General features: G+C 28.5%; 2 protein-coding genes across 3 annotated transcripts; both read left to right on the forward strand.

Annotated features, from left to right (window-relative positions):
- The first annotated feature begins 9,627 nt into the window (after nucleotides 1-9,627).
- Nucleotides 9,628-26,551, forward strand: LOC132935443 (GTP cyclohydrolase 1). Of its 2 annotated transcripts, none has more exons than XM_061001993.1 (5): nucleotides 9,628-10,145; nucleotides 10,433-10,642; nucleotides 21,892-22,089; nucleotides 23,214-23,298; nucleotides 25,309-26,551. In XM_061001993.1, the coding sequence occupies exons 1-5, from the start codon at nucleotides 9,977-9,979 to the stop codon at nucleotides 25,436-25,438; spliced, it is 792 nt and encodes a 263-aa protein (XP_060857976.1). In that variant the 5' UTR covers nucleotides 9,628-9,976; the 3' UTR covers nucleotides 25,439-26,551. The 2 variants fall into 2 exon arrangements, with proteins under 2 accessions (XP_060857976.1, XP_060857977.1); XM_061001994.1 differs by having other exon boundaries at nucleotides 9,629-10,133.
- Nucleotides 26,552-28,079: 1,528 nt separating this feature from the next.
- On the forward strand, nucleotides 28,080-39,633 carry LOC132933635 (SANT and BTB domain regulator of class switch recombination-like). The gene is made up of 11 exons (XM_060999898.1): nucleotides 28,080-28,156; nucleotides 29,153-29,329; nucleotides 29,467-29,577; nucleotides 30,684-30,901; nucleotides 32,410-32,468; nucleotides 32,549-32,702; nucleotides 33,665-33,808; nucleotides 33,903-34,065; nucleotides 36,030-36,178; nucleotides 36,263-36,355; nucleotides 39,614-39,633. Exons 1-11 carry the CDS (start codon nucleotides 28,080-28,082, stop codon nucleotides 39,631-39,633), a joined length of 1,365 nt encoding a protein of 454 aa, XP_060855881.1.
- Nucleotides 39,634-72,089: the final 32,456 nt, after the last annotated feature.

The raw sequence follows: 72,089 nt of genomic DNA on the forward strand, positions 1-72,089 counted from the left end.
ACGGACCGCGAGAGTCGGGTGAATTTTCAAAACGATACTACGACGGTATGTTACAAAATCGCTATTGTAATATTATATAACATCGTCTGGTGCATGTGGAAAATGTGAGCGGATTACAGGACGCAGACGATGATGGCATCGACAGCGAACACGCCTCACCGTCGAATCCGCAAATAAAAAATAATATAAAAACTTCATTACGGCGCGGCCGATATCGACTCGATGCACAGCGATTATCATAATAATAATAATATGTAAGCATATTATGTTTATTATGACATATTATTTACCTCCTGCCGATAGACATAGTATAATAGTTAACGATATTATTAGCAGAAGGACGTATCTATTATATAATAATGTATGTTATGTCACGTCGTCGTAGTAGAATGATAGAATCATAGGTAAAATCATTGAGTAGGTATGTATTATACAATAAAATATTATCCTCAGTGGTAATATAAAAAACTAAACGGTTACTTTACATGCGATACAATATTAATATACGTAGATACACGTGAATAAAATGTAGTTTTTGACAAAAAAAAAATGGACCCAAACACATCTATGAACACTTCGAGGAAGTCCGTGAGGCGATTTGAGTCATGATGAATTGTGTGTTTTTTTTTGTAAATATTAGATACTGAGTGAATCGATGAACGTACTGGTATAACAATATTATACCTAGTAATAATATTATAATAATGCGATTTTTTTGCATGTCTTTCGGCACGTTTTGAAGAAGAAAAAATGCTTAAATCTTTCACACTGAAGATGGTTTTTGGTAGCGAATTGAATTTATACATTCTGCAAAGTAATCAGGAAAATCTAAATAAAAATAATTACGGAAAAACGGAAATATTTACGCAACACTGGGTTTATTCGACAAAATTGATTTTGTTATTAGGTATAGTGTTGTATATTGTAATTCAAAAAGAAATATCCGTAGAGAATTGGAATTTAACCAAATATTTATATTAGTATTTCCAGACTTTTTAACAATATTGAGGCTGTTTTTAAGCTATTTATATATTATTACTTATTCCTATAGGCATTTTAATTTTTTCAATTGGCAGCATTTGGGAAATGATAATATTTTGTGAATATTTTAAAGAGCTTGAAAAATGAATATTTGACTAAAAATATTGTATAAATATTTTCTTCTCATAATAACGAAATATTGTACTATAAGAATACATAAAAATATTAACTTAATAATTTTTTTAAGTTTCCGTAAAAAATATTATTTGAAATACATTATTAAAATGTTTTTTAAAAAATATTTACAAAAATATGAACTTCTTAGTTAAATAATATAACTAAAATATTTCCTAATTATTTATGTAACTTTTTTAAAATATTTTGACAAACATTATTTTCCTGAAAACATTTTTACCATAATTAGGAAATATTAAATTGTATATTATGCTGTCTGAGGTTACAGAATAAATCAAGTATTATATTTGAAATCAATAATATAATTTATGCGATTATTTCTGCAAAAATCAGTCCAGTATCAACATATTACAAAATAGTAACTCGTAACTAAAAACATATGTTGGGGTTCAACATCTTTTTAAATATTAAAATGAAAATATAAATATATTCGTGGTACAACAGTAAACATTTAATTCTAAATTTATTTTAATTTTCAAAAATGCGGGGATCTTGGGACAAATTACATGGGACTCTTTTGCCTAGACATATAACTAATAGAAAAATAAATTACAACTATTAAAATATGGCTAAAAATAACATTACCTAAAATAGCCTTGATGTATTGAGCATTTGAGCGCAATTTACTACATAAAAATGAATAAGTACATGAAATTTATTGGGCACAACTTACGTTTGTTCAATGAAAAAGAGGCTGACACACCGTTTCGCACATAATCGTTTTTTATACACAATGATTTATCATTGAATTAAAATTTAAAACATCCATAGACCATAATCCATTGCATATCTACTCAATGACAGTATAGAAATTAGAAGTCTACTATACAACAGAGTGAGTACCCCAACTTTTAAGTTTTACACATAGTTATACTCACGTGAAACACAACCGTAAATCGTCATGGTTTCTAAATTTAGTTTTATCAAAGATTTAGCCAAAACAAAAATCCTTACAACATCTATATAAAATCAGTACATTAAAATAAATAAGCGATCCTTTGAGTACAATTATTTTTCGAAAAATACCTAGATTTTTTTTTTTAGGTTACCTTGATCACTCAGGGATGGGTCTTATCTCGCACCAAGAGATGGGGGTGAATGAGATTCAAAAACGAAGTTAGTTTGTAGACGTTGGACTATGGTTTATATATGATATAATCAAGTCACAGATTTAATTAAAAGATATTTGATTATAATTTTATGACGGATAAAGGCTTTATAGTTAACAATAATGATAACGTCACAATTTGGCGGTCTCAGCTGATGGGCTGACATACAGGTCGACCGTCTACGATAGAGTGAGCCAGACTCAGTTGGCGGGCCGCGGGTGCGATCTCTCAGACTTCGCCGCTTTATCAAAAATTCATTGTTTTTGTGTTTTTAACCTACGTATGATTGAATGCATAAGGTAGAGTTTTACACACTAGGAAGAGTTCTATAAAATTACTTAAAATATTTTCCACCACAATAAAAAAGTACAAGTTAGGTAGGTAGTACAAATTAATTTTAGTGCAAACAGATATACCTAATTAAAGTCCTAAAATAACATTGATAACTATTTTTTATAAAACAGGTTGTAATTCATAAACATCCTTCATAATCAATTATTCAACACAGTAAGGAGACAAATTAACAACTTTTATAATTTTTTTTATGATTTCAAAACGATTCTTAAAGAGCTGATATATCTCTACTTCGACAATAACATATGCAAAAGGGAGGTAGGTAGGTATATACTATATTATCTTATTTCATAATATATTTATACCAGACTGGTAATATTTTTACGGCTTATCGATAGCACGTTTTTCAGTCACTCGCAATATTGCTACGCCTACATTACAAATATTATCATCACCTAAGAAAATAAAACTTTTTTTATTTTTATTAAATTTGAACAACTTTTTACGTTTTATAAGTAATTAACATTTGCGTAACTACTTGGGTACTAGTTCGTTAAATTGAAGCAACAGTTGTAATTAGTGAATCGTTCAAATACAATTGAAATGTTTACCACGGGATTAATGACGATACACTGTGACTATATATTATTATTATAGTACAACTGTATACACACTTGTAATTAGGGTTCTAAATTTGAAATATTTCAAAATTGAAAATTTCACTGTTCTTGAAATATTTCAATGAAATTATGAAAAATATTTTTTCGTCTTTTAAACGTGTTCGGTTATAGATGATTAGAAACAATAAATTGATTACACACTTAGAATTTAAGAAAAAGCATATTATTTTTGTTGGTTTATTATTTCATATTTGTATATTCTATATTATTTAGTGCTGAAAAATATTCCTGGCATTATTTTGAGAATAAAAACATTTTTTACATGACTTTTGAAATATTGTTATATATCAGCGATCCAAAAGATAATGGTTTGTTATAAAGTTAAAGTCAACTCCAACAATGAATGAAATAATAGTGTATTTTCAGTAAAGTGTACAAAAGCCGTATAATATGTGTGTTGCTGAGTGATGTGAAGGTGCTCTGGGCTCATTATTTAATATCATATAGTTTGTAATGACTATTATAGATTTGTTAAACAACTTATTAATTATATATAAATATGTTACATATTTTTTTTGTTTCATACAATAAACCAACTTTTAAAAATATTCACTTAGAAGTTGACGACTATAAACTTTTAGGTATAATAAACATTTTATTTTTATTTTTCATCAAAATGAAATATTTCAAAAAATAAATTTCATAAAATGTTAAAACCCTACTTGTAATGCATATAATACGACTATACCTACAATGGTTCTAATCGTGGATTAGACGTAATGCAACAAGAATAATTAAGAAAATAGGTATTTAATTGAAAAATTTGAAAACCACAAGCATAACGGAATTCACAAATTTTAACGCCGTTAAAAATATTATACTAACAATAATTATATTGTTAGCTATTGTGCCTTTCAGTCAGATATAAAAAATATGAAATTATCGACCTCGCGTTGACACGTTCTAGTAAACAACATTTGATAATTACTTTTACTTGGCAATAAAAAAAATAAAAATCATACCAGCTATGTTAATAAAGTTCATAGAGTATGAGGAATAATATTAATGAATTCTACATTTGGTAAAAAAAAAAAAAATCTATTTGCAGTCTGAACGGAAAAAACGTTTGGTTTCGTATTTTGTGTATTTTGGTAAATAAATTCAGGAGAATAATTGTAGATATAGTAGATTCCGTACAAACTTAAGTGCCTACCCACAACTGATTGTTTTAGTATTATTTGACAATATTATTGTTAGATAATAATATTATTATTTGTTAATTAACATTAATTGACACTTTCGTTTTACTCGGAATCGGCTAATAATAATTAACAATGTGCACAAATTAAATCAATTACAGTCAAAACACGTCTCCTGCGTAGTACAATTTCGTTCCTATTTTAATTTTTAACATCTACTATATTATTATCATAAGTAATTAATAGCTAGGTGACACTAAAATCATATTGTTATATCATTTTTGCTAGGTATTCATATTGTCACTGATTATATGAACATATCAGCACCTATTTAATTGAATGACAGCTCATCGAGGGGGTGAATAATTATTTTTATGCACTGGTGTAACCAAAGATTTTGCAAGGCAAACATTGACAAAATATATTTTAAATGAGAGGCATACAATACGGAATACATATAAGTTATCCAGTTAAGGACATTTGATATTGACTTATAATTGTGTTCTTATACAACCCTATACTATTACGCAATAGTTAAAATTAATTAGTTATATAATTCTACAACATAATAGGAGTTGGTAACAAAATCATCAATGGAATGTCATACTCATAATTGGATTTATATCCACTTTTCGTTGACTTTTTACTTTTCGGCTAATAGATTAATATGTATTTCGAAACCTTATCGCATTAAATGGCGTTGCAGGTACCCACACGAAAATATTTAGCAATTTTTTTTTTATATATATTGTTTATGGTATATGTTGAGCCAATATCAATGCACAACAAAATGCTGATTATTGTGGTTGTTTTTTTTACAAACCGGGGTCCTAAAATATTGTATAAACAGATTTTAAAGTACGTCTGATAGAATTAAAAATGTCCAAAAAATTATATTAAACTCAAAAAAATTAATTGAACAGTACTGATACCTTATAATTGTGTTAGGTATTTGCTTATATAACATGTCTTATGGACGTTATCATTTTATAAACCAATAAGTCAGTTGATTTTTGTTTTTTAGACAATGTAATATAGGTACTTAGGTATCAGTTAATTAAAATGGTCTTTGATCATTGATGTTAGAAATATTGTCAATTGAAAATTAAATAAAAAAATTAAAACCAAGTACTCCAAGTACTAACAAAAAATTAAAATAATATAGTGCAAGTCAGGACAAACAATCTGGATACAACATCACGTATTGAGTAAATTATGTATTGATCTCTGAAGACCCTGTGATGCTTGCGAGCTTTTGTTTTAAATTTGGAAACGTTGACATTGCATTCGAAAATAAATTCAAACCGTGACTCAATATATTATGTTAAAAATTAAATTAAAACTTATGGTGACCACTTACATGGTTATTGGTCACTAACCATCTAATTAATTATATCATAATATTATATACATATTCATGCGTATCAACTATAAATTTTATTTTATTTTAAACAGTTTTTTAGTCCTAAGTTCATTATATGTATAGTATATTATTTTGTATATTAATATGTGTTTGACATACGACTAATAATCGTTTTTTAAGGACATATTCATAATGGTTTTGTAAAGTTTTAACTTTTAATGTTGATTTGGTATTTTGTACCTAATTTTACAGTTTACTTTTGTTGTTAATTTATTGTGTTAGGTAAGTAGATATCTATACTTAAGTCTTACGCTGATCTTTATTAAACACAAGACTTTCAGTATAGATAATCACACGGAATAAAATTGTTTAATTTTTTTATAATTCCATCGTCAAAAATAATTAAACAACATGCAAAACAGTCTATGAGCGCAAGGTTATTTTATTTCATGTAACAGGTTCGAACAACATTTTATTTACACACATATACTATTGAAATAATCATTTGAATAATATATTTAGTAATGCTTCTGGAAAATCAATATAGTGATGAAACATTGTAAAATAACTGATCATCTGATTCATATTATGGAATCTATTATTATTTAGCTATGTGATTTAATAAAACTAGTTTTTACATCAACCGATTTAAAAAAAAGAATTTATCAACTATTATTTGTTTTTATTTTCCAATTAAAATACTAATTACTATAATAATAACATAATATATATTTTATTTATATTATATTTATAAATCTATAGTCAAATAAAACTTGACTAGCTATAAAAATTATTATTATTTTATTTTAAATATTGATGACGTTATAGAATTTATTTTACGAAACAATAATTCTGTGATGTTACTACATAACAAGCTTAAAGTTTCTTTTGTATAATGTTGAAATAATAAATTATCCATCGAATTACATTTTTAAATGTTCATATTAAAATATATTTTTGGATACTATGTAACAGTATTATAATTTTAAATAATATTCATATAATATCTATATATTAGAGAAAATTGATTAAAAAAAATATTAAAGGAAATAAAAAATATAGTTATAATTATAAATAGCAATCTAACTTTAAATAATAAATTAAATACTTACATAAATTAGTTATTTGCAATATCAATTTACTAGCCAAATGATCTAAACGTCGGCAACTTACCTGTCGATAAGTCAATACATACAAATTAGTCGTATAATTTATACGTAACACTTCACATAATAATATGGTAGGTACTTAAAGTACGAGTATAATAAGATACATAAGTATTTTTTTTAATGTAAAAGCAATTTGTTGCTAAATTTAATTTGTTTTCAAGATTTTTTAATTTTTAATTGATTCAAATTAAATTAATTTCCCGTAATAATAAAACTAATAACGTATAAATGACATTTTTATTCTAAATGGTAACTTTTTTAAATTGTGTTATTATTTTGATCTAGATAACATCAGAAACTCGTAGGCCATTAGTTTAAAAGTCGTAGGTAATTACAAAATTGTATTCTATTGTTTAAAATGTATTTATTGTAATAATATAATATTATACTTAACTTAAGTTGCATTACTATCGATTTCGGATTAAACTGTTTGAAATAGTTTTTTTGCAATCTCAGTGATATTATTTTTTTTTGCTTTAGTTGTCGTGACTTTTTGGTGAATATATCGTCTTCCAATTGTAACAATATTACCATTATTCATTATCTAGGTACACATTATAGACCAATACAATATTATGACTGTAGGTATAATACGTATTAATAACTTATTGAATAATATAATTATGTGTACAACATTGCTTTTAAAAACATTGAATTCAAACAAAAGGTACAATATTATATAGGTTTAGTGTCTATAATGTAAAATTTACGAGACTAATATTTAAGAACTAGTTTTATAATGTATATATTACGTATTATATAACGGGTAGGTAAAAGTGAAATATTAAATCAATATAGTAAACTAGTTTCTGAACACAGGTTAATTTAAATAAACCTCGGTCCTGTGAAAAACTTTTAGCGTCAACCTATACCTATATACCTAACCTACGACCTACCTACCTAATTAAAATAATTTTTTATAGAGTAATTTTTCCAAAATTTAAGAAGAAATTAATTAGTAGGTAATGCCATTACTTACTAAGTTGGCGTTTTATCAATTCCAATAAGGAATTAAATATTTATAAATGTATAACTACGTTACCTATTTGAGGTATCAAATACTTTGTTTTTCCAACAACGATTATATTAATAAAAAGTAAAAACTCAGCAGTCCCGTCGGTACTTTTGAAAATCCAAAAATATATTAACGTATGATTTAAGTGTCGGGGCCATTTAATCAGACACATTTCGTAGATATTATGATAATATAGGTACACACAATATTTTTTTTTACTATCTCAACTAATTACTCGTTTACGGTCAAACCGTATACCTAGTTATAATTAATATATTAAGGTCCTTGAATCATTCATTTATTTTGTTGTATACCTTTCAAAACCGTTAACTATTTTACATGTGTTAACGCACGTAGCCCAAAGAGAACATGTATATTGGTAAGTACCTAATATATTGATAGATAGTACAATAAATCAACAACGAGTATTGAGTTATCTAAACGACATTATTATATTATTTGTTTACCACGAAATGCATAATATAACATATTATTATTATTACATTATTGTGAGTTTAATATTATTTTACCATCTGTATACTAGTTTAATCGGTTAAATAAAATCGGTTATACAGTGCACTGACTTTTTTGACCACCGTGTTATTTACGATTCAGTAAGATAAGATAATTATAATCAAAATAAATATTTTAACTAAAATATCGATTTCACTAATTCTTTATGATAATATAATATAATCTATATAATCTATTTCTGAACTAATCGGTTAACGTCATAATCTCAAATCTTCTATGAAATATATCACAGCATCATCAGCGTCATCACCTAATACGCATATTATGTCATATGAATATTATAATAAACGGAATTTGTAAAACTATATCATTATATCGTCCGAACAATTCAACATTGTTAATGATTGAAAATAAATTTGTATGAGACATAATATTATTGTTTAATATAGCGATTATTCGGTTGGCCATTAAGTCCGATTACGACAAAACCAAAACGTCAAGGTTTTAATCCCTATATTATACACCGGAATTTCAATAAAACAAAATCGTTATTTGCATCTGAGACGTTCTGCCGAGCTGAGAGAAAACAAACAAATCCGCCGATAATGTTTACTCTGCGAAAACCCAAAAGCACTTTGCAGTGCACTTCTATTTTGAAAAATATCTATATCACTATAGGTACGGTACTTATTAATCAATTAAATTTGCATCGCATTAATAATTGATAATAGGCATGACGCATTTATGCTTTACAATAATATATTATTATATTATGCCTATATTAACCTAACACTTTTCTCTTTCGTTAAATTTCGATTAGCTCGATCGCGCGCATTCCGCGCATAATATTATTATTATAATACGATATATGAAATATAAAATGGGAACTCATATTATTATCGTGTGTTCTAGTCATTTTGATTTTATTCTTTTAGTTACATATATTATTATTAAAATATACTATGCCTGTCATTACATAATTTTAATAACGTACTGTCGATCCTTCGCCAAAAGTCAAAGTCGAAAACCACACGACCACGACGTGTGTGTGCTGCGGGGGGGGGGGGGGGGGGGGGGGTGGAGGTGAGAGGGAGTTGAGGGGAAAAGGAGAAAAGTGCGAAGTTGACAACCGATACGCGGCGGCACCTCTTCATACTTCCCCTCCCGCCGACACGCATATTATAAATTCGTCCGGCGCGCACTCTTTCGCACACGCGCGAATCGCTCCTCCGAAGACCCGACCGGACCACGAGAGCCGCGTTGATACTCTCCCGGAATCGCATTCAGTGTCGTGCGCTGACCGTCAACAGACGTCCGGCTCACTTTCGCATTCACCGCCGTCACGAGTCCAACCTGTCGATCGCATTTTCTTTTTCCTCCCCCGTCACAATACAGAGGCACACCGATATCAATAAAATACCTACCCCATTTTGCCTTAATATAATTGTCTCTATAATATTATTCCAATCTCCTCCCCGTCGCTCAGTTATCGTCACCGGTCGGCGTTGACAAGACAATAAAATATTGTTATACTATCCACAAGCGATAGCCACAGTCATGACCACTACAGTTTCCAACGGCAACGGCACCGACGTGGTGAGCCTGCTGAAAAAGACCAAACCTCCGGCACTGAAGAAACTCGCGTCGTGGAAAGACGAAAACGAATTTGATGGCACGGGCAACCCGAAAACGCCCAGAACATCCACCACGCCGGGTAAGACACCGGGTACGGTTACGACGATTGATAAACTTTAATAATAATTAGAAATTATAATAATATTGATGGTGTTGCGTTATGATATTGTATAATATTATATTTTACGATGATGAATGCGTTTGTAGATGTAAAATTCGCATTGTACATGCTACACATACATATATATATATATATACAGACTTTTACCATGTGTTCAATTGAGCGTGCGTGTGTGTGTGTGTGTGTGTGTGTGTGTGTGTGTGTGGATGTTGTGGGATATAAAAAATTGATGTCACGAATACGGTTGCGGTCCACAGGTCACGAGAACTGCACATTTCACCACGACTTAGAGCTGGACCACAAGCCACCCACCCGGGAAGCCCTGTTGCCGGACATGACTGACTCATACAAGATGCTTTTGAGTGCTTTGGGTGAAAACCCCGAACGCCAAGGTTTGCTGAAGACTCCGGAAAGGGCGGCCAAGGCAATGCTGTTCTTCACAAAGGGCTACGATCAGACACTGACGGGTAATTTTTTATGGTGTTCGAATATTATCATATTATACGACGTTCGCCATATCAAATATAATAAATTACAATATATACAGGGTGATTTTCCAAGCATGATTGCCACTCCTTTATGTTTTAATAATGCATTTCTTCTAATTTCGATTTCTTACATTTTCTAGTAATATTTGAGACAATGTTTGCTGATAGGCACTTACATTTTGTTTATGCTAGTGAAGGAGCGTCTTATTGTGATGATTTATTCGACATATCCGCGTTAAGACAATTATTTTTATTATATTAGAAGAACTCTTTTTACTATAAAAATCATATAATTTTTTTGAAAACTCTGAAGCCTCTAAAATAAAATGTCAACCATTTGTTTCTAAATTGTCAGTTTTTATGTACTTCAGATAACATTTCACTGTAAATCGTAATAGGTTTAAAAATATGAGGGCTACCTATGAGGGTACGATTATTTGAAAATATAATAATTAATATTAATTCCATTAAAGTTTATACCAATGTTCAAGAGTATATTATATTATATTATTATAAATACTGCACTAAATATTATGATAAATATTGTACATACAAATAGTTTAGTTACCAAATAATACTCGTTCAAATTGCATCAACATTTAATAACAAAACCAATCATCTTCTAAAATCCCAACAATTTACAGTAAAACTGCTGGTTTTAATTTTAAAAATATAAGTTTTTATAACTATAGGACACAGTAATGTATACTGTGACACTGGCATACGAAAAATTCAAACTGTTTGAATATATGGACTTTAAGTGTACCAAAAGATTTCAAAAATCAGAATTTGAATAAATACATTATTAATAGGAAAACGGGTGAGAGCACTGTGTGGATGTTTGGTGAATCGTCGAAACCGACACACAGTGTAGTTGTGTAGTTCACAATTTTTCCAAACACTTGTAGTGCATTACAATACACTTACATAATAAATACTATATACACTGTGTACAGTGTATAGCTAGTTTTAATAATATATCATATCCATTATCATATCAGTTTCCTCGCGAGGTCCCGACGTCGTTGTAAGTAAATTCAAAAAAAAATCTACAATCTACGTGTATGCACAAGCACAAATAATAGGGTGTGGCTAAGGGGCATAATTGCAAACTTAGCCTTGCGCCGTTGAAAATAACTCGTATGTGTGTATGTTTGCCTATATTATTATAGTTTAATTGACGGGAATACATTAGATAACATAATTAAACAAAATAGTTATTAGTTTATTACGGGCATAATGCGCAAGTGGTGTTGAGAATTTTATTAGTTTCAGGAAGTTGATATTGATATGTTTTGTGGTATGTAAATGTAGGGGAAGGGATTATTGTTATTACTATTATCAATTGATTATTTTGTGTTTGTTTTCAATATGCATGTAGTTTAAGATTCACATAATAAGCATAATATTACAATAGGTAGGTAGGTTAAATAATCCTTCATTTACCGACACTATAAAATATTATATATTTTATCAATAACTAATAACCTGTTTGAAAATCATGACCAGTTTTTAATGTTTGTCATACCTAATTATCATTATCATTATAAAGCATACAAGTTAAGACATTGGCAAATATACATTTTGAAATGTGATATCTAAATAATAACGATGCAATGAAAAAATCACTTTGGTTGATGTATTTTTTTTTTAATTTTGGTGTCACATAATATTACTATGTCATGCATGAAAACACGAAATCAATTAATAGCAAGAACCTAAATAAATTACGAAACAGTTCCATGAATTATAGATTATAGTAAATACACGAAACAAAGTAAACGAACTAAATGTTTATCACATACGATAAGATTACGAGACCAGTTTCACAATAAAAAAGTAATTTTAAGAAGCTTATAGTTAAAAATAAAAAAATACATACATATAGTGGTTTGCCATGGGTATTAGCTTTTTCGTTGACAAACGACTTTCTTGTCTATCTGCAGCTATACAACAACGGTGGACACACACAACTCTGCGTAGCCAATACTCTTTCTCTGCCATAATCTTAGGTATAGGCATACCATGGTTATGTGGCACGTGGCGGCGTAATACCTATACACGAAAAATTAAAAAAAACTACGGCCATTGTCATACTTCGTTTAAAACATTTCCAATGAACACCCAACCTTATTATTATTATTAGGTAGGTACATAGGTTATTCGCATTTTAGCGCCGAGCAATCCTTTTATTGCCGGTACTTCATCTGATTAAAACGGCAAAGTGTCGGAGATTTCGAAAGCGTTTCGCCGTAATTGAATGCGCCAGTTTCTTGAGAGATAAGTTCGCGGCTATCATCTTGACACGATATATACGCGTATGTGGAAAAAGGTTTCGGTATTGAATAATGCATGAACATAACACTGCAGACCCATTCTCGACCGCACCCGCCACCGCCCTCGGCTCTTCAAAATGTGATTTTTAAGTGCATTACTGTGTAATTCGTTAAGCCAGGGAAAAAGTGTACCTAGGGCCAAGCTCAGACATCACATTATGACACATTAATACCATTCATATCGCCGACGTCGACGTGACGTGACTACGTAAATCACTTTGAACAATAATTATTATTGCTTGGGTCCGTTTCTCCTGTAGGTTAGTACAACAATAATAAGCGACAACGTGAAAATTGTTTGATTTTGGTCATTTTGCGCACAATATAATAATATTTTCGTAGACAAACATTGTAACGCCTACTAACTGCATGCAAGACAATCGGGTTGTAATCGTTAAATTTTCATTTTTCACAACTAATATTCTACAGTTATTCGATTGTTATAATAATTTAATGTGGATGGTATTAAATTTTATTACAAAGAAATTGATGCAATTCGATAGTTATTTCATATATTGCTGCTAACAATTAAGTGCATACAAATAAATAAATACTATTAATTAAGAACGCGGTGGCATGAAACATTATTGTATACATCAAATTACCAAATTTGAATTGTACTCGACATTTATTTATTAACGTTAAATTTGTTTCTCTTAAATTAATATTTATTATTATTTATCATTTCATAAGATAAATTTATTCGAGAAAATGGTTTTCAATTTAAATCGAGTTAAATCAAAGGTTAATATATTATAATATATTATTTAACATAGAAATTAATAGTAATAAATTGTAAGATATTTAATATAATTTTCTGATTCACCTTCAATTCTAACGCCGGTTCGTTTAACTCAAAACGGTGTAAATAAATGCATAAAATTAAGTTGTTCTATATAAATTATATTATTTCCGGAAACCGTGTAAATTGTAATTTTAAATTCAACGTTTTATAACTCAAAACAGTTTTTAATATAATTTAAATGATTTACAACGAATAGAACCATCGCAGGTTCTTATTGTGCTGAACTCAATAGTAAGTAAATATTCTAGACATTTGATCGATGTAGCAACCTTTTTAATTCATTGAAAACTCACTTGAACAGATATACGACGAATTGAACGATTTTTGTCAAATAAAAATAAATCACCTGTACTTAAATATTATGTTTCATACACTTTTCACGGTAATCAATGTAAACAGTCTTGGATATATAAAAAAAATAATAAGCAAATAACTCTTCGATAGAATGCAAATAATGTGTGAGAGTGTGTCTGCTCTCGCCTTGACCACCTCACATATTGTTGCTGGTATATAATTATTTTTTTTTTACGATTTGACAGCGACGATACAAAAAATATATGATTGGCGGACATCGGTTCATCAATATTATTATAATGAATAGTGTTGGGGTTAACGCGGGGATAAAGACGATGCTTTAAATTTAAATTGCCCGTCAATATTGAATTATTACGAGTAAAGATTTTCAATACATATACTGTTAAAATAAGTTTATGTCGTTTGTGACGTTTTTCGAGAGTGCGGGCGGAGTGAGGACTAATATAATTATAACGCTATAAATTACATCACGTTCGAGAATATTAAATTCTATCATTACTTCACGGGTTAGTTGCTACTGCTGTTGCTGCTGCTGCTGCTGATATATTCATTAGCTTTCAGTAATTTGATTTTGACGCACAATCACAGTACTGAACAGTTCACGGGAATACGGTACGTTTTTAAATACCCATTTATAAATGCATTTTAAACTACCTACATCTGTTACATGATTCGGCATTTATACTGCTTTCTGAAATTATCATAATATTATTGAATATGCATGTAAAACGAATGTATCAAAAACAAAACTAATAAAAAGTGATTTCACAACGTTAATAATATTAATTTGAATTCGTTTAATCGTGAAGCATTACCTAAGAATAAAATATTTAAATTAAAAAATTGGACGTTCGTGTATATCAAAAAAATATTTATATTTTAAATAACACCTATTATTGTTAATTATTAGTTTTTTTAAATAAAACAAAAACGTTTATCTGCATTCAAAAATTCTATCAAAATCAACGACGGTCCTTAAAATAAAATCAATAAATGTTTTAAGTGTTTTTTTGACTAGGTAATTATTATACTTTGTCACGAAGTAAAATGATTTGTATTAATTTATATAGTATGTTAAAAACATTTATAAAAATAATAGTAATTATTATTATTAGGTATTCGATTACTGCAATACAGACCGTAGGTCTTCGTAATATTATTTGTTAGGCATAACTATAATATAATGGTATTGGCTTGCCGAAATATTTAAATATAATAATAATATAATATGATATTGATATAGTAGGTATACATGCGACAGCCACGCGGTATATCATATCCAGCATGTACATAATAATTTTGAAACCATAATTCGGAATAGCCCCAGGCGAATAATAATAATAGTAATAATACGAACGCGTGAATGTCAATTATATACATATTGCGTAGGTATCTATACAATATTAATAATATATTGTACTAAGTATCTACTCTGTTTGTGTTACTAAACCAACACGATATAAACGTAGATAGGTATATGATAATATCGTGAATGGATAACTCCCCAGAAACAATCGACTGCAGCCGAGAAATCGCACGCCACTATTAATAATAGATAGGCAGGTACATGACGTACCGATATAATAATCTACATGATTGTTCACAGTAGTTCACACTTCTAATGTTATTATTAATCGTTTTCGTGCCGTTGTAGGTACCGAACGTGCATATAAAAATGTACCTACTCGTGTTTAAGACCATATCCCGTGGTCGTGTGCCTATAATAACAATATTAGTCTATCATAAAATATGTAATATTGTAACAAACTCGAAATAAAAAGTGAAATTATTATACTCCTGCTGCGTCCCCTAATGCGTTAGTTATTTCGCCAATAGACACTATTTTAAATATTATATTCTACACGCTTTGAATCGAGTGAATAATTTTTATTAAATTTTACAATTATTATTATAACACTGGTTTGCGACATTTCGAAATCATTAAATTATAAAATATTATATTCAACTAGAAAATATCAACAAGCTTGGCAATGTTATTACATGAAGTCCAACCATAAATGCGTAGGTTCTTTGTTGTAAATACTTATGGTCTATGGAACACGAGGGTACTTGAAAACAGGCCAATGAGAGTCAATTACCAAACATTATAACAATTTTTTTTGTGATCATTTCAATTACTATTTGGTACTGATTATTTTAGATGCAGTTTTTTATTAAATTGATGAGTTCATTATACGTGTTGTGTGATATGGCGTGTGCTACCAATTATAATGTACAACTATATATCTTTGCATTATTTACGATATTCTAAAAAACTTTTACGAACATTGGTTTATATTCAATTTTTTAGTGCTCTGTTGATTTAATTTTGAATTACATCTTATCTGGTATTCTGGTTATTGGATGCGTGTGATTGAATAGTAATGGGATTACTTGCGTTAAAAATATAAAATATTAGGTTTAAGTAAATTAATTATAAAATGTTAAGTTCTTCAGAAGTGTTTTTATTAATTATATTGTCAAGATAATATAAAGATATATAAAAATAATTTTTAAAAATTAAAACTTTACAATTGTTTGAGCCAATAATACCTATGATATACCTATTGCAAAACGTCTATATGCATAATATGCATTATGCATTTTTGTATTCTTAAGGTTATTAACTTCCAACCTCTACTGAAAATAATTAAATACTTAATATTATTTATTATATTTTATTATACCTATGTATATGTGTGCGAGTGTCTGTGTGTCCTTCGCTCATTCTATGCTCTAAAAACAATAAAGGTACTGGGAAAAGCCTCGGGAAGTATGTCAATTTATTTTATCGTCAATGTTCTTCTCTGAATTTTCATTACATAAAAATCAATGTAACACTTCGGGCTATATCGCATAATAATGTTCAATGGACACGTGTGAGTTGGACATTATTGTGTAAAATGTCTAATACTTGTGAGTGCGAAATCATTTACGGCGCGTGCACTGTTATATTACATTACCGACTACCGTTAAACGGTAGGTAAATTAAGTAATTTCGAGCACTGTATTATGATTTATCAGCGAAACTGAGGAGTTGTCAATTTAAAAATATCAAATTGGCGTTTTAAGAGTAAAACTGACTAGAATACAACTCCTTGTACAACAGCGATTACGCTGTCGAGCTATATATTTTATTGGTCCTTAAGTATTTTTTTAAATAATATACGTACATATCGACCCGATAATACTGATAAACCGTCTACGCATTGTTACCTTGGCAACAGCAAATTGAAAATTGCCGTCATTTCTGTAACGGGACGGAAAAGCTTTTAAATCATCGTACTTTTGAGGTATTGTACAATACTGGTCCGGTTACAAGTGGTTGTCGACGTTCTGATTGAACGCCATACCCCTTTTCCCAGTCCACTTTAAAAATATATATGGCACGGGTATCGGAGGGGCGATTTGTGTTAACGATATTATATTACGTACGTATTACTTTTATAACAAGCCAATAATTGTGAGGATATTGTAATCAGTAAGCATCGTTATTTTTTGATTATCATCAAACAAGTGTTTTTTTTTTTTATTAATTATCAGTTTTGTATCAACGAATAATTATTGTAATTGATTGAAATCAATCAGTCATATCAACAGTATTTTATGCGTCAAAAAAATAACGACCATAGTAATTAAATTGTAGGTATTTGGTTTATACTTGATTCCTAACGTACTTTCACGGATTACTTATTTCAACTGTACCTATATAAGGACATTTATACAAATTAAAAACATAAAAAAATCACATACAAATGTTTATACACCACAATATTAAACATATAAAACAACTCAAACGATTGATTATAAATGATTTATTTTAAACTAATTTCGTCTTAAATAATTTGTTTGATTAGTTTTTATAAAAACAAAACATTAACACACGCATGGGTATAAATTAAAACTACGACTAAACATATTATTATGTATTTATGTACATATAATATAAACAATTATAAAATGTAAAAATGAAAAAAAAAAACAATTTATTCGTAGGTAATATTATATCATATTATGACATTATAGCTCTTAAAATATCATAATCATTTAATAAATAAATGTTTCAAAACTACGTTGACGATTGAAGGATATCTGCTTACTATAATATTTTAAATGGGTATAGGTACCTACCTGTGTATTATGATATACTAATTTATTTAAGTGCATACGTATAACACTATACATTTTGTGCAGTACGCAATTTCGTGTTAGTTTTTCGATTTCTATTTATTATAGAATATAATATTTCGTTGTCTCCGTACTTTCACAGTGGACATACTCAAAAACACTACGAGGGCTTATTAAAATATACTTTTAATATTTTGCAGTGAATTCTAATCGGCATCGCTTGGATTCTATAAATTTCATATTTAAATCATTTTCTCGTTTTCTCGTTGCTGGCTTTGTGTGCCCACACAAAGGGTACCAATTACCTTTTCTGGGTGCATCTTCAAACGCGTTATCTGACAATGACATTTGACGTAGAATAGGTTGTATGTATATTCCAAAGCAGTAAGCACGTATATCCGCCATGTTGATCTGTATAATTAAACCTAGGGACAATTGTTTTTTTTTTATTTCAGTGCACAAATAATACGGTTATTACCAAATCGTTATACCAAAAGCCCGTTAATGGATAGAAAATAATTACCTTAATAATAATAATCTGTTTATTTAATAAATAATATTTAGTTTTATAAAAAAAATACATATTTTGCTTTTCAACTAATCATGTATTTTAATGCTTAAGCGTAAAAGAATAATAATCTATTAACGTGTCTTAAAACCAAATTAAATTCAAACATGACAAAATAATATATTTTGACTCCTTTTTTAATTAAAAAGCGTTACATAACATTGTTATTATTATTTTAGTAAAATAATTTACAGATTAAAGCTTTAATTATTTTTAGTAAAAAAAAAAATTGTTATTTATGTTTTCATAATTTGTAATTTGATAAAAATAAATAAATCGTCTAAAAGCATTGCTGCAACATAATATTAGAATATTATAATAATAAAATTGTATTTTAACTATTAGTATCACCCAATGACTACAATACTACATGGTACATATATAGTACAACATTACGTAGATAATCTATAATAATATAGGTACCTACACGATTTCAAAATTCAATAATCATTCATAACGTTTATTATTTTTTATTTTAGTAAAATTGAAATAATATGTATTATTACTGGAATACATTTTATGTTTAGAATCGCTGAACGAGTGAATATGGCGCAACCTAAGCAATTTATTAGATTTGTCCGACAATGTTTTTGTATTTTTTATTTGTATCATAGATATGAAGTAGGTATAAAATATAATATCTTACAAATACATAATTAAATACTTAAGATTCAATGTAATCTGAAAATGCTAATATCGCAGTTGTATATTAACTATGTACCTATTTAATAATTGAAACATTTCATCGTGGCTGTTCTTAATAACTAATAACATAATATAAAGCCCGGCTCTAGCATAATAAATTGATTGTAAGTAATTATATGGTTAAAACTGTAATATTATATTTCTGGCTGGCATACATTTTTAAATTTAATACTTATTTTAGAAAATTATTGATTTTCCGAGTATCTAAAGACGATTTGCTTGAGCTTAAAACTAATGCAGTGAAAATCCTACGTACAAAGGTCATCAATGGTTGGAGGCCAAATATCGGCTAGTGGCTAGTAAGAGGTGACTGTTGATAGCCGAACAAGGCTAAAAATAAATAAAACCACTACCTAAATAAAAATATTAACTACAGTTTTTTATCTTTAAATACTACGTTTTTTTACTCAAGATGCTTCATATTTTAATTAGGTATACTGCTACTTAAGATTTTCAAATAGTGAAACTTTAAACGAAACGGAAGATTTGTTGTACTAAATTAAATTCATATTCCGGCGGTGTAGATCTGGTTACAACGATTTTCAGCCGTCGTTTTCGAACAATTTTTTTTTTATGTTGGTCAATAATAATTTATAATATACAACAGTGGCGTGAGGGGTTATGTAATTGTGTTTAACACAAATAGTGATAAAAAAAAATACTTTATTTCATCATACATAGAAGATTTTCAAGAAGAAAAATTCGATACGTATCAATATGGAATAGTTACGTACGGACAGGAATAGTTACGCACCGGCTCGTATTGAAGTCTGAGTCCGATACGTATCGCTTGTATATTGCACATGTAACTTCTTGAACGCTCTTGAACTCAAATTTCTTCCTTGAAAATCTTGATAGTCAAAATTATTAAGGTTTAAAAACCTATATATATTGATAAATTCCACTCAAGGAGGAGCCATTTCTATATTAACCTCAACCTCCATAACTAATACAACTCGGCTTTATTTTAATATACAGTAGATACCTGTATAGTTCACCTAACTACAAACTTTTAATATCCCGACAAGTCCGAACTTCTCAGTATCGTATAATTCCTGGTCACGTATATTATTTACTTCTAATCACTCGCGGTTCCCGAGCGTATAATGTATTTAGTGATTTCGGATTATATTGTAATACCTACCTGCAACCTCGGAGTGGCCAATTTTACATTTAGAATAATGCTGTTTACCTGTGTTATTATTTTTAATATTAGAGTGAATCAATTCACTCTGCTGACAAATTTAAAGGAAAGAATCTTGAGCCTAACGCGTAGATTATATTTTATATTTTGATTTTAAAGCAAGGAATAACATTTTTAAATTGTGTTAGTAATAGTAGACAACACATAATAATGTATAATGCCCAACAAGTGAATTAACTATTCATGGGATATTTTCCATTCGGTACAGTTTGAAATAAACATCTGTTTTTACGAAATATAATTAAATTAGAAGGATATGCGAGACTATGGTTATAAGCTGTACTGAAAGGCTACAATGAATCGTTAATTTATCATGGTTTGTATTCATTTCAGAATTAATACCTTTCCATGCAATCCACAGTGGTGGAGAAGCTTTGCTCAAGCTTTTATAATGTAGCTTATTATACGACGTCATGGTTAAAGTTACATCTTAAAACGCCAATAAACGATATTGTAATAATATTTGTATTGCGAATGTCCTGTATAAATGATTTTTCATGTGATCCGAGTACAATAAATTATTTTTCATAATATTGTGCAATTTATAAACGTTGAAAGAAGAACATATGTAAACATATTCGTATATACTTGTAAAATTTACATACATATTTTATATTAACAAATTCATAACTTAGAAGTAGTTTTCCTAACAACACCTACCGGATAATTGTCGACTAGGAATTCATTAAGGAGTATATTTTAGAATATATTATAACATAATGATAATTATTATAGTAAAATATATTAATTATTAATAAATTAAAACATTTTTAAACCAATAGCAATTCGTAAATATTATTTGAAATTACTTTAAAAATGAATCATTTTTTAACTAAAAAGACATATTTTCGGGGAGAGTCCTTGTGTTTTGCCTTCACCCAAAACAAACAAAATCTCTTACAAATAACCGTAAACTATTTAATATGCTTGAGAGTTTATTTTATAATAAATTCATGTTTTTATTAAGTAAAATGGCATTGGTCGTACTGAACTAAATAAGTAATTATATGCTGAGAACGTTTAAAATTACCTTTCAAGTTATATTATGATTTATATGTTCAAATACTCCAAGTGGAAGATTATAAACATTATGTCACTATTTTCGTATTAAAATTATTTATTTTTATAATTTATCAGTATTTATATTATTGAATGCATGTGTTTTAGACGTACTTAACGATGCGGTATTTGACGAGGATCACGATGAAATGGTTGTGGTGAAGGACATTGAAATGTTTAGTATGTGTGAACATCACTTGGTTCCGTTTTACGGAAAAGTTTCGATTGGATATTTGCCGAAAAACAAAATTTTGGGCCTCAGCAAACTCGCACGCATCGTGGAGATGTTCAGCAGAAGACTTCAAGGTAAAAACCAATAATATACTGTATATTTTTACTATGCACATAATAATATCACCAATACTGTTTATGTATAGTATTTATTAGACGGACAAAAAGTGTATTCATGCGACTGTTGGTTATTATTGATAAAGTTTTCGAAACTATTGTTGTACTAACTTTGCTCGTCACACAACTTTAAATTGGAAACCAATTATTTAATTAATTTTTTTTTAATATAATTGTGGTTGAATGATGTTTCTAGGTTAAACATAAAACGTAATTTAAAGTTTTAAAAACATATTATATAATTATAAGAATAATATTTAATTACATGATTTCTATCGGATGAATATTAATAGGTAGTACCTATTAAATATATTTTGTCATAAAATAAAACTTAAATATTAAGTGAGTACCGGAATAATTTCTAGTTAGACCATTAACTCAACGGATAAGGTCTAATCTAATCGGATTATCAGAATGTCATAACATAACAAACTATAGAACAAGATAAAATACAATAATACATATTACTATATTTCCATTTTCCACTAAGTTCATTCAACATTTTAAACTATAATTTACTGTGTATTAGATGAATTTTAACCTATAGTTATAATTCGAATGTCAAAACATTTTAAAATAATTAAATTGTTCTATGTTAAGCATTTAATATTTTTGAAACATTTTATACATGGTTAGAAGAAAAAATGTAACAAGTAATTACATTACCATGGGGGATCAAAAATTTTTCTTGATAATTAAATTTAATAAAATAAAAAAAATATTAACAGTAAATTAAATACATGACTTCCTAGCTCTTGATCTTACTGAAAGAACAATTCCCTTAAATAGTTTTCAACAACTTATTTAAAAAATTATATAAATTCAAATATAATACTAATGCATAATTAGTTATAGACTATCAAACCGTGGAACCCATATCCGTTACGATGTTTTTGTGTGGTTTTTAGATTTAGTATTAATTAAAAAGCCTACCCACAAAAACAATATACGTCGACTAGTCGATGGGTTAACATTTTTTTATTTAAATAAAAAGGAACAATTTTATGTTGCTTGGCACAATCAGTTAAATACATTAATTTAAGAATTTTAACATCGTATTCTTTTTTATATCTGTGATTTAGTTCAAGAGCGATTAACTAAACAGATTGCTGTGGCCGTCACCCAAGCGATCCAACCTGCTGGAGTTGCCGTGGTCATAGAAGGAGTGTAAGTTAAATTTTGGTATCGAGTAACTTTTATGTCTACGGTAACGTTGTTATAACTTTATAAATGGGATTAAGTATTTTCAATATCAAGTCATAATAGTGTACGGTTATGTCTTAGGCTTTAGGTACATGTTTGATTTTAATAGAACGTGGAAACAGACATTTATTGCTATGATCCATGATAAGCAATTGGTGTGAACATTACACCTTAAAAACTTGATGTGCAATCTTTAAAAATAAAACAGGAATTAAAATGCTTCACCGCAAGTACCACACCATTTGGGCGTTATTCATAATAAAATCTAAGTCAATTAATTAAATTCAGGGATTAATTTACTTGAATAAATACAGAGAGGTAAGCCTGGTAAATTTACATGTATAAGAATTTACTGACTTTAAAATAAAAATAAATAAATTGTAGCCTCTAAAATGAAATGTGTTCACAAAGTTTATATTTACAACATAACAGTATAATGGTAGATGTAAAACATTTTTAGTAAGGACAATACAAATATAAATTACGTAATTCGGTTTAGATTATTTTAAAACAGTAATTGTATTTTCTGATTTTCATATCAAATTTCTTTTATATAATATTGGCCATAGGTAAAATCAATATCAATTATTAATCCTTCCCAAACTGGTGTTCACATAAGACCCTGTCACACAAATTTCACTTTTTTTTCATAACTGTTTTATTTTTACTTATAATATCTAGAAAGAAGACGTATCAAACTAATATATTATATGAAGGTGAAAACAAAGTTTTGTAATCAATAATCAAGGCTGGGAATTACTGAGTTAAGAAGTTAATTTTATTTTAACTTCTTAACTTAACTAGTTACTTTTGGCTTTTCATTAACAAAACTGTTAACTTACTAAATTTTTTTTTTAATTAACGTGAAGTTAACGAATTTGGTTTACTAAAGTTAATATTTAAATAATTTCCATAACACGACGGCCTGTATAATAAGAATGTCACAGATCGTAAACTTACTGGTGTAAACACGTTTTATCGTGTCAAATTAAGTTTATTGACTTTCGAATAATTACGATAGGTATAAGTGGTATTCAATCATTTTAAGTTATAATAACTTTTGTTACTACCAACACAATACCATACTATATAATCTAAGCTTTGTGTATACATATGTAAACACTAAATTTCATTCCTGTTATTGTTAGTGAAAAACGTGATTTGGCATTTAATTAATGCAACAAATTCTCTCGTTGGCTGTATTAAAAAATATTCTTGGTAAGCGCTTTTAAAAACTGTTACAAATGAATAAATAAATCGTAACAATGTAGTTGTCATTCGAACGATGAAATTCCATACAGCCGTATAGGTATAAATGGCGTTATATATGCATAAAACATCATACATATTATATTAAACAACAAACTGAAAAAACATTTTTAAGACAAAGTCACTCGTTTCGGGAAAAATATTAGGTAATATCGAACTGCCTATTTCAATTTTAAATACTGATACAAATAGACAATAATATTATGTCATCGTCGTTGGTCGTTTAAAAAACAACAAGTGGGCAGAGTGAGTTATTAGATAATAGATAATATAATGAGATACTATAACAGACTGGCGTAGTGGCGTAGTGCAACATCAGTTCGTCGAAAATCATAAAAAAAATAATAATTAAAATATTGAACTAAAACAAAAAACGAGAAATCTATTAAAAAAAAAATAATAATAAATACAATATTTCTAAAATTATGCTACTGGCGGTGGCGTTCAAAGCACTCGGATTTTTTATGCGTAAGGTGCAGAAGTGAAGTACGAGACATTTGATACTGCTCTACACCTCCGCAGCATATATTATACTCGATGCCAGTCCATTATAATGTATCTTATATAATGGTCCGTGGTAATAATAATAATAATAATAATAATAATATAGACATTGCCAATAGCCAAGTGCATCATAATAGAACAGGTATCCGGGTAAAGAATGGCGTGATAATTGTTTTTTTTTCTTTCTATATCTTTTATCAGCCACATGTGCATGGTCATGAGAGGCGTACAAAAGATAAACAGCAAAACCGTCACGTCTACCATGCTGGGAGTGTTCAGAGACGACTCGAAGACACGCGAAGAATTTTTGAACCTAGTCCAGTCAAAATGAAATCTACCAAAACAGCATCAAAATTGCATTCACAAAACAACCGCTGCAGTGTTATTACACGACAGCGAACCTTTATAATCCCAACGGATTGCTATTATCATTCGTACATATTATATACATACATATATAATACACGTGCTTACCTATATATGTCTATATACAGTATATAGCGTTACACAAACTTATTAGCCACTCACTTTTACCTACGTATACACGAGAAAAAAAATTCTACTGGAATATAATGTGTGCGCACTTCTGATTAAACACACGATATATATATATATATCTGATAAATAATATTTATACACAAAAGTCTGGGCATTAAAATTATACTTTTTTTGAAAAGTCTGTTAATCTTAATAATTAACAATTTATATTATAACAAACTATACTTTCTCGTTAATGTTATTTCCGTAGGATATATGGTACTACCTAGGTCATACCTAACTATGAATGTTTACTAATCGTAATTTTTATTGTTTAACGTAACCCGTAACTCAAACGACGACTAATTTATTTTAAATCTTTTTACTATGATCTTATAATTATCTATAAGTAACCAAATACATAATAGTGTGCCGTTGTTCGCTATTCGCAATATTAAATGAACGAGATTATAACAAAAAACAAAAAATTTGATTAACTAATGTCCAGACTTATTTATATTAACATATTATAATATTATAATATATACGTCCAACCTAATACCTAATGTTAATCGAAAACTATCATAATTATTATTATATCTACCTACTATAGTTATTGGTAAACTGTTAACCATAATAAACCATGGCTCTTATCCCCGCTCCATCGTCCCTCAAAGACGAGTTATATACGTGTTAATGTTTGTTAATATAAAGAAGAATCTATATAATATTATTGTTTTTATATTTTTGTCAAAGTGTTATTGTCATAAATAGATTTTATTGTTCTGGTTTGATTTATATTATATTATAACCAAATTGTATTGAAAAATATTATATTCGCTTTGTGCACGGTTTGGTTATACTTTGCATTTATTAATTATTATATTATATTGATCATTATAAATTATTACAACTATTCATATAATAAAATAATATATTATATCATTAAATCAATTTTTAATCGTTATTTTCGTGTATTCAATATTGCATAATGAATGAAATGTGAACCCGTTATCCTTCCACTCGAGTACGTACTCAAATCGGTCAGCGTCAAATGTAGCAATATCGATGACAAATTTTTAACTCCAATTAATACACAAAAATAAATAAGTAGAACATAATATTAGTACTGTAGTTATAATTCAAATTTTACTGTCAACCACGTCCCTCCAAAAAAATAAGCTCAAAAGACTTAAATTTGGTAGTTAATTTACCGCCTGCTTTATAATTCAATTTCGGTGGCTTGAAATCGATAGAATTACTTGCAGCTGCAGTCGAAATCAAAAAAAGGAAATCCTTTGAAATTACATTAATGACTATTCTTCAAAAGATTTCTTTATTGTACTTGTCTTTAATGTTCAGACGATTGATAATATAAGAACATGTTTAAAGCCTTCTCTCATTATTAAATGAAATACCATTTGTGTATAATACGCATATAATAGGTACATTAAACATAGTATTCTACCTAATTAATTATAACACTATATTATTATTTAATACGACTGTGTTTTGAGAAATCAGTAACAAGTAGACTTAAATGAATCGTGAATGTGATCAATGTTAACGATTAAAATAACTGTTTTCAAAATACTTGCTGCTTGTTTGATATATTATTATTCATAACCTAGTTAATATTTATGTTTTATATAAGTACATATTATTATGATATAAAAAAAAGGTATTTTTCCTTAAAAGTTTTATCAAATAATATGCTTTATATGAGTGTATTCATTTTTATTTAAATGTAGTATCATTAACATTATTTGCACATACTTTGGTCACTTATTTAAGTAGTTATAATATAATCTAAAAAAACAACTACCTAGGTGTGTTGTATATCACAGCAACGTCGCGATTGGACAGTGTGACCGGGCACATTAATAATGCGAATAACATTAAAATTAAATAATATTATTAGGTACTTAGCTGGTGTGTATAACATAGTTACAACTTATAATGCAAATAATTAAAATTCTAAAACTAATTTATTAATAGAAAACTCATTTTCTCGTGACGAAAAGAGTTAATTAGTCAATTTAACTCATAGACTTTTAATATTATTGACAGCAAATATTTCTCTCAAAATTCCAATAAATAAATTACACCATTTAAAATAACGTGAAACTCTTAACCTAATAGGTAGTTTTAATTAAAACACTTGTCACTGAATATATGAATGTTTTATACTTGTATACAATGCTATCTATATAGTTCGAAATACGATTGCTTAAATACTATAGTTATTTTAATTGCGTTTTTTTCCATACTTTTAACTAAATTTTAATTTTTAAGTAACGAAGCGTATCGTTTTTCGAACCACTGATTATAATTACCTGGATATTATTATTATTTTTCAGACAAATGTATTTAACTTATGAGTAGCTATAATTTGCATGGCAACTAAACTATATTAAAAGAAACGTCGATAAAATGTTGTTTTTTTTTTACCCAAAATTTTTATAGCTGAATAAATTTTCAAAATTGTTGATGAAATGAAGGATTTTCCAAAAAAATGGAGTATGGATGTGGTGGATACAGAAACATTTATTGACTCGATGAATCGTCTAATGTAGGTATCGAATACAATCTAATAACTTTTATATTCATAATAATAAACATCCTTACCTAATAGTTAATATATGTTCACATACAAATTAAATGTTATTCTATAAATTAATTTACGTTTTTGTTCAATTAAAAAATAATCATACATACAGTATGTTACGATTCTAACGAATGGATTAGGGGATGATTATTACATACCTAGATAATAAGAATCCATTTAAGTGATGATAAAAATGTTTAGTCTTCGTCAAAAAGCTTAAAATGTTATTATAAGATACCACATAAGTTGTTATTTAAATTGTAATTTAAAAATATCATATTATGCACAGTTGTTTTTTATGAGCTTTTGAAGTTCAAATATTGACAAAATAAATAAATAAATATTTAAAATAATAAATATTTGAATATTTAAACTAAGTCTTGAATCGATTTTAAATATTGGAAAAATAATCGTTAAAAATCTTTTAAATAAGTAATATTAAAATCGAAAATGTTTGTTAATTAGTATTCAACATTTATAATATATATTGAAATGGATAAAAAAAATTTAAAACGATAATTGTATAGGTATACCTATCAAAATAATAATCGTTTTATGATTTGTATAACAAATCAATTTATCATCATTTAAAATAATACAGCAATATTTCAATATAAATGTAAAAGTGGTATTTAAAATAGAAAAATAGAGAAATATTAACACAACCAAACCAATATTATTGTTCAATAATACATCATAACATTTCAATATCAATAAATCATCCTAAAATTGAAATCTATAAAAAAAACCAACACTTTTCATTAATCGAAATTGATAATAAAATCAAAAATTTGTATTTTAAAATCTCAAGCACTGATGACTTAAACAAATAATAACGATTTTAGTTAGGTATTTTGTAGTAATTTAAAAACACTTGTTATATTATTATATTATTGTTTTTTTTTTTTTACTTTTTGTCAGTTAACGTTGCGTGATATTATATAACACCTATTATTACAGGAACAATGATGACGATGACACTTCCAGCAGTTCTACCGACGATACCGATACGAACAACGCTAAACCGTTAAACAAGAACCAAACTCAACTGTCATACACAAACCTCATTAACGACCTGCTCGAAAACAATCCGAACTCCGAGTACGGACATTTCGAGTCTTACGCCAACGCAATGTAGTGAGTCCATAAACGGCGCACGATGCGAAAATAATTATAACATAATCTATATACATTTAATAATATTAACATTTTGTTATCACCGTCTGTTTTTTTGTTTCTGTTTCAAAACAATCGCCGCCTCCGTGCCCGTGCAGTTGCCACGACTGCCAGATGATGCTGCAGCCAAAGTACATTTCCCGAATCCCGTGTAAGGTGCCAGAGTTTGTCGTGCAGCAAGACGGTACCGTGATCTACGTACACTCTAAGTAATCCTACGGCGGGAGGAGGCGGGAAGAGGGGCTCCGTGTGCGTGTGTGTGGGTTTGTGTGGGTGTGGGTGTTTCCAGTGCCACAAAACGAAGTAGCCTCGGTCTGCGCGGGTTCGAGCGGGGCCGGATTTCGACTAACAGGTGCACGACAGTGCGCTCAAATTTAGATTTAATTTTTTAATAAAATATACATGCCTACATATTATTATAAAATAAAAATTATAACTAAATTAAAAGACAAATACAATTTATGATATAATAATATATGGTATATAATATTATAATATCATAAATAATAAATAAATAGGATAATATATAATTATTTATCGTGGACGTTAAAATACAATTTGTTGAAACACAATAATACCATTATCATAAATTGTAAAGAACAAGACATTGGAAATCCAAATGCTGACGAATATAGAACTATAGTTCAAACTTGCCCATATTAGATTATGTTTTATGAATAATATCCTGGTCGTCCTGCGCGTCGACGAGCAACGACCGCAGTAATTACAGAAGAGAAAATATCTCTAAAGAAAATCATAAATTAGTAATTAGAAGCCTCAACTGTCATAACCTATATACATTAAAGTCTGTATGATTTACGCATACCGGTCGTATGTATCTATGTCATAAGTTACGACTAATAACGCCCGAAAGCCGATTTATCGCGATATACTTATAGTTACACAATTTACCTATAATATTCGACGCACAGTTTCCATCGAAAATATTACTAAAAGTCAATACGGCTTTATTATGTGTTGTATTAAGTATACCAACTCTATTTCCATCCGTCTTAAAAATACGAACAAATATTTTCAAAACAATTCAGGCGGAATAATATCGTTGCCCTACATCTTCTTTTCCCGCCATCTCGTTTCTTATACTTTCGCTGAAAACGTCGATCCACTATCGAGATACCATAGATTTCAAAACCAAATCGTAACTGACAATTTTTTCGTTTGCTAAACAATATTAAGTTACATATTTTATTTTGGTCCGGGGAAAGTGCCACCGTGAAACTAATAGTCGAATCCGGCCCTGTACAATCCGTGGTTGTAATTACTGAATGAAAATTTGTGTTCACAATTTGATTAGATGTGAAAAACTGGACTTGACGAAATACATCCAATCTCTAGCCACCCAGACAGGAAGCTGGGAAAAAACGTACTGGCAAATATGGTCAGAATGTCATTTTTTAACTTGTATTACGTGTAAATTGCAATATCCGGTGAGGAACTCAGCCATGTGCCAGTACCATCCGGAGATCCCCGAATATTTTCCGATCGGAAACTTGGGTTTGGAGCAACCCATAGGTATAACGAATAACGTATTTTTTTTATTATAATATAATATACACAATGTTACAAACTATTATTTTTTATTTTTTTCAAAATTTAAGTAGGTATAAATGAGCGTGTAAGTATAAATATTAGGTAATTTGTTTGATATAATATAATATTATATATGTACATATATATTTAAAAAATGGAAAACTCCACGTCCCCCCCCCCTCGCCTCTATCAAGTCCCAAAAACGCCTCCGGTTAGAGTTAAATGTTCAATCGGTACTTAATTTGAAACATTTTGATCAAATATTATCTCTGTGAGAATGGTTAAATTGATGAATAAAACTATTAGTTTTTTTAATTTTTAAATTTGTTTCACTACCTATAACTTACTCGGTAAATGGTAGCTAAATTCCAATCGTCAAATGTGCTCTGGGACTAAATTAACTTTTCAAATTAATTTAATATTAAATTTAATCCTTCAGGCATAAGTGAAATTAGAGTTTTTGTTTTATTTAGTAATAGGTAGTGAAAAGAAAACTATAAGGTACCCACACACATTTAAAGATATTCTTCGATATGAATCGTTTATCGACTATAATTTATCATCGTGGTTAATGTTGAAATAACCATGTATTCATATTATAGAACCCGAGGTTCCTTCCAACAAACATCAACTTAAATATTCTTATTTGTGTTTGCGTTTCGATATGTTGTATGTGTAGAAATCATAGAAAATAATTGATTTTCACTATTTGGGAATAATTTAAATAATTGATCGAACTGTAGAAAATCTACACAAACTCGACATGCTTAATTTTACTGGCGAATACCTAACCCAAAACTTATTTCTTGGAATATTATTCCCGCCTCTTGTTATACAGTTTACAGTCCTCATTAATATTCAATCAACATCAAAGTTATTGTGTATACAACACAGTTTAAAATATTTAGATCTACGAGCATTTAACTCGATGCGTTGGTTACATTTTATCTAAATATAATACCAAATTAATTAACTGAATTTATTTTGGTACCTTTTATGTATAAATTGTACAGCATGATTTATTCTCTTATAATAAGCTCACGGGGTGATATAATATTATATCGTCAGCAGACGATTGGCTTCATATGTTTGTCTTTGTGTAACTATATTATTTTAAGTGTATTGTGTACCTTGAATGCTAAAGAAGCCATAACAAGCTTGATCATTATACACAATTTTTTGATTTATATTATGTATTTAAATTAATATTTGGGAATTTAGTAATACTGACAAATCATAGAAAAACTAGAACTTCTTCTCCATCTCGGAATATACGGTATATTGTTGTTAGTTAGAAATAATATTATTATTATATTATCACCACCACAACATTTTTTTTTAACACATTAAGATTCAATAGTGCACACACCGTATTCCTTGGGGTAGTAAGTCATTACCAAATAATTTTTAGCCTAAATAGTTATAACGGTTATTATAAAATGAATAAAAATAAATATATTGTATTATTATTTTATTATATTTGAATACAGGCCGATATCCGTGTTGTGGCGAAAGAGCTTTCCGATTTGAACTTGTTAAAAATCCATTCGTAAGATAACTATTTAGTACATGATCGATTTAATTTCAGTGGTTTGTATTAAGTAAGAAAATTTTTTTGTTTGATTTTAGGGGTGTAAATTCCGTATGCACATTCCGAATAAGGAAAACCTATATTCTGGACGTATTGTGAAATTGATGTGTAAGAATCTGGATTTGACTGTTGCACATCCTCCTGCGTTGAATCGTGAAAGCAAAATCATGAAATTCGTCAATTTGGACCCTGGTAAATATTTTAGTAGATTTTATGATGTTAAGCTTATTAAGGGTAAAATATTACAGCTGGGCTCTGGCATCCGGAGGGATTGAAGGCGTGCATGCGCATGTCTAACTATGTTTCTAGATATATTAGACAAACACATATAATATGGTTAGAATATTCATACATCATACTTGTACTTAATTTACATACTTGTTTAATGTTCCTCAAATTCCATATTTTTATTTTATTTTGCCAACACCAATAATAATATATTGATGTCTAAAGTTGGCTCATAGTTTTTAAATGTTAGTCTACAAATTTAATGTATAAGCCTACATTGAACTACCTACGTATCTAAACTATTTTTCTTTGATTGCAGTTATTGAAATGATAAAAGTCATTAAACTTAAATTTGAATTCAATGCTTGAGGTTTTTATACTTAAAACTAAAATAAATGTAATAATACAAAAAATATTCAATGTAAATATTATATTTAATAATACCTAATGATAACTGTTTTTGAGATTCCGTCGATATTAACGTAAAATATAATATAGACTTTCGACCCGATTTGTTGTTGATTTATTTGTCCATAGGGTTTAATTATTTGTTCGGCATCTCAAACAATAATAATATAATATATTATATTATTATAAAAATAAAAAATGGTGTATTTAAATAATAATTATTACGATGAGATACGGCGTTTTGGATAGGCAATTTAACATAACAATGCGTTTTTCCGTCATCTTACAAGTATACAACTATAGAAATCATAATAATGATAGCTTTAGAGACGATTGCAATCAGGCAACAGTGCTAATTAATAACACAATCAATGTCTAGATACAAAACAAAGAACATATTTGTTTGCATCTTCATAGAACACAATAACAATCTATAAATGCATAAATATAATATATTAATATAATAGGTATATACTAACGTTTTAATGTTTTTATCGAAGACCCTTAAAATTTTACAGGAATAAAAAGACCAAATTATCAACATTGGTGGGTAAAATTGACATTAGGGGCCAATGGTTACACTCACCAACCAATAATTTCATCGGGATGTAACTTTTTAACCGGTCAAAAAAAATTGAAAAAATGGAAGGATTTAAATAAAAGTTAGCAGATTAAAAGCATATTACATTATACCTATTTAAAACGTTTTTATAATGTACCATAGTGTTTTTTTGTTGAAATTCTGTGTTTATATAGGGAGGGAAAAAAATCTTATTGAACTAAAGAAGTGGGTGAACATCAACAATAAGCAGCCGATCGTAAATTCATCTAAGAGTTCAATAAATGTCAAAGAAAATGCGGACGTCAATCCTCCAATATCAAATGAAAAATTAATCGACACCAAGAATTTAATAAACCAGTACCTACACACATTTTACATTATTATTACTTAGTATAACAATTTAATGATGGTAAAAACATCTTCTAAATACTGGCAATTGCATTATTCCATACTATAGTATAGTATTATGTATGATTATAATACACAAACGATATTTAAAGTTTAAACATCTTTAAAAAGTTGTGTTGAATAGTTACCACCAAAAATAAATTTTTTTTGAAACAACCATGAAATTGGAATTACTAAAATAAAATATGCAGAACTTTAAAGCAATCAATTTTAGGTATAACAATTAACAATAGATCGTTCATGGTGCAGAAAATAATATTATTTTAAGATTATTCATTTATCAATAATAAAATCAAAAATTGATTTATTGTTACCGTGCCGAATTACTCTCATGTCTATCAAACGATGTTAATTTTTTATCTTTAACTTCAGTACACAAAGTGTTTTTTTCCACCAGCTGTATCGCATGAGACGATAGAAATGGAAACTGCATTTCAAAAATCATAACTTTACAAGTGAAGCCCGGGAACACGCTCTTGTTAATTATTTATACATATCACTCTTAAAAATAATTATATTTATATACGATTTTTATCATAAAAGGTTAGTGATAGTTATCTAGTTACCTGTGTGTAATATTTCGATTTATCTTACGTAAAAACAGTTGAGTTAAAAATGTACGAACGAAAATAAACAAATCATCATACGCCAGAGCTGGTACAAGCGTTATTAGAACCTAATAAATAATAATTATTATTTTTATTATTAATAAACTTATTATGTAGTTTATATATTTTAATTGAATGTAATTGGAAATTTGAATTCATTAAGATTTTTTTTTTATTGATTTTTGTTTTATTGGTTTTTCATTTGGTTTTTCATTAAGCCCGGCAATATTTTGATGGTACTGTAGGGGTTTTTGGTACGGTGGGGAACGGTTGGAGGAACACGTTTTTGTGTTTGGCAGAATTTTCTAGTGGCCATGCTCGGGTGGGGGTAGGTGGCCTCTCTATTTCATTAAGTTTACTATAGATTATTGTATATTTTAAAATTTGTTTGTATTTATGGACAATGTGCTGATGTTTGATCATGGTTAAATTTTATGTCTCGAATTTTTATTATAATTGTTGTCCTTATATATTATATAAAAGAACAGGCCTGTTTAAGTAGCAACTTTCTGACGACAATATTAAACTTTTTTCCAATTTTTTTGACAGAGTTGTTCCAAATACTTTCCTGAGTGGCACCACGTCTTTCAATTTTAATTTTTTTTTTTTTTGTCTGCTAGGGGAAGATAGGGTGTAGCATTGTATTTAAAGGATTATGATTTTTAGGGTTTCGTAGGGTAAAATGGGACCCTATTACTAAGGCTCCGCTGTCCGTCCGTCTGTCACCAGGCTATATCTCATGAACCATGAAAGTTAGACAGTCGAAATGTTCACAGATGATGTATTTCAGTTGTCACTGTAACAACAAATACTAGAATATATAATATAATCAGTGTTGCCAATATGTTTATAGATATGGTACGGAATCCTTCGTGTGGGAGTCCGACTCGCACTTGGTTGGTTTTTTTTAGCGTGTCATTTAAATAATTTAATGATTTTCTTTCATAAAGTTGTTCTAAATACTCCTCCGAGTGATCAATAATTTTCCATTGTAAATTGTGTTGTTACTTAAAAAAATGTAAATCCTTTTGTTTAAGAAGCTGTGATTTTAATTTTAATTTCAGTAACTGAACTATAAACCGTTTTTATATTTGAAATATAACTTAAATGTCTGTTGTTTGCGAGATATTTACATGCACCGATTATAATATAATGGTTTTCACACTAACCTTCATTGTTGCCTAATATTCAATATAGAAGTGCAATATTGCGTAAATATTTGCTCAGTTGTGTAGTGCTTTAAATAAACATCCCCGTCTATAAAATTATTTGATTTGTACGTACTTAAATACACGTGGTTTTCAGAGGGAACTTGTGGAAAAAGTCGTCTCCGATGACTTCTATCCAGGATTCGCAAAGAGAACAAGAGCGTATTTTCTTTGACCAAATCATAGTGAACCACGTAAAATCAATAAAAGGGGTGAAAGGTTCGCCCGGAACTCCCGATCAACTCAGTAAGTTTCTTCGTAATAAATTGTGATGTTAACCATATTGTTTTATGACGATCTATATTATATTATTTTTCCGGAAATACGAAGGAGATAGTTACACGCTGATTCGGGCAAATATGCTAGCCAAAATCGAAGCACAAAATAAATCCACAAATTTGAAACCCACGAAGTCATGTAACGGTAATAATTTGTACATAATTAATTTGCATTTAATATTTGTATAATAGGTATAAAATGACCACTCTGATGTAACGTAAGTATAGAGTATATCTCGTCATTGAGTATGTCACAGTAATGTGTGTTAAATTTGAATTCAATGATAAATCACTGAATACAATTCTAAGTGAAGACTGTATCTCTGCCTATATTACTAAAATACTACCTACCTAAGCATATTTTATGATATATATGTCGCTACTAGGTAACACTACCTATAGGAATTTAATTCACATTTAGTAATAAGGTTTTTTATTTTTATTCTTTATTTTTTATTGTATTTATTATATTATTAATATTTAATTGATATAAGGGTATATATTATTTTATCCATCTTCTATAATACATATACTAGCTGATCCCGTACACTTCGTTGCCCGTTAAATGTACCAGATCTATACGTCTCAAACTTTGTTTAATTCGTTATTTACTAGTCGGTGTATGGTATTCCAAACTTATCTTAACTTTTTCGTTGCCCGGAAAAAAAATATTGATTGTTCAACTCCTTTTGGGTTTAACACACTGTGAAAGCAATGTCTTTTTGAGTGTAAATGATATTATATTTGTATGTATGGCCATCTTTACCGTCGTTGTTCGTTAGATTCGCAGCAGTATATTATCAAGAAGGCAATCTACCTGCGGTAGATCGCGGACCCCATGCTCTTTGAACGTAAGTGTATAATAATTTTTAAATTATTTAACTATAAAGTATCAAAGTTATACCAAGTTTGTCATTTTTACTTAATTCAACCTATAGCGGTTAATTAATAGAAAATCCTAACCTAACCTAACCGTTAAACCGTACTAACATCCGATGAATACAAAAGCATAAAACATTCGTATGTATAGATAAAAAATAAAAAGTTTAAAAAATATAAGAATAAAACAATGGAAAAACAATGGGAAAATGTATTTTACGGAAACCGTGAATGAACTTGAGACATTCTGTACTAAAATACATAGCTATGCCACTGCAGCAACAGGCATATCGCTTTAATAATAATTAAATTTATATTAAAACCAATAACAACGATTTACAAACAAAAATGTCCATCGTAAATTTCATAATCCCTGTTTGAGCACCTTCTCAGGTTGAAATTCACCATTTTTTAATTAGCCCATCTTCTTCCCAGAGGTATAATCTATCTCTGTACAAAATTTCATCACAATCGGTTCAGCTGTTTAGGAATGCATAAAGAACACCCACCCACAAACATTCATTTTTATATATTTAGATAAATTGCAGCCAATAAAACAAAAATTCTTCAAAATGAACAACTAAAATTATAACAATTATAACCAATAGCAACCTTACAATAAACAAAAAAATATTGTTTAGTATGATATCTTCTTTCTGGACAGATGCCGCCACTGTTGTATTTTTTTCACCTAGATTTCCTACATTTTCTGTGGATTTTCCTAAAATATTCTTTCATAAGAACTTTATCCTGACAATTACAAACACAACAAAAATAATAGACAGCCAAATCGTTCAAGCCGTTTCAAAGCCAACCTGCCTCAAAGATTTCCATTTCGCTTTATATATATATTTATATATATATATATATATGATAGATATAGATATATTTCTTCTGTCCGTGTGTAAATATTCAAACTCCTCCTAAATGGCTGAATCGATTTTGATGAATTGTTTTGTGTGTGCTTGTATGGTTTAGATTTACAATTGGACCCGGTAGGCCCAACCCGGGGAAGTGCTCGAACAGGGATTTTGATTTTTACTAATGACATTTTCGTCGATAAATGGTTGTTATTGGTTATAGGAGAAATAATTAGTAGAAATTCAGTATTTATTTATTATTGGTTGCCTTTAGTTATTCGGGAAGATCAGGTACAAGCATGCATTAAATTGAATATTCGGAAATTGCCTAACAAGGTGAGTGAGTTTCACTAAAAGCAAGTGGATTTCCTTCTTGATATGCTGTCGTACATTGTTCAAGATCCGACTTAGTCGGATTGCCTACCAGGGTGGCTGAGTTGCACTTACTTCAGCGAGTTACACCTAAAAAAGTTGAACAATCATATTTTTTTTAAGAGTTGTACTTTTTTACGGGCAACGAACTGCGCGGTATCAGCTAGTATATATATAAATGTGAACATGGAAATATTTGTCACGCATATTCTCTGGAACCACTCACCCAATAGTTATGTGTTTTTTTTAAATGATAGAATATTTTCTGAAGAAACAGGTTTAAAGTATAATTAATTGGACTCCATCTGTCCAGTAAAATAAAATTATAAAAAATAGAAAATTATTTTTAAAAGGTCCCCTTATTATTCTTATGCGAAATTTGAATGCTCCCAAACTATGCAATGAAACTAGATTGAAAGTTTCATCTTTTAATAATAATATTATCGAATCCAAAATTATTCATGTTGCTGAGAGTGGACAAATTGTAGGTGGACATTCCAAGAAAACCAATGATTATAAATGAATATCCATTCAAACTCAAACGAGTGCAGTTCCCCGTTAAACTTTGTTTTGTAATTATTTCAATTAATAAGCACAAGAACAGATAATGAAAGTTGTAGGAATCGGCAATACAGGGCCTTACTTTACTTATGTGGATTGCGCAGTAGAAGTCTTAAGTTCGTAGTAGAACCAAACTTTTCCTACAAGAGTGGGTGTAATTAATTTCTTCCATTGATGTGGTCCATCTATTCTTTCTTTCTTCTTCAAATATAGCCATTAAACGGTTCGCAGTTAACTTACTTCCCGTTTGTTAATATTCATGTAACAGTAACCCAACTTCTTTATTCCAGCATGTATGTAAGTATGTCCAGATTTTTTATTAGATTTACGAATTTGAGTTAATTGTCATTGATTCTGTTTATATTATCTACCATGTATTTAGTGTATTCCGTTCACATTGCCTTTTGGTTGTTCCATCTAGGAATTATAAGCTTCATACTTTAATATAAAAAAATTCATTAGGTACCTACAACTGTACAATGTGTACATGTATAGGTATTTATTGAAACTCATCAATTTGTGTTTATAAATATAATCTTTAGTCATTGCATGTCATTTTTTCTTTTGCCTGACATTGCATTGTATAGAATACATTATTTTTTAAAAAATGTACGCGTACACCTTGGTGTGGGATTGTCAGTGGGCTTAAAGCATAATTTAAATATTTATTTTTTTTTAAACTGTATTTTTTTATACAATTATTATTGTTATAAGTTTGGGTGTATTTTCAGATAAGAAAAAGAAGTTCTAACAACAATACAAATGCCAATATAATATCAGAACTGCATGTTATGAGGTACAAAATTTACAAAATTATATACTTTTCACCGTGCGCATTCGTTTAATATTTAATATTTACTATAAAAATAGTTTATCATGCTTATCAGTTTTTCCAATGCCAGGTGTTTAAGTGTGGTTTAAAACAATAAATATAGTCTACAGTACCTTTACTTGGAGTGAAACAAAAAATCAAAAACGCTGTACGAAACCCACTCATTACCACCCGGCAACCACCGCAACAAAGAAAAAACATGCGGAATCGGGTACAGCTTTGCTGTACAGTAGTTGTCTAGAGGGGTCACTGTAATGGATGGGTTATATTTGAATTAAATTATATAAAATCATTGTATATGAAAAATGATTCTGAGCAAAAAAGGGCTATTTACTATCATCCTATATAATATACTAAGTATATTATTTATTTTTAATACATTATTGCTATTAAAGTAATTTATTTTTCTATTAGACATTAGTATTAATTTAGTAAAACAGTAGGTTAAATCAGAGCATGTATTTGAAAAAAAAAATCCGTTTTATGTTATTTACAATTACAACATTACACAATTTTTGAGTTTATCGTTATTTAGAATTAAAACATTACACAAGTTATGCGTTTATCGTTATTCAGAATTAAAACGTTATCCAAGTTTTGCGTTTATCGTTATTCATATTTAAAACGTTATACAAGTTTTGCGTTTATCGTTATTTAGAATTGTGTTAATACCTATTAAATGTATTAATAATAACTAATGCGGACAGGGAATAGCCGGATACTGAATATAATATAATCAATTCTTATGTCCGTATGCATAAAATAAATATTTCTACGAAACCAATATAACTTTTAAATAAATGAATATTAAATTATTTCGGTTTGCTTTATTTTTTTTTCAGTAAAATTCTATAAATTACGTATTGCGATATTTTTCGTTTAATGATATTCTATAAATTACGATTTGCATTATGTTTTGTTTAATGGTTTATAATATATATTTTGTTAATAGTTATGTTTTGATTTGCGGTATTTAATAAATTATTTTTGATCATCGCTTTCCGTTATAATTACGTGTACAAATTTCAATCGTTTTCTGTCAAATAAAACGTTATAATCATAACCTTATTATAAAGTTTGCAGGGCCTGGGTTGAGTTCATTTTTTCCAATAAAATTGCATTTGAAAATATAATTATGTGTATAAAATACTATAATATACTTTACAAGTTTCAAGTAGGAACTTACAAATAATATTTTTGAATAGCAATAATAAAATAATTAAAAATCGTTATTCTTCCTTTAATTATAAAAAATATATTTAAATAAAAAAAAAACATTGTAAAATCAATACGTGCATCACTTTGCTCAGAATCTAAAAACATATACTTGATACATATATAAAACCAAAAGACTAGTATATTATGAGTAGGATGAAAAAAAATAAAGTAAGTAATATTATTTTAAGTTTACCTAATAGTAAAGTAACTAGTAATATATAGTAAGTAATTACTTGATCATTTACCATAATAGTATCTTACTATGATATTGCTTTGGAAATACACTTTTAAGTTATAATACTGATTCGTGTTGAATATGATTTATATTCAAATAATTCACTACGCATAGATAACAAAATGTTGATGACACGTGTTCTACAAGCTAAATACAAGCCAGTTTTTAATGGCATAAACAGGATTAAGTAGTGATTTTTGAAAATAACGTCATGCACAACATCCATGGCAGGTCATTGTGTTGCTTTTGCGCATATTTTCAGGCGTTTTAAAATAGGTGTCATTTATTATGCGTAGGTACCAACTAAACACGATAATAATAATTTTTTACATGACAGACAATAAATATATTGGTTTTACAATAATATGGATTTTTATTATGATTATTAATTTGTCGTTGTGTCCGTCATCAAATGTCTTAGAGCAGAAAATTTGCTTGTTTTTTTGTTGTTATTAAGAAAGGAATATTCGTATACTTGACATCTTTACCAAAAATGTATATTAGAGTTTTTAAAAATGTTGTCTCTCTATTTAATATTTATAAACATTTAAATGTGTTAACTTTGTTTTTTCGAATTTTGTCAATAAGTTTGAAAGGTGTAAGAAAGAGATTACTAAAATTTTTCTTTTTCTTTTGAATCAACGGGGTATAGTAAATAGTTGTAACAATAATTGTTTATCATATTCATAGGATTAACTGGTTTTTTATTACTCACAAAACATACTCGTTGTCATATTTCACTATCCACACATTTAAGGTTTAAAATTTGAGTATTCTTTTACTTAAAATAATACAAATTATTACCTAAATAAATAAATAAATAAAATTATTAATACCAACTAACTCAAAACATTATTATTTAGATTGTAACTATCTAGTTTAATTGGAATTATAAAAGCAAAGAAATTATAAATTTGCATGCACAATAAGTTGATTAAAACTCAGTAGCAAAGTGGGCAATCCTCTCCTACTCAACTACTTTGTAGCTCTTTAAAAATAACAGAGTAAACAGGATTATTTTGAAAATCTAAACAAAAAATGTTCTATGTTATGCGTTATCAGGACAAAGGCAACACAGCCAGTAGGAAGTTTTCTGATAACAGTTAATACTTATTTATAAAAATAATTATATATTTTAAAATACACAATTTACAACTATAGCATCCAAATACTGAGTTTATACATTATGTGGTCACCTACATGCCTCCTCCTTGCAAAGATGTATAGGATGCCCCTGTTTGCACCAAAATAAGTAGCATTAGTTAAGCTCAAACAATAGTAAAATAATAAGTTTCATCAATTAGCATTAGGTACCTACTATTATAAGTAATAAGTATATAAATTAGAAATATCTAGATACTCTTGAATTTCAACTAATCCTTAATTGGCTAATTATGTAGTATTGTAGTAGTGTTCGAAGTGACCATATTCTTAATATATTAAGGTGGTTGTAAATTGCAATCGTAAAATCGTCAATCATAGATAATAAAGACTATCATCTATGCGTACGATGTAGTTCACAACTCCCATTTTATAAACTTCATCATAGAGTATCAATTGTATATTTATTATGAATTAGTAATTTTACGTGATATAAAAATAAGAACATTCTATTTTATAATTAATACCTACTAAAATTATTTTATTTTTTGAAAACTGTTTTGAACGCATTCAAAAATAAATAATTAGGGGATAAAAATGGGCCCCGGGACCTAGCCTCTCCTGGACCCTCTTAAGCCGGGCTTGCCAACGGTTTACGTAGTCATGCTAAGAACCTAAGCATATTATTCTTAACAGTGAAGCGAAACAAGATCAAATTTAAGTTAAGTTTTATTCTTCAGTACAGTGGCGTAATTTGGTCATGTTTGTGAAAAGGGTTGAAAAATTTACCCCCTACCCTCCCCACCTCAATAAATAAAAATGTCGGTTTTCGTCATTTCATTTCCAAAAATCTCTTGAGAGCTAAACAGCATTGTTATGCTCTACTTTAATATATTTGTGCAATAGTGATTACTGATTAGTGTTTATTACGAAGTTATATTATTATCTGAGTTATGCGTAAGTACATAGCAAGCATGTCTATAAGCAGAGTAGGGTTTTTAATGTTTTTATGTATCATTTCTATGAAATATATTATAGTACCTACAAAATATCTATAAATAACAATATTTATAACCAAAAAAGAACTTAAATATAGTTTGCCAGTTTTGAAAAAAAATTTTGGGAGAGATACGACATCCAAATCTCCTCCCTCATAAATACGCCTTCTCTAGTAATTATAATAAAGATTAAATTAATCTCATAGATATCTCAAATAGGATTAGATAAAAATCGAATTAAGGTGGGTTTTCACTGTACACGTTTGCGTGTACGTGCGTAAAAATACTTTTCTGCGATTGGTTGGTATACATGGTAAGCTTTTGGTTTACTAGAGTGTTTATACGTTCTTACCACACGATTAAACACGATACCACATTGTTAAATCTAGTTCAACAATTTCGTGTACACGGCTGTATATTGATAACATAAGATTATATAAAGGTATTTAAGTAATATGTTACCAATCCTAACCGATCGAACCCATGTAAACCGATGGAAACGTTTGGGAGACCGGTCATAGCGAACAGACCCGGTCAATAAATGTGCGTACACGTAAACGTATTTAGTGGAAACCCGCTTTTATACTTAACGTATCGTAGGTAGGGTATATACCGATTAACCATGGTCTACAGTATGCCAGTTATTGCTCTAATAGATCTTGAACGGTATTATCATAATAATAATTTAGGTGCAGACCGCGACGTACCGTTCAATACAAAAATTATACCATACTAGCTGCATAACCCAGCGTTGCCCAGGAAAAAAATGTGATTAATAAACTCCTTTTGGGTATAATTCGCACATAGAAGGAAAATCATATTATATTTTAATTTTTATCCATCCCGTCATACTCGCTTATGGTTATTTGAACAGTTTATTATCAGGTAAGCAATCAACGGTAGATTGCAGACACAGCGAGGTGGGTGATAAAAAAAACTTATATTACAATATTAGTATATCTATGTAGTTGAAAACAATGTTTATACAGTGTGAGCCTAAAATAGTATTGAAGTCATAGTTGATCATCCTGGATTTTTAGGAGTATTTAATATTTATATATAACATATTTTGGGGGTTATTTTATTTTAGTTAATTTCATTTTATTTTTACGGACAAATCGGCAAAATTAATACCTAGCTTTTTGAAATAATTTGCATACCTATGTAACCAGCAACTAAATATGTAACTATTACTTAACCAAAAAAAAGTTTCAATTTCCACCGTGAATCCTAAGACCCCTGTTGACCACCTCTTCTTATTGCACATCTAGATCATTAAAGGATCATTAAAGGAACCACTATTCCAAATATCAAGTTTGTACGTTTTGTATTTTAACACCAATATTGTATATTTAAATTAGATATTGCTTGATAGATGGCGCCACTGTTGCATTCTTTTCCCCTTTAGAGTTGAATTTCCAAAAATCCTTTCTTAGCGGACGCCTAAATCATAATAGCTATCTGTATGCCAAATTTCAGCTCGATCCGTCCACCAATGGTTTGAGCTGTACATTGATGGATCAGTCAGTCAGCTTACTGTTTTATATATACAGATACTATATGAGTTAACATCAATGAAAGTTTTTTTTTGGTATAGGGTACCGGTTCTAATACCAAAATACCAATATTCGATTTCAATATCCCTATCAAGGGTCTTCAGTATTAAGCCGGATTCACAGCTACGTCATGTGTCTTTTCATACAAGGACTTGGTAATTATGTTTTCAACTGGTAACCAATATGGTTTAAAAGTTAGGCTGTTGTTAATTAATGGTATACTCAATATTGCAACTTGGTTATTACATGATACCAAAAAAGTAATGTCCAATCACAATACGATTTTATCGACACGACATGATACAATACGTAGCTGTGAATCCGCCTTTACGGTATTCCGGTGTGTGCCGATATTACATTATAATTTATTATAGGTACCGTTTTATACCGGTACTGAATCTAATTCCGCAATACTAGTATCTGATTTTAATACTACCAAAACTCATATATCCTGGTGACACTGAGCATCATACCCCACCAGTAGCAATTAAGACCAGGGCTTGAAACTTATTGAAAAAATGTCGGTTTTGGTTTCGGTTTTATATTCCGGTTTTTAATTTTTTGGATTTTAGTTTCAATTTTTCAATACTGGTATTAGAAAATTTTGGTTTTGTTTCGATTTTGTGTTTCCGATATTTTTCGATTTCGGTTATGAATTTAATACCAGTTTTCAATTTTTCGGTTTCTAAAATTGGTTTCAAGGTCTGGACTTTTTACGTTCATTCTTAGTTTATTAACTTATTTGAATCGCTGGATCGCAGATTCGCACATTTGGATCGCCTTTTGTGTAAAGTAAACTATATTAATTATTAAATTAACTATAAAATTATATTTTCGGTTTCGGTTTTAAATTATAATACCGGTATTCAATTTTTTCCTGTTTTGGTTTTGAAGTTAATACCAGTATCCATTTTTTCCGGTTTTGGTTTTTAAGTTATTACCGGTTTCCAATTATTTTTGGTTTCGTTTTTAGATTTTAGGTTTTAGCCGGATTTTAACGGTTTATACTGGTTCCTAAAATTGGTTTTGAAACCAGTTTCAATTCCTGATTAAAACAAATGCACATAAGTGTATTAAAAAAAATAATATATAGGTGCATATAAATACATTACACTCGTTATAGTAAACAGTAGTGGTATAATAATGCACGTAAACGCCAAGAACAAAGAAAATAAACCACTGAATGATTTCCAAAACGGCAAACACTAACAATATGTGAATACGGATACCTATAGGTCATCGTCATGGTAAATCGTTGTGTCCCATGTATATTTCATCAATTAACACGTGTTACATACCTACCTGTCTTGAAACTCTAAGGTGTCTATCAAAAGGACTACAACCACAAAACATATTCGAGTTGACCCTTTAAGAGTTTACCAATTGTGCTCAAAATGACCTATGTCTATTCATATAGATACCAATTTATTGTATTCGGTTATTTCAGAGTTGATATAGACTAACAAAACATCAAACATCTTCTGATTATAAACTTTATGAGGATCCTTTACTTAAAGTAAAAACTGTGCGTGACAAGATGTACCTATAGGTATTTATTGCAAGTGTTATTTTGTAGTAGGTATATTTTCATTATCTGTAAACACTGATGGGGATTATAATAATTGTATTTAAAATGCACGTATTTACGAGTGTAAACATTTTAGCTTATATATATTATTATATTTATAATTTACAAATGCAAGTTAGGTAACTACATAATATGTAGGTACCTACATATGTATGTATTTATGTGTGTATGTATTATGCATGTATATATCGTATATGTATGTATGAATGTATGTATGTAGTATGTATGCATAGGCAGTAGGCAGTGTTTGGAAGGAACGGATTCCTGGAACGAATTCTTTTTTATAAAAAAAGAACGAGAAAACTATCTAGTTCTTTTTTCAAGGAAAAATATCAAAATTGTTCGTTCCTTTCTAGTTTCAATAATTTACACAGATAATTATGTAAATAATTGAAATTAAGATATATTTTTTTTAATATGTATAATGTATATTGATAATTAGTGATCATTGTCGAGTATCGACGTTAAGACAATCGATATACGTTGGCCAACAATTTAATTTTGAAGAAAATCTCAAAATAGAATTATAAAATATGTACCTAAATGTAGCTATAATATATTAAAATTAAAAATTAAAGAAGTATGCATAAATTATGAAAAAAAAACATAAGTGATTATATAAGAATTTTTATTTTATTTGAAACTAAAAAAGGAACTCGTTCATATTCCAAAGGAACGACAAAGGAACGAATTCTTTTTTTTAAGGAACAAGGAACGGAACGAATTCCTTTTTTTAAATAAAGAACGAGGAACGAAACGAATTACTTTTTCTAAAGAACTTGCCAAACACTGGTAGTAGGTACCTTAACATCTATGCCATCTGTTAATAATTAATGTAATTCAGCGTTCTCTCCCTACCTGCAGCCTGCAGGTAGTTAATCCGTCCAATTGCCTGCAATATAAACAATAACAACGACGTGTGACGACTACCAACTTTACTTAAATCAATAATAATCATAAGTGGTGGCCTTTAAAAAATTGAAGCTGGCATACTTGTAGAGCTTTAAATGACAGATTTAAGTTATATTTAAATTTATTCCGATTTTATTTAAAATATTTTACAGGTGGTCCTATGTAATTTCCATTGTTTGTTGTCAGGTATAATGTTTTAAAATGTAATGAAATTAGATTTCTTGAAATATTTAATTTATGTGAAGAAGACATTTTTAATTACCTATATCTAAATGTTTATGGTCATAAACTTAAAGTAAATTTTTAAATTGGTTTATTGTATCGAGTACTAATAATAATAGCCAATAGGGACCCCATTTATAAGTGATAAATTAACCATAATATTATTATTCCTAGTTTACCTAATTTATAATCATTAACATAGTAATTCATAAGTTCATAGGTTGATAAGTCGTTCATTATTGATGTTTTCTGTACGCAATCAATAATCATTGATAATCAACTACCTATAACCAAATATGTTTAAAATAAAAAAAAATATTTACATAATTTCAATGAAATATTTCACTTGAAAAATGTCAACTAAACCATTTAAAATTCAGAACCCTAGTTGTTATAAAGGGATGGATCCAGGAGGGGCTAGTTTCCCAGCCCCTCCACGCATATTATTTCTTCTATTTTCATTTGGAAATTTACATAAATATTGACCGTTTTGGAAAAAGCGACAATATGGAAAGACGTTAGGATTTCGTTATTAAATATATAATCATTAGTTATTACATTAAGATTATACTAATTTTGGGAAAACATTTTAAATTAAGAATAAGGTATACCTATTGTAATTGTATTTGTGTTGTAAAAATATTGTTTCCCCTCCACCCTCCAGATCTTCGCCCTGGATCCGTGCCTAGTGTTACAGTAATTTTTTTCATCTAATACAAAGATAGATAAATCATTGCCTTTTGTTCTAAATATTAGCGTCCTCTAAAAACTTTTGACCGTGTTTGTATAATATTATTGTTGATAACCGACTCAAATAATGTAGATAGCTGACTTTAATCATTGATATTATATTATTTACAGAATAAAAATTGTTTACAAATAATTACTACAATATTATAATAAACGGTTTCGATAAAGTTATAGTAGGTAATATCTACAATACTTAAATGTTCGTGACGTTCGGCTGATAATAGGTTCTCCCGTTAACGTTACACTGACGTCTATAGACGCCTAATTTCAACCTTGGGCTGGCTAATGGTTAAAATTTAGAACAGCATGTAACTACATCAATATTGCTAAATTCTAATAGGTACTTAATATTATTATAATGTTATGCATTATTTAATCAAATTCGTTATCATATAAATTATAAATATTATTATTATTCATTTCCAATAGTTAGATTAAGAAGGATTTTTGTGAGTAATAATGTCGGGCACCCGGTCACCTAATTAATTTTCGCTGCTTGTTTCAGAGTGGTTATCATGGGTCAACAACCGTAGGTATTATATTATTTCAACGCCACATGGTTTTAATAACTTAATAGTTACAACTTTATATTACTATTAATAATAATAGTAACATATTCGTTCGTTATCAGAAACGTATAATGATATTGAGAATATAGTAGGAACATTGAACCCTATGAGCAGGAATAATGCATACCTATTAACGAATATTACAATGAATCCCGCGCGAACGTTTATTCGACTGTCGTCAAGGTCAAGCTACAGAATGAGTAGTATAACACCGCAGCCACCACGCGTGACATACTGTTTCACTAGTGGACCATAACACCACTAAATCAGTGTTGGTGCACTCATTTTTTTCCAGAAGTGTCAAGCACGGTTTTAAATGACACACCCACCACATTATATGCTTTCCAAAAAAAAAATCGAGCAAAAATAAATTTTTTCTCAAGTTCACCTTTGAATATTACCCCATTACCAACAATCAAAATTTTACATGTTTGTGTTATTGATAAGCATTTGACTTAACTAGGAGATCTTCTTGACTGCCGGAAATGTCAACTTCACTGATAGATACTAAATGAATGTAAGCTGCACCGGCATTATTAAAAACAATTAAAAAATACAATACAACCTAACCTAACCTAACCTAACCTAAAAAATAAATAACTAAAAATTCAAATTTACCGACTTAGTAATAATTGAAAAAATATAGTGCGTATTATATGCTTTACCAGATTGGTAATAAAACTGTAATACTATCATAATTTTATTCATAGGAGTATAGGTAATACACACTATCATAATCAAAAAGGTGAAAAGTAGATAACCGTTTTGATATACAGTACCTAGTTGTCTTGTGTATCTCGTCATCGAATAAGTCATGGTAATGTATGTTTTAAATTTGAATTCAACGATAATTAATCATTGCATACGAAAAACGGTTTAGTTGAAAACCCAAGCATTTTATCTACTCCAAAAGGTGGATGACAAATACAAATAAAAAACATTACATTGTAAAATCAATTCAGATAATGCTGCACATCTAAAAAACAAACATTTAAACAATAAAAACAATAGCCAGTGACATCAAACATGCGTTATGTAATTAATTTTGTCCTTAAAATTGAAAGAAAAATATGTGTCATTACAATCAAATTTAGTTTTTTTTAAATAATTCACCTGAGTTGCATCCAAAATCTAGATTACCTTATTTTACTTGAATTGTTTCTTTACTTTATTAGTGTGCTTCAATTCGTGTAAGTCGTTTAAAAACTTCAGTTTATTGAAGTTTGGGTCTAAGTAATTTTTATTTTTGAGAATCTTTAAAATTTAAATAATAGATCTATAACACCCATAGATAATATAAACATGGATACGACATACCACGTGTTTAAGTGTGATCGAAGATCATATTGGTTACCAGAGTGGTGACATGTATTTAATGTGTAGTATCACAACAAACCGAGATAAGTGAAACCATAATACAAACATTTATATAATAGTTTAGTTTGTAGTTTTTAATAATAAATTAAAAACACTCACAAAATTATAGGTAATTACAATTGTCAATAATAATAATAATATGATAACCATATTGAAATTAATTATTTAATTCATGAATAACCAATTATGGGTTTATAAAAACTTTTCTGTATCGTATACCAGTATCTATTATGGTAACTAGTACCTAGACTTTTCGCTCACAGTGTATACCATGTTGGTCAGTATTCTCATTCAACTTCTGGTGGCCGTGTGATTTACACTATCCGGCCATCAGTCCTTTTCTCTGAACCGGTTCAAAACAGATTTTGGAGATATGGGCATTTGATACTTCGGTGGACATTTAGAGATAGCCTTGAATGTGATTGTGGTAATGAAAATCATTAGACACTGGAACACATTGTATCGAACTGCCCAATAATAGAATTTCAAGGAAGATGATACTCCGGAGATGACCAGAGAATTTTTAGAACAGATACCTTAGCTGGCTTCCCATGACGCGTTGCTCGTGTTGGATTGGTATCATAGACAAGGCGTGGGAATTGTGATGCTCGGTACAGCGCGGTTCGTCATAGTACGCATTCCCTTGGCACAGCTCTTCGGAACAGTGACAGGCCACGAGCCGTGAGTTAGGCCCATAGACCTAAAAACTAACGGACAGCGCTTAGAGAGAGAGGTCAGGGGTACGATATAGAAAAGACACCGTGGTACGATATACGAGTATACTCCTAATATTTTATATTTATGTGTAATGAATAAAAAATGTATACCTACTCCCACCATTGATAAATCTTGTCACTGGACTTAAACGCTCAAAAGTAGATACCAAGAACAATAATAAACAATAATAAATTATTACTGATATTTTCGTGTATTAGATATACTGTTATAAGAATATAATTGTATTTAAATAACAAAATTGATTCCCGTGTGCTTAATAATATAATAAAAATATACCATTGTCGCAGTTAGTAATTATATTTGATTTTAGATACTTTTTTTCTAATTCACGGGCGCTTTTCTATGATATGACGCAGCACGCGTATAATATATTATTATTATTAATATTATTATCATTATAGTTATTATTATATCGTGATTATTAATTATTAGTATAGAGTATAGATCACGGGCCTATGAAAAGTTATAATAGTATAATAATAATAGTATTGTTATATCAATTGTTTTATTCGTCTTCTTCCGATGAGGTGTAGCCCGTATTGCTGAACGCTCTGTGCAGTTGCGGAATTTCACCATTAGGGCCCAGGAAGTGTAATATCCATTCTTGTTCAGACAGTCCAAAATCGATTCCTTGGTTGATGCACATCTGGTAGTGAACCAGACTCAAGTAGACGAACATGTCTACGAATATCTCTATATCATGTACAAATAAAATATCGATTACGGTTAAGAATACAGCTATAATGTTTCTTCGTATTGGCTCGACAATCGAGACAATAATATTATTATTGCGAGCAATGAATAAAAATCAAATTAATTTTCCCGATCTTTTGTCGTTAAAAACTCACTCATCAGTTGTGACGCGTGTATCGCGCTACGGTTTCTGAGTAAAGTTTTCTTCTTTATCTGCTTTTTGATCGACCTCGGAAGACACATGTTCGGCGTCTAAATACGTACAGGAACCGGCTAAAATCACCGCACTGCCACAGTATAATATTTTGCTTCCGAGAACAAGCCTGCACCTGTATAATATTATAATATATTATTTTACTTAATGGTTAATAAATACATATCTCCAGCTAACTATATTATATATTTTACTTAATGGTTAATAAATAAATATCTAAAGCTACCTACATATTGTTTAGATCATGTATAGGCAATAATAATTAATATTATGATACATATATCAATGGCTTGTTTAATTTTTTTTTAAAGGGGGTATGCATTTTTACTATTCTCAGATCACGTTATAATATAGCGGTAGGTAAGTATACTTTATTGATTAAATATATATTTTATACGACAAAAATAACCCATTGAGAAGAGGATATGGTGCCCTCGTACATCCCCTCCCTCAACAAACACGTCCCTGAGATATATATATATCGGTCTTATGACTAAAACCGTTGGAAGATGTATGCTGTTCGTATTTGACGATGGTACGTCAAAAAATTGATAATTTTACTATGAATAATTTAATAGAAGATAATAATGTATATTATAGGCACGCGGGCACTCTCCTGCAGCACTATAGGTACGACGAATATTATACCGTGGAATATCGGCAAATTTATAAAAAAGATTGACTGTAGTTAGAATTAAAATAGTTAGATACCAACCTACTTAGATAGTTAAATCTTCATAGATTTGAAGAGAGATAGCTAGAAGATTATTATACCAACATGTGAGATGTTTATGCGACGATATTAAATAGTACAAACACGAGATACAATATTGACTGTGTACATGTAATAAATTTATATTATTATTGTGTACCAATTTGTTTTACGATTCGACCGATGCACGCGCGTAAGACTTGGGCACTGTAAATGGGCGGCGGACTCTCACAAACTGTAGCTATCGGTCCTACAATATTAATAGGTACTATAATATACGCCAGGCACTGCATTGGCAATTATTTATTTAATCGGCGATAAGGCATTAATGACGGCACATGATAATATAGCTACGTATTACTTAATAGTTAACTGTTGATTTATATATATATTATATATACTATATTGTTCATACTCTGGACTTCCTCTCTCCTATTGTAGAAATTCATATTGTTGAATAGTTCACGCTGTACACTCCCCAATGTCCTATGTAGGTTTACGGAGTGATTCATTTTACGTAAGATACTCATTATTTAATAAGCTATTAACGTTTTTAAATATATTTTTTCATAAAATTTTGAATCGTTGTATAATAATATTTTTACTATTTTTTATCATCATAAATTTTTAAATTTTTACTCTTTTGAGTAACAACATACTTTTTTTGTTTCGTGTTCCTAAGTAGCTAAGCATACTATTAATCGGAGTATTTTTATCTACATAAATCATACTTCGAACAAGTAGTTTATTAGCTATAGTTTAATGTTTAGATGAGCGGAGTAGTGAACTAACAATTTTAGGTTTGAAATACCCCACATCATATAACATAGCACTTATAACACATAAACTAGGTAGGTACTAGTTCAAAATTCGAATTTTTTTATGTCGAAGTACTTTAAAAAATATTCTTCTATGAAATAAACAATTAAAAATGCATATTCTCATTAAAAAAATTAAAAACAATAAGTAACAATAAACATTGTAAAAATTCTAAAAATCGTTTTTAATTTACGACTATGAAAATAAATAATATTTTAAAAAACGTCAATAGTTTTTGAAATAATGAGTGACTTGCGTTAAATGTTTATAATTAATATGGTAATGTTAGTTCAAAATTCACTTAGTTTAATTGAATTACACTAAATTCTAAATAAGGTTATGTTCAAATTGTAAGTACTTGCTCAGTTTTAAAAAAAATATTAGGTATTTGAAAAGTTGGACCTGTTTTTTCCCAAATGACCCTTTTCGTTAGAAAATTAAAAAAGAAGCATTTGGTTTTGCCCATAAAAATATTATTCATCTTAATGAAAAACGCATTTTGGTTACCACTGTCCTAAAGTCTAAAGTGCGTATGATACGAGTTATATTAAACATCGAAATACATTCGTCTTACATATGAACAAAATCATCTTCTAACATAACCAGTAATAATATGGCTTAAAATAATAATAATTAAATGATAGCAATAACCTAGCAATATATACATCAAATTTAATTTGACTTTCCGGTAAAGGTATTTTTTATGTTAATGCAGCAAAACTCAAGTGGAATCTTGTATTACATTTTCAGTTCAAATATGTAAACAGAAAAAAATTTATGAATTTCTATCTCAAAATAATTTGCCAATTTTTTTTATTTTAATGAATTTTGTCAACAGTTTGAATTTTAGACACTCGTAAAAAAATATTGTGGATTTACGCTCAACTTTTTTATTTGAACTTCAACTTATGATTGATATAACTATGATGAACGTTGTATTACATTTTCAAGTTTTTTGACTGACCGAACACTTTTGTATCGACAATAGATAAAAAAATAATGTATTTTGTGTTTGTTTTTTAAATTATTTTAAACTTTTGGGCATTTTTTACTTTTGACTTCAAAAGTACCAACTAGTTTCATTTTCTTACCAGAATAGATAGATTTTTTTGTCCCAAAAGGCAAATACAGACACAAAAAAAATAACTTAAAAAAACACACATCATTGTAAATCAATATTCATATCGCCCCGCTCAAAATCTAAAATTAAAAATAATAATACATAAAATATATTTATTTACATATTTATTTTTAATGAATTACGATGGCCGGATTGGCTGGATTGGCCGGATTGGCCGGATCGAGTGAAATTCGAACAACTGTCTACCTGATTTCAACCCGGCTGCAAGTCGAACGTTACCTTTTTTGTTCCCCTGTGGCCACGTTTTTATACGATCGACTAACACCCTATAACATCCATTACGACGTTATCAAAGGCATAGTCAAGGGGACAAGGAGGGCAACTTTAGCATCCATAGTTAAAAAAATATATATCTATTCATGTTTAACAACATTTTAAATGGGAGTAAAAATTTAAAAATACACTTGGTTACCCCTTTCCTTTTTGAATACATTTCTAATTACGCCCTTGTTTTTTGTGGTGACGTTCCAGTGGCATTCCACGGCGATAAGTGATCATTATATTATTTAGAAATGTTCTCACAATATTCAAATCCGTTTACTTTTGCGATAATAATACGAGTAATATTATTATTATGTCTCTAATGTGATAGCACTCAGCCCGGCCCGCTCAGGAGTGTGTTGAAGTATCGTGTACGGCTTAAAAGCCTTATATTATTAAAATTAAATAAATATATTAATAATATATATTCTAATATATATTTTATTTATCGTTATTCCTAATTATATTCCTTATTCCTTAAACCATATACTAAGACTTTGTAGTGTACCTAGTGTATATTAATGACCTTGGGAAACTAAATAATACAGATAACAAATCAATAACATTAGTGTTTGAAGCAGGGACTAGAACCGTACCAAAATTGACCGGTTTTGGACCGAAATCTTTTGAAAATCTTTGGACCGAAACCGGACCTGAACCTTCAATACATTTTTTTTGGGAACCGAAACCGAAACCTATTCTTTGACGCAGAGATTATTTTGGTCTTTTTCGGTTCAAAATCCAATAGATATTTTATCTATACTAGTAGGTATAACATAATTATAAAGTTAGTTATCGGCCGTACGATGTGCGTCAAGGCGGTAAAACTTGATTATTGACGAAATCTTAAAAATGTTCGTTGAAACTGATAAGAAGGCAGTGATTTTTGTTTTTTTTTCATTGTAGGGTGCTCTATTCTAATTAAATACCTTACCAAAACAACAGCACCCCCACCTCGGAACTTTCAACTTTTGATTACGCCATTCGTTTTTGCTAAGTTTGTGCTGCTTTGTGGCCGACTTTGAGCGTTTGTGCAGCAAACGCCGATTTTCACAAATTATTCAAGGTGGGTGTGCCATGAAAATGACATCATCCTCACCTTGGAATTAAACCAAGAGTCTTTTTTTGTGCATCGTATGTGCTGATTTATGCAAAAAGTCGCAACATTTGTGCTTTTGAGATAAAAAAGCTTTTCTTAAGGGTTTGGTTAGAACAGCACCCCCACTAAATCACGAAAATGAGCAAATTACTTTTAATTAGAAAATCATAAAAATTTTTCTTTTTAAATCTAAGATTTTAAAATGTAATATAAGATTTAAGTTTAATTAAAAAAGAAATCTTTTTTGTTAACTTTTATTAACATTTTTTAAGAAAAATAAAAAGTAAACATCATAACTATTATAGTTGTTGATAAAAATAATCACAAAAAAAAACAATTTGTGTAAAAATTTAAAATAAATAATTTTGTAGGTAAATATGTAGATAAGAAAATTTCATTTTTTGTAATTAATCAAATTTATCAATCATTATTATAAATTATTTTTATAAATGATCTTAGTAAGTTTTTTCGTATAAAGATTTTTATTTAGATTCTTATTATTTTATTTAGATTTGTTTTATTCAATATACCCTTTTTTATTTTAATATATATTTGTATTTACGATTGTGTAAAAAGCGTGGTATTAGTGTAACGGGTAACTAGTAACACCATAGGAAAATTGATTAGAATAAAAATTGATACGATATATTTTGACTCATTTTTATAATTTGGTGGTACTGGGGTAACAGACCTTAGTTTTTTTAATAAATTATTTTTATTTAAATGTTATATAAAAATTTTTTGAAATCATAATGAAATACATGTCTTGACAAACCTTTTAAAACGAATTACAATCTAATGGTATAACCGGAAATTAAAAATTTGAAAATTCTGGGAATTTATCCCTAGCAGAACTCTAGAAAAAAATTCAAAAAATTCAAAAAAGCAAAAATTTGAATACAATGCAATTTCTAATTTGTTTAAAGTTTTGTTAATAAATAAAACATTTATTATATTCACTAATAGTACACTTATGCTAATAGTACACTAAACGGTTTGTCAGTCTAGATATTTTATATTTTATTAGAGACTGTAAGTGGAATTAATATTATATATTACAACAAAATAACTGAAATCATTATTTTAATTTGTTTCTATGGTGATAAACAAAGCGTTAGAAATTAAAATCTCATTTTTAGCGAATTTTTATTTTTTTGTTTTGTCTTTGGTTTTTCCGGTGCAACATTAAATAACTATTGAGAAAATCGAAAAATGATCTGTTTAAAGTACCATCTTGATCCACTTTACTAAAAGATAAGATATGATATGTTGAAATCGAAGAACTCCTTCTGGTAGAAATTTTGTATACAGGATAAAAAAAAAAAATGAAACACCATTGTAAAATCCAAAGCTGGGCAAGTAAACGATTTTTTTTAACTCGGTAAGTTAAGTTTTTTTAAAATAATAAAGTTAAGTTAAGTTAAGTTAAGAGTTACTCGTATTTTTTTTCGTTTACTCGTTAAGTTAAAAGTTTACTTTGAAATAAAAAGTAACTTGACTTAGTGTAAAGTTAAAATTTGCGAATTTGTAAAAATAAAAAATTCCAGAAACATAATATGGATTATTAGATACTTTTTCTTTACGCTCGAGAAAAGTACAGGGGAAATTTAAAATGATATATCAAAGTAAAAACACATTCAAACATTTGCATTATTCTTCGGATGAAAATTTACTTAATTTAGATCTTGAAAAAGTAACTTATTAAGTTAAAAGTTAATTTGAAAAAAAAGTAAAGAGTTAATTAACTTCATTAAAATTTACTTAACGTTTTAACTTAATTTTAACTTTTAACTCGTTAATGCCTAGCCTTGGTTCACTCCGCTCAGAATCTAAAATTGAAATTTTAATTAGTCCGTCAATAGATCAAAACGATGATATAAATCTGTCTATTACGGTTGTTCGTTTTTGAATTACGACAAAATAAGAAAATCGCTACATAAGAAATCAAGTGAATATCAAATGTTATAAAAATTTGAATTTCAAATGCTCATAAAAATTTTAATTAACTTCCTTAAAGACATTTTTTTTTTTTTTGATAAAGGTATAGAACCTTATAAAGAATCTATTGTGTTACATTTTAAAATCTTAGATTTAAAAAGAAGAATTTTATGATTTTATAATTAAAAGTAATTTGCTAATTTTCGTGATTTAGTGGGGGTGCTGTTCTAATAACCTAACCCTTAAGAAAAGCTTTTTTATCTCGTTAAGTTCATAAGCACAAATGTTGCGACTTTCTGCATAAATCAGCATATACGATGCACAAAAAAAAGCTCTTGGTTTCATTCCGAGGTGGGGGTAATGTCATTTTAATGGCACCCCCACCTTGAAAAATTCGTCAAAATTTGGGATTTGCTGCACTAACGCTCAAAGTCAGGAACAAAGCAGCACAAACGTAGCACAAAAAAAGGCTCTTAGTTTTGTTCCAAAATTCCAGAGTGGGGGTGCCAGGGAAATGGATAATATCATCATAGTGAGTACCTTAAATAATTACGGGGGACGGAGTGACCGAGCGGTCTACCCTTAACTAAGACTTAGTAGATATAGGTAATATTGTTTTTTAGTCACTTACAACTTCATCTGTGATGGACTTATTTTCTATGTCTGCAAACTTCTGTTTTTAATTTATAACCATTGTATATAATACCTACCACATGTAAATAACTAAACATACCAATATTATAATGTCCATACATTATGATGATGTTAGTGAATACCTAATCGCTAACAAAGACTAACAACTATGGAATAACTATACAATTTTAGACATATTGGTAGTCAACTATTAATATTCTACTTGTATAGTTATGTAGAATGAATTTGGTATATTATGTTTTAGCATGTTGGTGTTAGATATAACTTAAATCTGTTTCAGGTTTCTTATAAGTTATCAATTATAATACTGTAAATATAAAACGGCATAACACCAAAATTTGACATAACACAATTTATTACAGAAGAAAAAAATGTATGCTATTTGTGATTCCGGGTAAAAGCTGTTTGAATTCAAATTACTTCTGAGCGGGATCACGTCAGTGTGGCGATAAATTGGTTAACCATTTCTGAACAGAATAACATACAAGGCCGTTTATTAGAATAGAGGTAAATCGACTGACGCGCGTGATCTCTGGTAACGAAAACTTACTATGTGTGACTAGACCATATACATATAATAGAACAGTGGCGGCTAGTGCTATAGGGCACACGGGCACGTACCCCACCTAAAAAATTGAGAAGAAAGAAGAAAAATGTATATTAAATTATTAAAATTAAAATTGAATAGGTATTTCTTCCATCATAATATAAGTTGGTACTTGGTAGTTGGTATATTATCGAATATTATGGAAAAAAAATGTTTTATCAAATACGGGTGCTCCTAGATACGATACGTGCATATTACATTATTATACGCATTGGGCGGCGGGCACTTCGTTGTGCCCCGATCAACAGTACTAGATTTCCCCCACTTTTCGGCACGAATTAATACGGCATTGCCGGCCACAATCGGATTGTGCCCGAATTCTATTTTTATTACGATTTACAAGATTTTGTCGGACTTATCGCCTTTGTATTGTTATTGTCGACCGTCTTCCGTGGAACAAAAATTATATTTTGAAAACATGATAATAATTAATCATTATTTGTTCATTCTAATCATTCTGTTCAGTGTTTTTAGTTTATTTTATTAAACGTTTTGTACTTTTGTACTGTCATTTGTCGGTGCGCTTTTCTATATAAGTGTATAAAATAAGTATTTTTACTATTTAGTGTTATGCCACCATGTTATGTGTATAGTGATAAATACCTAATTTATTAAATATTTTTATTATTTTTCATCATGGGTACATTACACATGTTACGGTCGTTAAAAAATCAACAGGAATTGATGGTAAGTTCAAAGTTGTCATAGTGGAAAAAGAAGGAAATATTTGTGCCCCACCTTCAATGAACCCCACGAGCCGCCACTGTAATAGAATATAATATGTTTATTATATGTCTATGGACTAGACATTCTCCTTGAGAAATTTCCGGTTGTTGACAAATGTGTTGGGTGGTTGTGTAGTGGCAATAGTAGAGCCGTTGTGGGATGATGAACGGGTTGGCGGGTTGGGCCCGTTGGTGGGTGATGTCGGTGTAGATATTTTAGGTTGGTAGTGCCATAGAACAGTAGTGCACACCGCCGCTGTTTCATAGATAATATAAGAATTCTCATATGTGCTGTTTGCGTCTATATTTTATCTATGGTCTGATTGTTGCCTGCATAGATAATATTTTAATTATCTGTGGTTGTCTGTTGGCGTCTTTCTTTCACGTCACTCTTTTGGAATTACGCATTTTTGATTTACACTTTTACAAGGTAAGTACACATAACACTTACTCAATTTACGATTATCGTTATAGTAGTATAGTACCATTCCATGTGGTTCATGATATTATTATGGATCATTCTTATTCAAAACATAACTTTCACACACACACAAACACATACTAACACATGCGCACACACACACGCCGTCGCCGCTGCATTGTGTGAAGACAAATTAATAATTATTATACTCATAACCTATGTAATTATGTTCAGACTAGGTAAATATATTTTAACCATAATATTATGTCTACCAAATACTTGACACTCAACAGTAGGTATCCATATCTCAAACATTTAATCCCCCAAAAAATAGTACTCCCCGAGGCAAATGCCTATGTTGCCACTGTGGTAGCTATAATATTGTTATAATTTTGAAGAAATTTGGCATTTTGTGTGCCTTCTGTAAAATGATTGTCACAATAATTATGAAAATTGTTTGGAATAAAACATGTCGACAAGTGGGATTGTTATGATAGGTATGTTGTATAATTTGTTTAAGTGACATGTGTCATATACCTACCACACTGTGTGTTTTTGTTGTATAGGATAGAACATAATAGGTAATATTCTATTTTGGTATATGATTGTGTATTTTTGAATGCAGCTACTGGTACCTATTACTTTATTTTAACTATCATCAAACAGAAAAATGTATTCATAGATTGGTAATTATCATATCTAATATTCTATGTACATTAGATGCAATATAATATATAAATATCTGTATGCATCTATGAACAACAACAAAAATACTATCCATATTATTATGTAATTCATACATCAAAAAATCAAATTGTTTTTAATTTTAAAGCTATAATATAGTATACTCATTGATTAAATATACTTAAATATATTAAGTACTAGCCGACCCGTCACAGCTTCGCCCGTGATTGGTTGTTTATTTTGTTTTTGGACAATGATATGTATAATTTTTTATTTAAATTTTATCGTTTAATGTGATCGGCAAGTGAATATAAAAAACGGTTAATGAAAACGTATTGAAATGTTTCTAACAGTATTAATGGTATTAATTTTTATAGCACTTCATTACCCGTAAAAAAACGCAAATCTTAAAAAAATGATGATTGTTAATCTACTTTTGGGTGTAACATGCTGCAGCCTGCAGTAAGTGCAACTCAACCACCCCGGTAGGCAATCCGAGTACGTCGGATCGCGGACAAAGGCAACTCTTTCACCAACCACCTTGGTAGACAATTTTCAATAATTCGAATTGATCCAAACTTGTACTTGATCTGCCCAAAAAACCAATGGCAACCGATAATAAACAAACACAAATAATTTCTACTGTTGACTGTAACCAATGGGAACTATTAATAAATAAAAATAAAATTTCCAATGTAAACTTCAATGTCCCTGTTTGAGCACCTCTTTAAAATGCGAATTTTGGCAAATCCTTTCTTATTGCACGGTGAAAACATGAGAAGAACCCCTATTCCAAATTTCAAGTCTGTACGTTGAGTAGTTTTTGAGATACAGTGATCAGTGAGTGAGTGGTATTTGGATTTTATAAGTATAGATAATTAATCAATGGTACCTATACAACTGACTCAACAACAAACTAAACAACCATTGTTTCATCTGGACTAGTTGTAATTTATAAGGGAACCAAATTAAGGGGGGTTAATATTTTTCATTTTTCCAGTTACCTGATACCTAATATCCATATTATACTGGATTTATCATTATTCAAGACATAATCAATATAGAACAGTTCAAAAATACTGATGATGATTCCGAAAGAAGTTCAGATGAGTGAGCAAAAATAAATTATCGAGGGGTAAACCACTCTTGGAAATCAGTGTACAAATGTTTGGTAATCTTTGGAAATCTCTGGAAATCTTTTGAAATCTCTGGTAGTTTTTTGAAATTTAGAATTAATTTTTTATATTGCAAACATCAGTTGACATAATCATATTATAATTTTGATGAATTAATTTAAAATAGGTAAATGTATAAGATTTAAATTAGTATCCTATATGTATGCCTTCTGTACATGGAGTAGAATACTATGATCCAGTTTGTTCAGATATTAAACCAGGAATTTTCTTATTGGTAAAATTTGCAACCTATATAGTATGTACATCGGCATAACTGGGGGGGGGGGGCTTAGCCCCTCCATACTTCTGTTTAGCCCCATATGTGGTTTTACTTTTTAGCCCCTCCTTAGGCTTGTAATTAAAACCCAAATCGTTACAAAAATAAATAATGTGTAAAATAATAAATTATTTTATTATAAAATATGATATAAAATTATTGAAATTGTGTACAGTGTAGGTACGTACCAAGTATGAATTTATCGTAATTGGTCATAGTTTTCGTGGAAGAAATGTGTTTATGTATTTAAGGTAATAGAGTAATAGCTTATCTGCTTATTGCATATTAGCTTCAAGCTTACCTATATACAGTGTTCGGTCTTATCTAGATAATTATTTGCTCATCTTTTATCTTATCTAGATAAATAGTTACAAGGTATCTAAACGTTCATCATAGATAATTTTATATACAATATATTATAATTGTATACAATTATCAAAATGTTCAGTATATACAAATTAAAAAAATCAAGTACCTAGTGCTAAGAATGAAGATGACCTAAAACAATTATGGTTTATATTCAATTTTGGTTTTAGCGGACTTTTTGTAACAACTAAATTACAGTGAATCTTATAAGGGGAGTGTGGGGAGCTTTGCCCCCCATGTGTAATTTTACACTTTGGTTTTGTAGGACTCAAGCCCCTGTAACTATTCAACTCCAGTTACACCCATGAGTATGTAGGTAATTTATTTTTATATAAGATATATTTGTATAAACAGTTGATTTACAACAATATTTAAGACAGTGTTTTTTTAAATTTTTTTATCCTTATATTTGAATGTTATATAAGGTATATAAATTAATTAATAATTTATTGACACTAGGTAAATAATTTATTTTGAGTATTTTTTTAATTTTTTAATTTAATTTTTTTTCATTGTTATATAAATGGTTTATAATAAGTACCTACATAGGTATTATCGAGGGTATTATATTTAAATAATTTATAGATTTTTATAGTTGATATTTATTTCACTGTTAAACAATATTATTTTGATTTTAATTATAGTAATTATGATAGGTACTAACAATGTTTATTGTATTATAATATTACCTAGATACCATGATACAGACTATAATCTTAATAATCCTCCATAAGTAAATAGCCTGAATATATATATAACATGAATATGTAGAACTGGTATATTATGCTAGATATATAATAGCTGTACAGCTATAATAATAATAGTATTCTGACTAGTATATTTTAAAATTAATTGGTAGCCCTAATACATAATACCATACCTACCATAGTACCTACCTAATAAAATTAATTATTATTGTTTTAACATTTTCAGATTATGATTGTATGAAATATAATTAAATATGTACCTAAGTAGGTTATGAGAAAATTATAATTTATTTTTTCCATCAATACTATATAGGTGATAATTGAGGGGTGGAAATCCAAAACGTAATATTGCCAGAATACTGATTTTTCAGGAGAAGCGATTTTCTGTACCTCCTTTTCGATAACCAATGTCAATTAACTGGGGCACTTTAAAAGTAAAGTATAATGAGTTAAAACGATTTTTTTTAAAAATTCATTTTTTAAGTATAAACCCTATTTTTTGGTCATATAAAAATGTACAATAATCCAAAACGTACCTTTTCCATTAATTTAATGGAAATAGTACGTTTTGGAAAATTTAATGGAAATAGTTCGTTTTGGAAAACCTAATAAAATGTACTCCAAAACGTACTTTTTCCAAAATAAATATATTATTAATTTCCAATTTATTGTTTTTGCATTTTAACGTTTTTTACGATCATTCTAAAATAATATGCTTAATATATGACACGTAAGTCGTAAATACTTAATTCCAATGTCGTATCTCCAATTGTTTGGTAGTTAATAACTCACTCATATGATATTAAATTACAATAAAATAATATTGATATTAAGTTTCTGAATAATAAGTAGATATTTAAATCAATGACTATAGTGGTATATATTATATTTAAATGGTTTTTACTTTTTTGCATCTCCTGAAAAGTGTATAAAATACAGTTAATCATATTATTGTGGTTCAGCTAATTTAATTTATTATTAATTCTTAAATAATAAATACAATAAAAATACAATACAAATTCTTATTTAATAAGGGTCTTCTTCATAAACACCGCTTTCGTCATTTTCGTCATTTTCAATATTATTATTTACATTTTGAAAGATATCATTATAAAATTCCTCAGCATCAGCTGGTATTTTAAAAAATTTATTTAATTTGATTACATCTTCCTTTTTTGCAAACTTAACATGGTTTTGTTTTGGCAGATTATCGACTTGACCGATGTCCTGAAGATTTGTAAACCTTTTTATGACACCAACTCTTGTAACTTCACCTTCATATGTCTTACTTATGCCAACTGTGTTTTTACCTTTTAGGTATTGAAATCTTTTTTGTTCTGTCATCTTAAATTGGTTTTGTTTTATAACTTTTTTTGCAGCAGATTTGTAATCATAAACTTTAAAATCTTTACCATATACATTGACTGTAGTATGTTTTTTAAATATTTTATAATATTCAAATGGTGAAATAATTGTTTCAATTTTATTTAACTCCTGTTCAATTCTCCCAAACACCTGGTTAGGAGGCATATAGCTATGTCCTCTGACAGGAAAATAGTGATTTATTTCAGAAAAAATTTTGGATTCAAAATTGATGAAATGTAGTAACACAGCCATTATAAACTGGTTTTTATTTTGACCAGAACATGAATCTGAAAATAAGTTTACAACAATTGGTGAATCTTCTTTATTTTGGAATGTATCTTCAAGTATCTTTAAATATGTATCAGTGCTGATCCTACTTCGTTTCGTCTTCTTCCACTTTCTGTTTCAGTCCAAGTGTACATGTGGCCATTTTGTGATATTTGTTTTTCAGTAGTTAATACAAAAGTCAAATTGTAAACCCATACTTGTCTGCTATAAAACACTTCTGTCACGCTTAATTTTGGTATTGGTTGATTTTGCATCATATCAAATGCAATATTTGTGGTATTCTTGTTTTTAATTTTCATAATCCTATGGAAATGTTTACTCTGTTCTTTATGAAGTGACAATTTATTTGTAAGTACATCTTTTTGAATATTATTAATATTGTTTACATTAATTTCAGCTTTAAGCTCAGTACAATAACTAAATACATCTAAACGAGGGTGTCCAAAACTGAGATTGAAATTTTTGTAAAATATGGATTTGTATTTACCGATTGAAGCAATGGGTTGATCTGTGCGTTTCATTTCAAATGTTTATAGAAGATACATTTTGTTGAGGGAAAGATTTGGCTGCTAGTAACATCGGTCTGAATCTTTACGAGAATAGTGAGTTTTTTTAGCCTTAAATTGCTGAATGTGATTACTGATTAGTAATGGATACAGTTGTAGATGTATCCATTGGTGTGATACGAGCACCACCTCTTCTTTTCTTTTGTACTTGAATGTGTTTTTCTGAAACTATTATGACAATATATTTAATCTTCTTCTAGTCATACCAGTTATATCAGAAAATGCTTTTGCACAAACAGGTATCTTTTCATTTTCTAAAGGAATAAAATACTTGACAACTAAAGATCGTTTTTTTACAAATTTGCCCGACGATTTGTTCGTTTTGGTTTTTCTATCCACATGTATGATAAAAGAAACTATCTTGTTCAATTTTTAAAATTTCTGAACATAATTTGAATTTGAAACTTTCAATATCCTCTAATTTGATTCAAGTACCTTACAAAACGATGAACTTTTATGTTTGTGTTTACAATTTATTATAAAATCTAATTTTAGTTGATGTTTTTCAAGTTAAGCAGCCAATTTCTTGTTCATTTCTGTCTCTTTCGACCACCATCTTTAACTAGTATCAGATCAGAATATTCTTGATCTATACTAAATTTAGTAGGTGAAATATCTATTGGTTCCACCAAAGATGTGGAATTTATGGAAGTTTCATTAACAATTCTTAATTCTGAATTAGCCGAGTCATTAACAGTGATGACAGTATATGAATTTGTATTTTGGTTTTCTTCAGGTAAAATATTCACTCCATCCTCAAGTATTGTAAATTCCATATTCTCAATATCAAGTAATTCAGCACACAGTTCTTTATCCTTAGACAATCAAAAAAATAATAATGTTATTAAGATATTAATTACTAAAGAAGATAAAAAATAACAACTAATTTATAAATATTATTTTGTTTAATATTTGATTCTTCTATTAAAATAAACAGTTATTATTTTTAATACTAAATAATTAACATTTAGGATGTTGTTCATATTCAGTAATTTCCTAAAATTATTAAAAAGTAAATTTTATCATATAAATTATTAAAAACATTTTATATATTATTTACAATATACATTATAAATAATAGAATACCCACCGGTATGATAAGGTATTATAATATTATTAAAGTATTATCAATGCATCAAATGTAATGTCTTTAAATCTTTAATATAATATAATATATTGTTATACACATAAAAATAAATTAAAAACATTGGAAAGCAGGTGAAATAATATTATAATGCATTGAAATATATTATTTAAGTTTGTTATAAACTATAATATATGTTATAGAATTTTTCTTACCTCTTGTTGGATAAAGTTAGTGCTTTCAAAAAATGTATTTGATTTATTGATTAACCAATTTTCTACTTTTTTCTGTAAACAAATTGCGTTTTAATTATAATTTATTATTATGAAAGTAATTTTTGTTCAATATAATTGTAGTTAAATTATATTAGTTACCTGCTTACAATATTATAAGCTTTTAAAATAAGTACAAAGTGCTTACCTTACTGTAATGATGGTATGTATTATCATAATTTTCAACTGGCAAAAATAGCTGTCTTGCTACAGCTGTTGTATTTTGTTGATTTTTCTAAATCAAAATAATTATTAAAACTAAATGAACTTATAATATATTATAATATTAAATATTCAGCATGTAAATTAATTTGAGAGTCAAAAGCTGTATTATTTTCTACATCAACTGAATTTCCAATATTAATTTACATACCTACTGAATAAATATACTAAGAATATGTGTCAATGCTCTATGATGTATACAAACTAAATAGGTACCTAGGTTATTAAAAAAAATATATTAATTTAATACTTTTTTGACTACCTAGGTACGAAGTGTAGGTACTGTGTAGGTACATTGAGTAGAATTTTGATTTTTGTACCTAACTATTATACCAGGTTGACAGTGCATACAAGAAATTACAAATAATACATACTTTAAATCAACTTCATTAATGTAGCCAATGTAGGTAATAATTGTTTATTGTCTTAACTTATATTTGACATGTTTAACAGATGGTATAGATTATACTACCTATAAAGTTATTGCTTATAAACCATAGAGTAAAGAATATAAGCATATTATAATAAATTAAGAACACAGTATAAATTATCTACTAATATAGCTATCAAAATAAATTAATGTATAATATGTACTTACGTTCATTTTAATTGCGGCTTCCACCAGATTTCTAGATCTTCTCTTTGTATTCATATTTTATATTTTATAATATTATTAATATTATTATTATAAAACAATGCGAGTGTGTGTCGTGCGACTAAGCGAGCAACAAACAATAACTGCATCGTGGTCATAGAAAATATTCGCGGGAACATATTCATTATCAATATATACAAACCGTTTATAAATAGACAAGTAATTTTGAAGACAAGGAAGATTTTTAAAATTATTTAATTATATAATTTAGGATTATATTTTTAATTTAATTTAAAACTTAATGATTCTGATAATAACTTAATATTATAAATTATAAATTATATTTTAGTACGTTTTGGATTAACTATTCTATTTCCCTATACCTACAACACGGGCAATAGTACGTTTTGACATAACGTAAAAAAAAGTACGTTTTGGAATAATTTACGAAAATAGTTCGTTTTGATATAGTTAATGATTAGTGCCTATTCTTTTAACATGGACAATAGTACGTTTTGGCGTAAAACTGGAAAAAGTACGTTTTGATTAGGTATCTAAATATAATTTTCATGCATGGAAAACGTTCGTTTTGGATTAAGCAGTCATTTTTAACAGCTAATTTGACCGGGAAATAGTACGTTTTGGTCTATTCTGACAACACCAATCGATTTGTCGACGTTTTTTTTATAAGAATCGATATCTAACTCGTTTTTTTCAATTTTGGCAATAGTACGTTTTGGATTTCTACCCCTCAATTATTCGCTATAAATTAAATAAGAAATATTTCCTGGTATTACACAATGCCTATAATATATGTCTAACCTAATCTAACCGTAACATGTTATATTATATCATGCATGCAGGTCTGAAATGTAAATTTATACTTTTTATTATGAAGGTAATCTTTGAAAATCTTAGGTAATCTCTAGTAATTGTTGGTAATCTTTGGAAATCTCTAGTAATCTTTGGAAATCTCTGGTTATCTTTGGAAATCTGAAATCTGGTGTACACATATAGTGGTTTACGGTTTGCCCCTCGTAAATTATTAATACTACACAACAAAATGTTATTTTAACGTACGTATTGAATGAATTTTATTTTCTAGAACTGCATTTTCATCATTGATGTGTTATTTAATTTTTATATTGTATCTAATTAGAATAGTAGTTAACTATGTATGTTGGAACAATAACTTAATGTTTTTGAAATATACCTATTTTAGAGATCCGTTGATTCCCAAAAGTATACATATAGTTTCTCATTTTATGCTGTAATATTATCTATCATTAAATAAAAAAGCAGTAACAATATTAATTATGTAAATTATTGAAAATCATATTTGCAGTCACTCATCACAAGTAATTACATTAATATTTTATCTTCCAACCAACCCAAAAAAAAGAAATTCATTTTGTAGGTTTGTAAAGAAGTCTAAGTACTTACATGATATTATAATTTTCTCTCTATTCACAGTATCGGTTTATAATTGATCATCTAAACTTATATGATCAGAACTCCAAATCAATAGGGAAAATAAATACCAAATTTGCATATTCGTACATTATCCTTTTGAAAAGATTTTCCTTCTTCAACACGTTCAAGTATTATCAAAACTAAATCTGGATCTTCATTTAATGAATTTACTTCATATTTATGAAATGTCTTTATGCCTATATCTATTTAGAAAATGTACAATTCTATATATTTTACCTAAATAAATATAGTATATTATATAATCTGCAATATTTACCTAATTAATTTTAATCTTTGATGTATAATTTAGTTTTTCCATTGTATCTAATTTAAATAGTATTTAAATACGTAATAACAATAAGTTGATCTTTTTTGTAATTTGTTTTTAGGGAACCGACTCAACGTTCATTTATTAAACAAGAATTTATTGAAATAGACGAGAATAAAAAGCGTTTTGAAAAGTAAGCATTATAATACTATAATAGTATCATAATCTATCATAGTTTCTCATTTTATGAAATGTCTTTATGTCCATATCTATTTAAAAAATTTACAATTCAAAATATTTTACCTAAATAAATATAGTATATAATATAATCTGCATACTAAACTTTTTCTTAACTAGGTACGTAATAACAATAAGTTAAAGTTTTTTTAGGGAAGCGATTCGATATTCTTTATTAATCAAACAAGGAATAATTGAAACAGACCTTAATCCAGAAAGGTAATAGTTATATCATAATCTATCATACTTCCTCATTCCGTGCTGTAATACTCAATATATTTATGTAAAACTCTCCACTGGCCGTAATTGCCAAATAATTATAATATTTATATGCATATTTAATGTTAATAATGTAAAAATGAAATAAAAACCATAGCACACTACTCGATATGTCTTTTCCTCTACAAGGAAAATATAGGATTCAGATTTTACATTTTTTGTTTATAAGTTACCTACTTATAAGGACTAAATCTGTTAGAAAAATAAAATATCTGTACCCAGTCCAAAAATCTAATTATATATATATATTAAATTAAATTATTGTATTTAGAATTAGATAATTGGATAGAAGCGTGCGGTTAATACATTTATGTATTATTTAATGATACAATTTACTGGATAACACTTAAATATAAATATAAATTTTATTATTATCATTATTTATATATTTGTTATGATTTGATAGAGGGTTATGAATTTGTAGGAGACTATTATTTTGCCCTAAATCATACAGAATTTTTTTTATCGAATGAATAGTAAAATATAGAAATAAAAATAAGTATTAGCCCCATCAATAATATGTTTGAATGACATAGCTACAAAAATTTAACATTATATTCATTTTTAACTATGAAATTATTTACACATTTTTAATGAATTTTAAGAATTTAGTTAAAAAAATTAACTCCAAACAGTTTAAAAAAAAAACTACCCTTGCAACTTTATATAATATATGTTAATATGCAATATAAATTAATTCTCAAATTTATAATCAACATAATAATATGTAGTTATACCAAATGGCTGCAATTTCTTTTGTATATTTTATGTAATTTTATTTTTTCAGAACTCAATGTAATACTGAAATGATAGAAACTATAAACGATGATAAAATTAAAATAGAAAATTATCAAATTGAAAGTCATGAATTTGAAGAAACGGTTCTTACTGAAAACATTATTCTTCGCAACTAATTGCTTGTATCGAATCAGACTTAAGATCAAGCTTAAGTCATGTGAAGAATCATACTGCAGAAAATCCATATAAATGTGATGTATGTGACCATACTTTTTCCAGGAATGGAAATTTAAAACGCCATTCAAAGACACATACTAAAGAAAAGCCGTATAAATGTGATATTTGTGAAAATTCTTTTTATTTGAATCCACAATTAAAAGCCCATTCAAAAATGCATACAAATATAAAAATGACTGTAAAAAAAGGTTTATCATAAAAAATTAATAAGAGTACACGTAAGGGGACACATACTAGAGTGAGGCTATATAAATTTAGTATCTGTGATCAATTGATATTTCAAAACGCACATTAAATAAAATTAATACATGCTAGAGAAACGAATTATGGATGTTGCACTAATTTATTAAAATATTTAGTTTTGATATATTATTATTTTTTAACAATCTAAATATAACTGTAGCAGTGCATATTTTAGTTATATGCACCGCACCTAGTAATCAATTTTTGTTTAAATCTTATTTTGTATATTGTAATATAAAAAGAAATTTGTTTACATTTTCTTCAATTATAAAAGTTGATGTGTTATTATAACAACAATTAATTTGCAATTTATGGAATATTATGGCTAATAAATCATAAGTTAAAAACATATTAATTCAAGACAAATTTTAATTGTGTTGATCATGAGTAGGGTTGAGGACTACTAAGTATTCTTCTTCTATGAGTGCCCTGTTCGTTAACTAACGTTGGAAATTATATTATTAAGAGGACATGTCACCCTTGAAAAACATGATGTATAAACAGGCTTTCGTATTTCCAATTTAAGTTAAAAACACCCATTATAATAATTGAAGAGGAGAATTTTATCTACAAACGTATAGAGACCATAGATATATGAAATTTTTACTGGTTGTTTTATATTAGCTTTTTCTATAAACGATAATATTTTCAAAAAATTTTGATTTGTTTTGAACTGTACGGACATTTTCAGTTTCTAATTTTAGATTCTGAGCAAAGCGATAAATGTATTGATTTTACAATGTAGTGTGTT

Source organism: Metopolophium dirhodum, chromosome 1 (assembly GCF_019925205.1).
Source record: "Metopolophium dirhodum isolate CAU chromosome 1, ASM1992520v1, whole genome shotgun sequence".
Classification (NCBI taxonomy): domain Eukaryota; kingdom Metazoa; phylum Arthropoda; class Insecta; order Hemiptera; family Aphididae; genus Metopolophium; species Metopolophium dirhodum.

What these genes read in the sequence shown, in the direction of transcription:
- LOC132935443 (XM_061001993.1), top strand. Translation starts at nt 9,977, where the DNA reads ATGACCACTACAGTTTCCAACGGCAACGGCACCGACGTGGTGAGCCTG. An exon ending in CACGCCGGGTAAGACACCGG is followed by an intron (nt 10,146 to 10,432) that starts GTACGGTTACGA and finishes TGCGGTCCACAG; the next exon opens with GTCACGAGAACTGCACATTT. An exon ending in GCCGTGGTCATAGAAGGAGT is followed by an intron (nt 23,299 to 25,308) that starts GTAAGTTAAATT and finishes ATCTTTTATCAG; the next exon opens with CCACATGTGCATGGTCATGA.
- LOC132933635 (XM_060999898.1), top strand. Translation starts at nt 28,080, where the DNA reads ATGAAGGATTTTCCAAAAAAATGGAGTATGGATGTGGTGGATACAGAA. An exon ending in GACTCGATGAATCGTCTAAT is followed by an intron (nt 28,157 to 29,152) that starts GTAGGTATCGAA and finishes CTATTATTACAG; the next exon opens with GAACAATGATGACGATGACA. An exon ending in CGGAACTCCCGATCAACTCA is followed by an intron (nt 36,179 to 36,262) that starts GTAAGTTTCTTC and finishes GGAAATACGAAG; the next exon opens with GAGATAGTTACACGCTGATT.